This window comes from Halichoerus grypus, chromosome 7 (assembly GCF_964656455.1).
Source record: "Halichoerus grypus chromosome 7, mHalGry1.hap1.1, whole genome shotgun sequence".
NCBI lineage: Eukaryota > Metazoa > Chordata > Mammalia > Carnivora > Phocidae > Halichoerus > Halichoerus grypus.
In genome coordinates, this window is record NC_135718.1 from 98,431,410 (window position 1) to 98,485,829 (window position 54,420).

The window sequence follows — 54,420 nt, forward strand, 5'->3', positions numbered from 1 at the left end:
GCAATTGATTTGACTTATATTTTAAATTCACTTTAGCTGCAACATGAGGATGGATGGAAGGTGTTAGGAGGAGAAGCAGGGCATCAGGGGAGGAGGCGAGCGGACAGCCAGGTGATGCCTTTTGAACCAGGGTTGCAGCAGTGCCCACGAAGAAAAGTAGACTCAAAATATATTTTGAAGGCTGAATTTATTGGATTTCCTGATATCAGTGTGGGGAATGAAGGAAAGGGAGGGAAAAAGGAGGATGTTTAGGTTTTTGCCTCCCCAAGTTGGGAGGTGTGGGTGGAGACAGACAGGAGAGATGGTTGGCGTTCTGTGTGAACACGTTGGGTCTGGAATGGCTATGAGCCATCCACATGGAAAGGTGGATGCGTCTCATGTGTACTTCACTGGGTAATGGAGTGTGCGGTTCAGGAGACATCTGACCTGAAGAAAGAAGCTGGTCACAGGTCACACTGAAAGTCACAGCAGTGAATGGGAGCACCTTGAGAATTTTTTTAAGGAAATGAAGAAGGCGTTGGTTGGCAGGAGCCCTGAGCAGAGAGGAAAGAAAGACCTGCCAGTGGGTAGGTGGAAACCAGAAGAATGTGGTGTCATGGAAGCCAAGTGAAGATTACAAAAGGAGTTGTGGGGTGTCTCAGTGGCACAGTCGGTGGGGCGCCCAACTCTTGGTTTCGGCTCCAGTCATGACCTCAGGTCATGGGTTCGAGCCCTGCGTCGGGCTCCATGCTCAGGGGGGAGTCTGCTTGAGACTTTCTCTCCCTCTCCCTCCCCACCTCTCTCTCTCTCAAATAAATACATTTTTAAAAAATATGTAAAAAAGGAGACATCACCTGTGTTGAGTGCTTTCAGGTAAGATGATAGAGTTTCTCTGGGCAGCATGTGCGGTGACAGCAGAAGCCAGATGGGGCCCTGGAAACCAAACATGGAGATAGGAGTTTCAATAGGACCGGGCTGGCGGCTAGGGTGTTGTGGGGACCGTCCAGGGATCAGAGGGCTGCTTCAAGACAGGGGATAACCAGTGAAGTGAGCAGTGCTACTGTAACTAAGGGAATTAAAAGCCTCATGTTTCATGATTGTCAGCCATTTCTCACAGTAACTTTGTGAAGAATTGTTTCTAAGTCTATCCAAACAAGGTTCCACAGACCAGAAATAATCTCCTTTCTTTCCTTACTTGCCTGTCCACCTAGCTTCGCTCAGGGATTCACAGAACACCAAATGCTTTCTCCAGTCTTTCCCATGAGTGCACACTTGGCCGTTGCTGGGATTCATCCTCATGTAAACGCCAAGCCTGTTCTTGTTTTCGGGCTTTACTGCGTTGCATTCTAACTGCAGGGTCAGGAGGTGCTCGTGGAAAACCTGCCTGTCCTAGTATTGTCGCCAGTAAACATCTTCAGGTGTGTGGGTTTTCCTAGTAATGATGTATTTGGGGCACTGGCAGAGGAAACACCTACTTGGACTTGAAGGCTGGACCTCGTGTTGCAGTGACAGGCCTCTGTACGGGTGTGAGACCTGAATCTGGCACCGGTAGAAATACAAGCCCATTATAGCAAGTGCCCCCCCTTCCCCGGCTGGATTTGGATGCCCTCCAAAGCACAGCTTGTCCCGAGACAAGCTCCAGGAGGCAGGTAGTTTGGAAGGTAATCTCAGGAGGAACGTGTCAGAAAGTGGGGAAGAGATAAAGGAGAAAAGGCAAAAAGGTGGGGTATCGCATGCGGGGGTTCTGCTGTGATCACCTGGGCTTAATATTGCTGGAGACTTCTGAGATACTGTGTGGACCGTGCCTCTGATTCTCCCGCCGGAGAAGGGGAGGCTGGGCCATGTATACCCCCATCCCATTTATCCCCCCATCCAGGCTCCAGGATGGTAGCTCCCTTATAATACCCCACCCAATACTCACACACACATGCACACACACAAGAAGGTGCTTGAGGATGTCTACCACAGATGCAGGTGGACTCAGGTAGGTAAGGGAATACGAGGTGGGGCATCATGACACAGCCCACGTTACAACCTCCAAACTGATGTATTGCAAAAGGTATTCCCCTGCAATGATGACCAGAAGACTCAATTCGGTGTACTCCTGAACGCTAATGGTTTCTTTGGTTTCTGTCCACATAACTCCCTTGATCAGCAAGCTGGATTGTAATTGCTGAAGGGCCTACAGGGTAGGGAGAAGACCTGAAGACTGATAATTAGACATCAAGCCATTACTCTTCAGGAGACTCTCCTACCTTTCAGTGATCATGCCTCTCCCCAGAGGGCTTTTGGAAAAATTATCTAAACTCTCACACCACCCCTAAAATCAAGTGAACACACAAAGCAATCTAGCACTTAGAGAAGAAGACAGGTGGTAGGTGTCTGTTTTTCCTTAAGCCTGGGGTTCTCAATCGGGGATCCACAGTCAATGGCTGAACTTCTGGTCTTCATAACCCCCCTTGAATTTTAGGTAAGTTTTATGCATGAGGGCACATGGAGAGAGGCTCTATGGCAATCATATTCTCAAAAAGGTCTGTGACACCAAAATAGAGTAAGAATCACTATCCTGGTTGGTTAAACAAGGGCCCCTTTTCTACTGTATTTATTAACTTCATGTGGAAGATTCGAGACAAGGCAAGTCTACTCATTGGAAAGAGAGAGGAAGTCTGGCTGCCCAGACAAATCCCCACCGGGTGGCACAACCCTGAGGAGTCCTCCATAGTCCAGCCACAGGTCCAAGGTCTAACTTGAGACGACGCAGGGGACTGGGATCTTCCTGGAAGCAGGCTATATGGTGCAGGAGGCTGCTTGGGAAACAAGAGATCAGAACATCGGAATAAAGTTCAGGATTTGTACCATCCACAGCCCTAGGCTCTCACAATTGCGATGGGGATGCACCTGCCTCAGGTGGAACCTGGGCACCCGAATCCCATCTTACCTGCTCTGTGTGTAACTGGGGTTCGCCAACAGTGCCTTAGACGCTCCTTTTTCCAGCCTCTAGGATTGACCAGTCTGAGGACCTCCCTTTCCTGCCCTCCCTCCCTCTTAAGACATTCAATCTTGATATCTTAAGGTCTTTTTCTTTAAAATCACCAAGAATGCATATCTCCGCTTGAGTTATGTCTATGTTAATTTCATGCATTAATGCTCACAGGACCACCCTGTTTCCTGCTCTCTGATTAAAGACTCCTTAGAGATTCCAAAAACCATTTTTAGTTCTTGCTGAGGGGAGGATGTGATTTAACAATGCAAGCATAAAGTTTCATCAAAAGCCGCCTGCTTGTCCACCTTGGCAAGACAGATGTGCAGAAAAGCTGTGCAGGGGTGCGTGGCTCAGCCTGGAGGACCCGTTTGCTTCTGCACGGCACAGTGGGGAGCAAGGAGAATGGCTAACAGCAAGCATTCTGGGCAGTGACTAGAGTAGGTTACTTAGCACCTGCTATGCGTCCCAGGCACTGTGCTTGGTGCTGAGATGCAAAGAGAAATAAGACAGGGTCTGTGCCCTGCAGGGACCTTTGTGTGAATGGGAGAAACAGCGGATGAACAACCAGAGCGTATTGTCCTGTTAGGATAGAGGTAAGAGTAAGGTGATCGTGTGTCGGGGGAAGAGGACAAGGATGAGAAGAGAATAGGTGTTTTCTAGGAGGACAAGGTGGGGAATGAGTTTAAGAACTACGTTTTCCTTAAGTCAATCAGAGAAAGACATGTATCATATGACCTCACTGATACGAGGAATTCTTAATCTCAGGAAACAAACTGAGGGTTGCTGGAGTGGTGGGGCGTGGGAGGGATGAGGTGGCTGGGTGCTAGACATTGGGGAGGGTATGTGCTCTGGTGAGCGCTGTGAATTGTGCAAGACTGTTGAATCACAGATCTGTACCTCTGAAACAAATAATATATGTTAAAAAAAAAAGATTGTAGGAAGGGAAAAATGAAGGGGGGGAAACGGAGGGGGAGACGAACCATGAGAGACTATGGACTCTGAGAAACAAACTGAGGGTTCTAGAGGGGAGGGGCGTGGGAGGATGGGTTAGCCTGGTGATGGGTATTAAAGAGGGCACGTTCTGCATGGAGCACTGGGTGTTATGCACAAACAATGAATCATGGAACCCTACATCAAAAACTAATGATGTCATGTATGGTGATTAACATAACAATAAAAATGACTGATGAAGAAAAAAAAAGAACTACGTTTTCTTATGCTTGGAGGCTGGTGTTTGTGAGCAAAAGGAGAGAGATGAGTCCAAAAAAGAAGGTACGTGTCGTCGAGAAGTCAGTCACAATTCATTTGTAGGTGGTGTGGAACCACACGCGTTAGCTTCCTGGGGCTGTTGTACAAATTACGACAAACTTGGTGGCTTGAAACACTAGAAATGCAGTCTCACAGTTCTGGAGGCCACCAAGCCCGAAATCGAGGTGTTGGCAGGGCTGCGCTCCTGCGGGAGCTCCATGGGAGAATTCTTTCTCAGCTTCTTCTGCTGAAAGAAGCAGAAGAAGCCTGGATACACCAGGATAATCTCTCCGTCTGAAGATTCTTAATCGCATCAGCAAACGCCCTTTTCTTCCTCTGCCATATAGGATAACATTCTTGGATTCCCGAGATTAGACACGGATGTTTTGTGGGGTCATTTTTCAGTTTTCCACATTGCGGGAGACTTTAAGCAAGGCAACAACTCAGTAGACTGTAGTTCACAAAGATCCTTCAGGGGGTGGTGGGGTGTATCTAAAGGAACATTTACTGAAGCCGGCGAGACAGCTCAGTGGACACAGCTCGGTGGACACAGCTCGGTGGACCGGCAGCTCAAAGCGACCGTGTCTAGCCAGGGTGGCAGCCTGGGGGGTGGGCTCAGGGAGGGACTCAGGAGTCTGACTGCGTGATGCCAAGCCTGTTTCCTCATCTGTGAAAGCTGGATTATCACAGCTGTGCCTACCTTTTGGGCCTGCTGGAAGGAGTGAGCAAAATGTGACACATGCCAGGTGACTGGTGCATGAACAGTCCTCCACAAAGCACACAGATTCTGACTCGCATTCTGGAATCAGGCTCCTGAGCACAGATGACTCGAAAATGGTGAGATGGGGCACATTTCATCCACTGGCCTCTGACCCGGCTTGGTGAACCAGTCAACTAAAAGACAGGCATGGGGTGTGGCCCTGACAGAATTCCAGGTTCTTCGTGGGATGTTTTAGCTGCATTCCAATGCAGAAATCACCTACCAGTACTGTTCTCCTGGACTTCCAGAGCCTGCCAGTGACGTTAGACTCTAAACTTCATACATATTTAGCAGGAATAATACATTTTTCATTTTATTTTAATTTTTTAAAAATAATTTTTAAAAGATTTTATTTATTTATTTGACAGAAAGAGAGAGAGAGAGATAGTGCGCCTCTGAGCAGGGGGATCAGCAGGCAGAGGGAGAGGGAGAAGCAGCCTCCCCGCTGAGCAGGGAGCCTGACTCCTCTTGGGGCTGCATCCCAGGACCCTGGGATCGTGACCTGAGCCAAAGGCAGATGCTTAATGAGCCAACCAGGCGCCCCTGCATTTTTTATTTTAAAAGCGTAGTGTTTCCAGTCAATCAGTACAGATTAGTTAAGCAATTATGTGCAGATGGCGGTGCTTGAGTGATTGTGTCAGGAGACCTGGCTGGAAAGTCCGTTTGGCCCCATTTAAAGGGGCCTCGAGCGACGGGTGAGGCCTTCAGACTCGAGGGTGAGGGCAGTGAGAAGCCGGTGGGGGCCCGATGAACAGGGTGCATGAAGGTGATCCCAGCTGTGGCAGGGGACCATTGGGTTTGAGGGGGAAGCGTGGTGGAGGCAGGGAGGCCATCTTGGAAGCTAGTGCAGCTTTCCGTCTGTGAGGTGGCCGGGATGGAAGCAGGGGGAATGGAGGGCAGAGGACTTGCAGGGAATCTGCCTTCAGAGAGCTAGTGTGGGACAGGGTAGGCTCACAGGGCAGGTGACAGAGTTGTAACAACACAACTTGGGAGAGATCGGCAGGCAGGGTCACTGCGGGTTTTTCTTGCCCTGGTGGTGGGGGTGTCAGCCGCCTTGCCGGCCTTGGGAGGAGTGAGTCACGGAATGTTTGTGGGGACTGGAAGGAAGTTCTGGGGGTCCCTGGAGAAGATCGGGCTCCACCCCTACGGTCCTGGGGGAATAATCAGGCTTGTGCGTTAACTGTTAAAGGTGGCTGCCTGGCCAGGACGGGGCTGTAGGCAGCCCCACGGGAGTGGCCGCAAGTGCCGGAGGGGTTGGGGGTGAGTGAGGGTTCAGCCCCTGAAGGGTGGCTCCGAGGAGGGGCGGGGGTGGGAAGGGTCCTTCGATGTCCCTGGCATGGGGATGGCGGTGGCAGGTGGAGGGAGGCCGAAGTACTTTCATACTTTCCGACTGATGAGGCCCTAGTTGAAACAAAGAGTCTGGACATCGGAGGGGAGCGCCCAGGAGACAGAAGGAAGCGGCGCCCATCTGCTCTGGTGCCCAAGCCAGTGCCTGGTCTTCTCACTCCTACTTCTTGATCAGTGTGACAACTGTCTCCTCTCTCAATTCCTTACTTAGCACAGGCCTCTGCACACAAAGCTGTTCATTCAAAACCCTCCCGGCCAGCTGCAGCTCTGGGATGGAACTTCTGCATCCTCCCCGCCCCTCCCTCCCCTTCCTTCCTTTCCTGTCTCCTTCTTCCTCTTTTCCTTTTCCTCACCCTCATTCTCTTTCAAAAAATAATTTATAGAGGTGAAAATTACATAACACAAAATTAACCATTTCAAAGTGAACAATACATTCACAATATTGTGCAACCACCACCTCTACCTTGTTCCAAACTATTTTCATCTCCTTGACCAGTTCCTCCCCAGTCCTCCCTCCCCCTAGCAACCATCAATCTGCTTTCTGTTTCCATGGATTTATTTGTTCTAGGTATTTCATATAAATGGAATCACATGATATGTAACCTTTTGTGTGTCTATTTATTTTGAAGAGCAGGTACATTCACAAGGTTCATAACTGAAAAGTCAGTAGATACATAGTGAAAGTTCTCTGCTGCAGGGTCACCTAGTTTCCCTCGCTGAGGTAAAGTGTAACCTCAGTAGTTTTTGTTTATTTTTGTTTTTCTATCCTCCCAGATATGTTTTATGCAGATATAGGTAAATATAGATATGTCTACACACATGTTCTATCTATCATGTATCTGTCATCTACCTGTTTGGATCTGATTTTTTTTCTCCTAACATATCTTGGAGATAGTTTCATATCAATATGTAAAGAGCTTCCTTCTTCTCTTTCTAATGATTGTTTTATATTCTTATGAATGGATGTATCATAATTTATGTAACCATTCCTCCCACCAATGGACTTTTAGGTTGTTTCCAATCTTTTGGTATTATAAACAATGTCACAATGAGTCACTTTGTACATTGGCCAATGTATCTGTAGATAAATTAGGAGTCCGAAATTCTGGGCAAACTTAGACACATTTAGGCAAGATAAGAGTGGACTCCTGTTACATTATATAATAAATAACATTCATGGATTGGGAAATATGCATTAGACACTGTGCTAAGCATTTTTAAGCAGCTTTATTGCAATATAATTTATATATCATAGAATTCACTCATTTAAAGCATACAATTCAATATTTTTTAGTGTTTTCACAGAGTTGTGCAATCACCACCACAATCGATTTTAGAACATTTCATCACCCCAGAAGAAACCCCGTACCCATTAGCCGTCACTTCCCATGCTCCTCTGCCCCCAACCCGTGGAAACCACTCATCTATTTTTTGTCTCTGGATTTGCCCATTATGGACATCTCATACAGATGAAATCATACGCTATGTGGCCTTTTACGTATGGCTTCTTTCACTTAGCATAATGTTTTCAAGGTTCATCCATGTTGTCATTATTCCATTCCTTTTTATTGCAGAAAATCCCTGTGTTTTTACATCTTCAATCAATCTAGCGTTTCCACTTAGGCAACCCAAGTCCTTTGACCAGGGCAGTTACAGGCAGGTGTACCCCAAAATTTGCAGGGCCTGGGAAACAAAAAATGGGAACCCCTAAGTCAGATGCCTAAATATTTAAAAGCTGTAAATCAAGCCAAACAATTGTTGAATAAATTATGTTTGATCCTCCTACATTGACAAATAGGTGTACAGTTATGGCTTCTACATGACTAAAAATTGGCAAAATATCAAAGATGACTAAATTCAATTATTATTACAAAATTAGAATATATTATGGTAATAATAGATTCATTTTCAAAATGAATTGAATAACTGCAATTTCAAAATGAATTGAATAAATTCAATTTCAAAATATTTTTTATGCTTTCAAGAGCTATTTTTCTAAAATATTCAAAATTATCTACAAAAGTTAAAGGAAAGAAATATAATTGATAATTAACCTGTGAAAAATTAAATTTCAAGTATTTACAGTTAAAATTTTTACTTGACTTTTTGAGAATGTAATGAAATCTTATTAAATATGATTATGAAGAAGCTATTTGTGATTCTGGTGTTCCATGTCTTTGACTTAGTATCATGTTTCATGTATGTTATGCCTAGACCTACATCTGTACACGAGAGAGTAATATGAATTGTTTCATAATGAAAAATATTCCTTAGCCTTCCCGTGAACTGTTGCATTTACTGCACTAATTTTTGGGAGTCCCTCTGGAATTTTATGTTAGAGAAACAGGAAGATGGAGACTTGGCACTGGCGGGAAATGGCATGTTGTTACCTAAGGATCTACTGCAGTCAAGGTGTCTCAGTGGAGGGATGTGACAGGTGGATTTGTCTTTTATTTTATTTTTTAAAAGATTTTATTTATTTATTTGACAGAGAGAGAGAGAGACAGGAGAGGGGTAACACAAGCAGGGAGAGTGGGAGAGGGGAGAAGAAGGCTTCCAACATGGAGCAAGGAGCCGGGACCTGAGCCAAAGGCAGACGATTAACGACTGAACCACCCAGGCGCCCTGGATTTGTCTTTTACCAAATCTCCTCCACGGTTCCTATCCCACTGGCCCTCTGAAGCAGCGTGTCCGCACTGGTGGTGGTACAACCCACAAGCCCCGCACGTTCACATGCCTTTTGTTTCAAGGACAGAAGGCAGGAGACACGGAGAAGCAGTGCCCTGGGGTCTAAACGGTGTTACTTGTGAGAGGGGGCATCCTGGTGCTGGTGCCACATCTCAAGTAAGAGAAGAGCCACGTGTTCTTTCACACATTTGTGTGTGTGTGTGTGTGTGTGTGTGTGTGTGTGTGATTTGCAGGCTCCCCTACAAGCATGGGCCGAGAGGAGAGGCCATCCTGCCCAGTTCTGAAAGAAATGCTGCTCTTACGCTTGAGCTGAGATTACAGATAAGGCCTTTCTGAACAAAACCTCTTTTACTGTGATGAGGGGTGGTGCCTGGCTGGCTCAGTCCGTGGAGCGTGAGACTTTTGATTTCTGGGTTATGAGTTCGAGTCCCACGCTGGGTATAGAGATTACTTAAAAATAAAATCTTAAAACAAACAAACAGCCTCTTTTACTCTGATGAATGCAGGGAGTGGAGGTGGAGGAGGAGGGCAGACCAATTGTCTTACTCGGTGGACAAAAACAAGCCTATCTATATCTGCTGACTTGCACAGCATGGCCATTTTAAGTGTTGCCCATCTGCCCATCTGTCTGTTACAATTCACACAATCGCAAAAGCAGACACAAAGTTTCTCATTCACTCATTCATTCATTCACTTAATGGTATTAACTGAGCACATCTTCTAGGTGCCTTTCTGGGTTGGCAGAGTAAAAAATGACTGGAACTGTGAGGACTCACAAGGTATAGGGGACAGACTTGAACATGAATAATGGCAATAGCGCAGGGTTTAAAATGCTGTGGGAGGACAGAGGAAGGAGCAACTGCCACATCAGTGTGGACTGGGCTAGAGGAGGCTTCAGAGGAGATGGTGGAGTAATACTAGCTTCCACAGATGCCACAGAATGCCTGTCATGTTCCAGGCTCTCCTCGCATACTGTCACGTGTACTTCCCACAAAATCTTTCAGAGGTACCCGTTTATGTCCATTTTACAGATGAGAAAATTGAGGACCAGAAAGGTTAGGTAACTTGTTCAGTGCCACATAGCTGGTAAGTGATGGTTCTATAGTTGCACCTCCCAGATCTTCCTAACTTCACAATGGATGAACTTTCCACTGTGTCTTGGTATTTGAGGAGTCTTGAAGGATGTGTAGGAATTTACCTGAGTGGAACAAGGGCGTAAGAGCAACAGGGAAAAAACAACAGCATTTGTTATTGGAGATCTGAGATGTAAACTAAAATTGTGGCAGAGCATGTTTGAGTATCTATAAAGATGAGGTCACATGATTACAGCCATCTGACTGACTTGAATAGGGTCCTGTGCAAATCCCTGTTGCCTGGTTGATTTATAATTCCTAAGAGGCCAAAGTTCTGGGTAACATCTAAATTCTCTCCGCCCAGACACACATTCCTACTCTTTCACAAGTGTTCTTGGAGAGGTGGGCGGTGAGGGAGACAGCGGGGAGATTCTCCAGTGTGTGCTCCCCACAACCTCACTGTGGATTTGCTTCTCTGAGCCGATCTAATCTTGAAGTTAGCTTTCCAGACATTCCCCAGGCAGCAGTCCGACATGCGAGCCTATGTGTCTCCAGCCCTGTCCTGGGGGTTGCACAGGCGGCACGGATTCTCCAACCGGAAATCATTAGCGCTGGAATCCGCTTCGAGGGCTGCCCAACAAGCTACTATGCCTTTCTCCACTCCCTCATCCAAGTTCTACCCTTTCCTCGAGTTTCTGCCCAAATCATACCTCTAGAAGCATTTTCAGTTGGGATCACAGTAGCTTGGTCTAGACTGGAGTTACGAGTGATTTTTAAAAAAATCGTTTCACTTGAGACCACCTGGAATAAGTTCCATCTAGAACAAGCGCTGTGGCAACATTAACAAGAAAAACACTCCTGTGCCCGGTAGGCACGCAGCGTTTGTTGACTGAACTCAGGAGGGCCGGGAGGGGGGCGGGTCCGGCTTCCACCCGGGCGCGGGAAGGAGGCCAGGCCGCCGAGCGAGGCTGGGCGGAACTTAACCCCCGCGCCCCCAGGGCGTCCCGCCTCCCGCCCCCGCGGCCGGCCCGTGAAAGCGGCGGGGCGCGTGCGCGGGCGGCCGCCAGGTGGGCAGGTACCTGGGCGGGGCGCGCCGTGGTTGGCGGCCGGCGGCGGCGGGCCCGGCACCCGGAAGAGCCGCCGACTCCGCGAGTGCAACAGGGGGCTGAGCGGGGCTGCGTCGTGTGGACCCGGCCCGGGATGGACAAGCTGAAGAAGGTGCTGAGCGGCCAGGACACCGAGGACCGGGGCGGCCTGGCCGAGGTGAGCGCGCCCGGGAACCGGGCGGGACTTCCAGGCTTTCCTGGAAAGCCGCGCCGCGCCCGGGCGTCCTCCCGGCGGCGGGCCCCGCGCTCCCCGCGCCCCCCGCGCCCCTGCAGGTGCCGCGCCGGGCCCTCCGCTCCAGGCGGTCGGCCTGTGCGTGCTCTGTTGCCCGGCGCCCCCTCAGCCCTCCCCGCCCCAGCGGCCCACTCGAGAGGGCGGCGCCGGAGCAGAACCCCGGGAACGCCCGCGGGGGCGGGCGCCCTCCCGGCCGGTCCCTCCAGCCCCGCCGGCCTCCCCGAGCTCCGGGGCCGAGACGGGCAGGGCGGGCGGGCCCCGAGAGCCTGGCGGAGGGAACCCGCGTCCGGGTAGGTCGCCTGGGCCTGGCGACGGGCCCGCAGCTTCCCCTGCTCGCTGCCCCGGTACGGCGGGGCTTAGTTGTCGGTGTGACACTCCCACCCGACCTTGGGCACCTGTCGTTGTTGTGACGCGTCTCCACCGCGGACCCGTGAACTCCCGGAGGGCAGGGCTCACTCTTGTTTCTCTGCGCCCCCAGTCCGTCCGTAGACGCGGCAGACGCCCAGCACCTCGTGGGACTGCCGGCGCGTGTTTGTGTGACTGTTTCGCTGGAGAGGCTGGGTCGAGCGGGAATCTGGGCGCTCGGGCCGTGTCTTCTAGAGCCACACAGAATGATCATTTCCTCTTTCGAGTGCTTTTTTTCGCTCTTGTTTTTGTTTTTCTTTCTGGATGACAGAATAACATTTTACTTTTTGGTGTGTATTCCACGGGCCTCAGTTTCCCCAGCTGTAAAGTGAGGGTGTTGAACAAGAGACTACGGCTTCTTTCAACTCGAAACCCACGTTTTCCTTCTAACTTTAATCAGTGTCTCTCGTGGTTTGTTCTCAGCATCTTCTTTCACCCACTTTGGTGGTTGCTGATTTTTTTCTGCATTTTGTGTGATACTGGTACCCCCTCTGTGAGATCTCAGAACTTGTAAAGCTTACTCTCTTAATCCTCACTTTGAAGAAGCAACACTATAGGAATTGGAATTGAGTATCATAGGAATTGGGGTCTTATTTTTTTGACATTTCAAAACAGCTCTGTGGGTTCCTTTTAATTGGTTGCCTTTATTAGTTGGTCAAAGCTCAGGAGTAATTTCATGCATTTTTTTTGTTTTTCATTTCTGGCTTCTGTTATGAACTGCCAAGTCAAACCCCAGACCAGGCCTAAGAATACCCGGGTAGTTGACAGTCATGTGGTTCTAAAAGCATTATGCCCTGTGGACTGTCATCACGCTTTTAGGAGCAGCTAGGGTTCAAGAGGGAGACACTTTATCATCCTGAAGGCTCTTGGGGGGGAGTGTTGACAGCGAGATGATGCAGATATTATATATTTAGAAAAAAACCATGAAGCAGATGCGTAAGAGTGAATGATTAGTGCAGATTGAAGATGTAAATGCTGAGTTTGTTTTTACCTACAATGGTGCATGCCCGCATTGGATGCAGTGAAGGGCTTTAAAGTGTTGTAGGCTCAACCACATCTTAAATCTGTTTAAAAAAGAGTAGGTGCTGCTCTCTTGTGAAGTAGTGTTGTCTGTTTCCTCTAAGTGTGAGATTCCTGTTTTCATACATCATTGTATGCCATTTCCTGAGTCCCAGACTCCTGGGAAACATCTTGTAGCTGGCTGAATTCATTTTCAGGATTGTTTTGGCTTAATTTTTATTAATTCGGGCCTCCTTTAAAATGTTGGTATTGACTTGATTGTTTCACATTTCCCATGGCTTTGAAGCTGGCAAAGAGAGTTGTGTGCTGAAATTTCTGTTTTGTGTGGTAGGTTGGACTACATGGCCTTATGGGCTCTTCAGATTAAATTGTCAGAGGTCACCATAAGTGAGTGCTTTTCAAATTTTTATCCTTTTAATGTAAACAATAAAAGCATGGCTAGTTCTGTTTCTCCTACATATGAAACTGGGTATAAAAACGACTTGGCAGTGCCTAATCACCAATACCCTCCTGACGAGGTTTTTAATTGATACCTCACCTTCATAAATCCGCCTTCAACCTTTAGTTTTAGTGGGCGTATTTCTTAAAGTATAGGTTTTATTTTTTTCATAGAGGATTCCAGGGATGAGGAGGGAATGAGTGGTACCTGGTTTGAAAGCACAGGTATGAAGCAGTATTCATTTCTCACCTTCTTCTGGTTACCAGCCCTGTTTCCTCAAGCAGCTCTTAGCTTTACTTCATTTTGGCAAGCACCTTTCTTCTCTCCACATCCCCAAGTCAAAGGGACCTTTGTTCCTAACTGCCAGTCAGACAGCTTGGGTGCAGATCGCCTGTAAATTCTAGCCAGGGACTATTTTAGCTACTCCGATTTCCAGAAGGTGCCCCAGCAGCCATGAATTTAGAGAGGCGTTTTATAACAACTGAGTTTGTTTTTATAAATTGGCAAAAAGAAGGGCTTAGCCTTCACTGAGTCCAGCTGGTGAAAGAAGTGCGATGACACAGAGTGGGAAGACACGGTGATGAAAGGTTATCTGCGCCCCCTCCCCCCATTTTGCCAACTAGGGTGACATTTGGGGGGAAATTCAGCTTGAGGGACTTGTGGAGCCAACACTTCCTCCTTTCTGAAGGAAGAAACCAGAACTGTGTCCTCTCGTCCACGAGTTTGATTTTTACGAGGACTGGAACGTGGAGACCATATTTAGTTCTCTAAATGCCAAGGCCAGCTCACACTTGACACTTAACCTTATGGGTTATCCTCCTCACAAAAAGAAATAATAAAGGTCGAATCTCTTAAAATATCCCTGTTGATGCCAAGTGGTGCTCAAGCCATGAATCCAGTCCAGTTCTGCTACGACGCTTTTCTCCCCGCGTGCAGCTCACTTCTTTTCTTCTACCTGGCAAAGTAAGTTCTTTGTTTCTTGCATGAGTAGGAGGAGTGGTGGCTTCTGATTTTCTTCTCTTCGTGGTGGGAGGTTGACCATGTTAGTCAGAAGGCTGACCTGATTGTGGGGGCTGCCAGTGCAGCCTGCTAACAGAGCATCACGTGGCTCATTTGGGAGGTGGGCTGTGCCTGAGCGCGGAACCAGGTGGCCCGTCTGTCAGGTCCTGACACCCTGTTCCCACGGCATGGTTACCATCCCCGATGGCGCCTTTCTGTGCAGTGTCCTGTGGTGCCCCGTGTTTCCGCAAGTGCTGTGTGTGTGGTGGGGGATTGCGGTGTCACGAGCCCACTTTAAATATGTGTGAACAGGGTCGCCTGGGCGGCTCAGTCGGTTAAGTGTCTGACTCTTGATTTCGGCTCAGGTCACAGTCTCAGGGTCGTGAGATCGAGCCCAGCGTCGGGCTCCGTGCTGGGTGTGGAGCCTGCTTGGGATTCTCTCCCTCTCCCTCCCTAGAGAAGATAAAAAGTGTGAATAAATGCGGTAAGAGGAAAACCCCTTTTGATAACCTGCCCTTAAGACTGCCTTTCTCCTGGGGCGCCTGGGTGGCTCAGATGGTTAAGCGTCTGCCTTCGGCTCAGGTCATGATCCCAGGGTCCTGGGATCGAGTCCCGCATCGGGCTCTCTGCTCCTTGGGAGCCTGCTTCTCCCTCTGCCTCTCTCTCTCTCTCTGTCTCTCATGAATAAATAAATAAAATCTTAAAAAAAAAAAAAAAAAAAAAAAGACTGCCTTTCTCCTGAATGGAAATTAAGCTGTCTGTAGCAATGCTGGCCACACCCGGGAGAGCCGCTCTTCCTTCTTTCCAGGCGTCTGGTTTGACAGGAAGTTTGGAGACAGGGCTGAAGACAGGTCCCTGAGCTGGGAGCAGTCAAGGCCGAAGGAGTTGCCAGTCCAGTGTCCCTTGCAGCTTCTGCCACCGCCTTCGTTCATCAGGGAGTGGAAATGTTATTGGCAGCTTTCCCCCACCGCCGGAGGGAGACTGTGCTGGCCACACGAGGTGAGCCTGGTGTGAATACACTGGGTTGCCTGGGCAGGAGGCAGGACCTTTGGTCTCAGTGGCAGCTGTCTGTCCCCAGCCTGAAGCAGCTGTGGCCACTTTCATGATGTGGACAGACTAGGAAGGTCTCTGGCGTAAGTTCCGGGCTGTCCTCTTTGACACGGGGGAAAAACCCTTGGGAGCTACTTGCAGGCTCCCCTGTTCTAGCAGAGTTGTCTTGGGAAAAGTTGGCATCCTGGGAGCTTTACTCTTGGGAGGGGTTAGTTATGGTAGCGGAGAGTCAGACGAGTAGGGCCGTAATGAATTACCTAGGATTTGTATCACGCTTGCGTGACTTGGCTGATGCCAGCACCCCAAAGCTCGACATGAATAGATTCAGCTCAGGGCCCTGACACAGATGAGAGCCTTAGTCCTTCGGCGTCTCAGAGATGCCGGTAGGAGTAGCTACTGCCCAAGTTGGGCTGGTTGATGTAGGCGACCATGCCCGGTGGATCCAGCCCCGAGTGCCGGCCCCCGACTGGCCCCCGTTTCCTGGGTCCCTGCCTGGCGGAGCTCATGGCTTTCTGGTTGTCCTTGTCCGGCCCGGGCTGTGTAAGGGCTTGGGCTACTCTAGGGTCTACTGCCTTGCCATGCTGTGTGTGAAATGGTTTGTGCTTCAGGTGGAGAGTTTCCAGCTCTGGGGATGTTCACCTAGAGGCTCGGTAACCTCTTATCTGCTGCCAGAGAGGAGATTTGTGGCTGGATAAGGAGCCGCTTCCAGGACTCAGGAGGGCTCTTGTAGCCATGAGTGAGTCGGATTCTTTGTTCCTGCCTTCCGCAGGTCAAACTCACACGCTCAATCTAATTATGTGCTTCCCTTGTTTCTGGTGCTTAAACATGCATATACGTGTATGTAATCCGTTTTTTAAAAATTTCAGGTTGTTGAGGCATCTTCATTAAGCTGGGGTACCAGAATAAAAGGCTTCATTGCATGTTTTGCTGCAGGAATTGTCTGCTCACTGCTGGTAAGATGTCCCTCCCCTCCCCTGCTCTTTTCCCCACCCTGTCCCTCCTTCCCTCTGTCTTTCCCCTTTTGTCCACCTCCTTTTCTCTTTCTCTTCATGAGATGCATGGATGAGAGAGAGAGGGAGGTGCTGAGGAGGGTGGGGAGGGGACTGGGTGTCTCTGTGCACTCTTGGCTGTAGACTGTCGTAGGAGGGGTCCTCTGTTGCAAACGCCCTGTGCTTTATCTTCCAGGGAACTCTTCTGCTCTGGGTGCCCAGGAAGGGACTATACCTCTTTGCAGTGTTTTATACCTTTGGTAACATCGCATCAATTGGGAGGTAACAAGTGTTTTTTTTTTTTTTTTTTTAATTTAACCATAGCCAGTCACTAGATGGGAAACTGGGTGTGGATTGTGCTTGAGGGAGGTGAAGGAGGATGCTTTAATAGTTTTAAGGATTTGGTTTCTCACCAAATGTAGTTAAAATACATCATATCCAACTTTATCACATAAAGTTAATTAATGGTAAATGCTAAGAACCCTATGCTAAATTTCCTTTTAAAAAATTTCCTCTTTAAAAATTACTGAAAAGGGGTGCCTGGTTGGCTCAGCCGTTAAGCGTCTGCCTTTGGCTCAGGTCATGATCCCAGGGACCTGGGATTGAGTCCCGCATCAGGCTCCCTGCTCGGCGGGAAGCCTGTTTCTCCCTCTCCCACTCCCCCTGCTTGTGTTCCCTCTCTTCTTGTGTCTCTCTCTGTCAAATAAATAATAACATCTTTAAAAAAAAATGTTTTAGTATCTTTTTTTTTTTAAGATTTTATTTATTGGGGTGCCTGGATGGCTTAGTCAATTAAGTGTCTGACTTTGGCTCAGGTCATGATCTTGGGGTCCTGGGATCAAGCCCCATGTCAGGCTCCCCATTCAGCAGGGGAGTCTGCTTCTCTCTCTCCCTCTGCCCCTCCCCCTGCTTGTGTATTCTCTCTCTCTAAGTAAATAATAAATAATTTATTTGAGAGAGAGATTGGGTGAGTGAGGGGTAGGTGGGGAGGAGCAGAAGAGGGACAAGCAGACTTCGGGGTGAGTGCAAAGCCCGACATAGGGCTCGATCCCACAACTTTGAGATCATGACCAAAATCAAGAGTTGGACATTTAACTGACTGAGTCACCCACGCATCCCAGTATTTTGTATCTTAGTTTATTTTTTTTAAATTTTTATTTTTTTAAAGATTTTATTTATTTATTTTTTTGAGAGAGCGAGAGACAGAGACAGAGCATGCGGGGGAGGTGCAGAGGGAGAGGGAGAAGCAGACTGCCCGCTGAGCAGGGAGCCCGGCCTGTGGGCTCCATCTCAGGACCCTGAGATCATGACCTGAGCCGAAGGCAGATGCTTAACCAACTGAGCCACCCAGGCGCCCTTATCTTAGTTTATTTTTGAAATCTCCTGGGATAAAGTTACTGTTGAGGTTTTATATATGAGGGAACCGTGGCAGCCCGTTTTGCATGCTGCAGGTACACAGATAGCCCAGGTCAAGTGCAGTTCATGCTTCAGCCACACTGTGTGCAGACAGCAACAGTCCTGCTCCCCAGCTGGGAGTGCTGGCCTGACTTCGGCCTACATGGCCGCCTGGAACCTGAACTCTGTGACTTTTCCTCTCCTGCCGCCTTCCCTTGTATCTCAGTCAATGGCCTCAGAGTCCTGGGTGTCCAAGCCCCGGCCCCTGTTATTACTCACCATGGCTTGGTGCCGACCCCTTCCTGGCTCCTTCCTCTTTGTCTCCATGGCTCTTGTCCCTGACCATGGGACTCACGTGCTCAATTAAGCCTTGATCACACCCTGGGCTGGGCTCTGAGCGTGCACAGACATTGCTGCCGAGGTGGAGCCCACCGGTCGGCCAGACAGACAGACACGTGAACTGATAATATAGGGCATGGAGAAAGAAGTGCTCAGGGAGGGGCAGCTGCTGAGATCTGACCCGGGGAGCCAGGGAGGGCTTTCTAGAGATGGTGATACCTGAGCTGCTCTTAGCTCTGGCTCGTATCACATCCCATCTGAACTACCACAGGATTCCTCTGCTGGCTTCTCTGTGTCCTTTTGTGTCCCTCCGGGCCGTTTTCAGCATTCGGTTACAGCCCTGGCTCACTCTCTTTAGCGGTGCCTCATTTCCGCCACAGGTGCGTGCATGCGGGAGAGGCCCTTCGGGATGTGGCTTTACCCAGGTCCACTCCCCAGCCAGGCCGACCTGCATTTCCCCAAACGTCTTTGTGCCTATTCTGGGGCTAATTTCTCTGCCTAGAATGCTGCCCCATCTGTATCTCCCCCTTTGTGCCCTACCCCCCTCATTTTGGTGAATTCTTGCTCATTTGTGAGGACTTGGCTCAGAAATCACCACTCCTATGAATCTTCTCCTCGTTACCTCTCCCCACCCCCACCCAGAACAATGACCTCTTCTTTCATATGGGACTCTGTATGTCCCAAATATATTTTTGTGACAGCACAGATAGCATTTTATTACATTGACTTGTTATAAGTCTCTGAGCCACTTGACAAGGGCTATACGTCTGCCTTACCTGTCCCTAATTGTCCCCAAACCTAGCTCTGTTTTTGGCTGGAAATGTTAACCAAATGATTGAGTACACGACTCTGGCTACCTTCTAAAAACTTAATTTATGATAGTAAAATGCTGGCTCTCAGAGATGTCTCATCTCGCCTCTAAAGCCCTCTCAAATACTAACTTTTGGAGGGTTTTGCTTTGGGCAGACAGTGTAGGTTTAATGTTGAGTCTATAAATAGAGCATAAGTACAGGCGTGTGTTGGTTAGTCTAGAAGAACTATTTAGCAAACCCTAATAGGGTCGACTCTTGATAGCACTGCCTACAGAAGTACTAAAGGGAGCAAATGATTATTTCCAGGGTGTGTCTAGGAGTTTATGGCTTTACCTATAATCTGTTACTTTTTTTTTTTTAAAGATTTTATTTACTTATTTGACAGAGAGAGGGAGAGAGGGTGGGAGGGAAGGAGAGAGCACAAGCAGGGGGAGTGGCAGGCAGAGGGAGAGGGAGAAGCAGGGAGCCCGATGACGTGGGGCTGCATCCCAGGACCCTGAGATCATGACCTGAGCCTAAGGCAGATGCTTAACCCACTGAGCCACCCAGGCGCCCCTATAATCTGTTATGTTTTTGTATATATGCTGCATTTAATTTTTAAGGCCAGTCTTGGCTCTTGCTTCTTGTTCAGTGTTGGCTAAGAGTGCAGCTGTGAGTTCTGGTTGAAACTTAATGGTACTTCAAAGAGAGGTAGACTAATTTTTTAAATTTCTGTTTTTACCAAATACCCGGTAGCTAATGCTAAAACCCTGGCTGTTACAGGGCTTTAGGGGTGAGCCACCTGGGGCATTTCTGTCAGGAATCTAGAGACATGACAGACCTAACCCTCGGGTTCAGCGTGAGGATCTGCTTGGGTTACTGTCCCACACAGCCCCCTCTCAAGTTCCGTTCACACTGAAAGTGCATGAGGGATGCCTTTCGGAGCTTTGGATCCAGTAGATGGGGGTTTGAATGCTGGCTCTTCAAGTTCCTAGCTGTGTGATTGTGGATAAGTAAATGAACCTTTCTGAGCTTCATTTTCTCATCTCTGAAATAAGTAAGTGTAATAACATCTAACTTACAGAGTTGCTGAGGGATGGAATGAGGTCGAGTATGCCTGTCTGGCATTTAGCAAACACTGAACAAATCATAGATATATGATCGGTAGAATTACTCTGGAGACTATGAAAGAGAGTGAAGTGCTCTACTTTTTAATATCAGCAACCTAAACCTGTCATATGGATGAATGGCTTGTGTGTGTTTGCCTCTCAGCACTGTCTTCCTCATGGGGCCGATGAAGCAGCTGAAGCGAATGTTTGAGCCGACGCGTTTGATTGCAACTATCGTGGTGCTGGTAAGGCCTCCCTTTTAGCCGCACTTGTGAAATGGGACTTTTTATTTCTGCGGCATGGAGTTTTTTTCGTCTTTAACCTGAAAACCTCTTTTCTTTTTCCTTTCGTCTTGACTTACTCCCGATGCCTGTAACCACAGAGGAGACATAGGGAGAATTCTGCGTCTGATCATTATGCCGTTGGTGTTTCAGTTGGTGTTCGGGTTCTGCCAGCGCCTGCCCCCCCGCAGCGGGCTGCTCAGAGTAGCCACACTGATGTGGATGAGGTCCTCCTGGACACTGGGGAAGCCACACACAGGCAGAGCTTAGAGGGAGTGACTCAGAAACACAGGCTTCGCCCCCTGGAGTGGGAGTCTGGTCTCCTGGAGCGGGTGTCTGGTCTCCTGGAGCGGGCTTGCTCTTCCCTCCGCATTATCTGACTGATGTTTGTTTCCATCCATATTTCTGATGCGGGTCTGTGCTCCTCGTGGCCCCTTCTCTCTGTTCCCTGCTTGGACAGCAGTGCCTTCAGCTTGTCCCACCCTCCTGTCCTGTTGGTTCGAATGCCCCTTCCTCCTCTGGACTGCTGCCTTCCAGACCACATTCGCTGGCCTTCGGTTAAAATTACCTTTATTGCAACATTTGGGACTTGATCAGTGCGCTTTTAGTTTTAGTTTCAATTCTGTCCATGTTGTTTGTTCAGATAGGTGAGTTCTCTAAAGCCTTGTCCACGTTTGCTGTTGATTGCATATGCACTGGCCCAGTGCTGGCCACAGAAGAAATACTTGGGGCGTGTTTATTGAGTAGTTACTCTATAGAAGGACAGAGAGGACGGGCATGACCTGCAGCTCGAGTGCCATTGTTCTTGGCCAGCCCTGGGATGTAGATGGTCCGGACAGGTCTCTTGTAGAAACAACTTTCTAAGAAAGGACTCAGGGAACGTGTTAGGTGACACGTAAACAAATAACCGACTGCCTGATGTCTCGTGTTACTCTTCGTCCTTGCTTGCCTTCTCTGCTCCAGACACAAGTGTTTTTGGCAGGGGTTCAAATACAGAGCTGTGTGTTCGACCAATGTTAGTGCGTTTGAATGAAAAGATGGATGGGTGAGGGGTGGACCAGGTTTTATTTTCTGGGCAGAGAATTTGGGAAAATTTGAAAGTCGAAGAGGATCCATTTCTTTTTAATCTACATCCGATCTTATTGGCTGGTTTCATTTCATCGGGATTTTAACTCTTCTGCTAAACATGGGTGCTCACGTGGGTCCAGCGCTTTGAGAGGGAGGACAGCTTTGGTCGCTGTGATCATCACAGAATCTGGTTACTGTGTGGGGATAAGTCTTGTAAGTTTGCCAAGAATGGCGAAGTCTTTTTTTTTTTTTTTATAAAGATTTTATTTATTTATTTGACAGAGAGAGAGATAGTGAGAGCAGGAACACAAGCAGGGGGAGTGGGAGAGGGAGAAGCAGGCTTCCTGCCAAGCAAGGAGCCCGATGTGGGACTCGATCCCAGGACCCTGGGATCATGACCTGAGCCGAAGGCAGACGCTTAACGCCTGAGCCACCCAGGCGCCCAAGAATGGCGAAGTCTTAACAGTATTTTTCTCCATGTTGTCACTGTATTAATTAATGTTTTTCCTCTCTCTCTAGTTGTGTTTTGCACTTACTCTGTGTTCTGCCTTTTGGGTAAGCGTGGATTTTAATTTTCTTGAACCTTTTTGGCTTGTGCCTCTTGTCGCACACACCGTGCGGTAACCGTCCATTTTTCTTTCAGTGGCATAACAAGGGGCTCGCGCTCATCTTCTGCATTTTGCAGTCCTTGGCCCTGACGTGGTAAGTGATGTTTTAGTCTCCTCCCACGTCGCTGTCTGACTAATGCAGCGGAAGGAGATAAAATCCCACGGGGTGCGGGGGGAGGATAGAACAACATAGAAACTTTTCAAGTTAAGAATTCTCAATTATGCAAGTGAAATCAGACTCCAGAGCGAAAGTCTGTGGACTCAGCCCCGTGTCCAGTAGATGGCATCAGTGGTCTTGGGTGGTTGGCGGAGGCTGTTTGCCTGCTGCGGTGTTTGTTTTTTTTTTTTTTGCGGGGCTCTTGGTTGATTTTGAGATGTCATAAATGTTATTCAATCACTTCTGTCTGGTAGGAGCAAGGACAGTGAAGTATTATGGGGGCTGGTAGAAAGAGGCTTGTGAGTCAGATAGATGTTGAAGGAAGGCGAGTGGTGAGAAGTGATGAGCTGCATTTGTGATGGGATGGATGATTTAGCCGAAGCACAAAGGGAATTGTCAGCAGGAGATGAGGGACAGTGAGTGATGAAACGGAAAACCACGTGGCCATGGGCAGCGCGATCAACAGGTGCCCTGCAGGCTGTTGGCAAGACCAGGGGGTTGTAGCTCAAGAGCCACGCATAGGGAAAGGGGTGCTGGAGACGTCGTTACTGGGGGCCGCGGATGGGGCTGTAGGTTCCGGTCCAACATCAGAGTGAGAGCGGTTCTGGCAGGCATGAAATTGATGGCTTCTGAGATGTTGCTATAGTCCTTCCAGAGTTTATGAAGGGATGAGGCCTGCCTGAACAGTTTCCATAGAGATGTGCTCATCTGCTGCTGAAAAAAAATGTTTCCTCTAGTGCAAAGGAGACAGGACTGAAAGTTTTAAAGCCTCCAAGGATCAACTGTACTCCTATGTGGTAGAAATGGGGCTTGAGGCTGCAAGCTGAGCACCCATCCCTCCCTTTAGTCATTTGGGACTTTTGAATAAATACACTTCTCAAATGCTTTTTGGAATTTACTGTGTTCACAAGTAAGTGAGTTTTGTACATGGGGAATGTAAGAAGAATGATGACCTGATTTTAATGACACACATGTTTTGGGAGTAGGTACCAAAAGACCTGGTTTGATGGCTTATATTTCTATTTTGGTTTTTTTTCCCCAAGGGATGAAATTGGTACTCAATTTCATGTGCATGCCTTTTTTTTTTTTGCTTATAGACTGAATTTGAAGCCAGTTTTCAGAGGTTTAGCGTTCATATGGGCTCAAGCAAATGGCAGTATTCACTCCAACACTGACTATGTTGTGTTTTTCTCAGGGCTGGTCCTTTAGTGTTGTGGCCTCTTCCCTGCATGGGCCTCCCTTTGGTGAGGGGCCTAAGCCAGCTGGGATCACCAAGTTATCTTTGGGCTTGGGTTCTCGAAGAATCATAGCTTGCTTATATTTTTATCCATAGTATAGTTGGTAGTGGGTTTTTTTTTCTTTCTTTTCTCTTTTCTTTTAAAATTAATAGGAGCTGAGCAGAAAATTATCCCATTCGGATAGAAGTTCATTCTGTTGAGGATTTGTAAAATATTAGAGGATAGTTGATCTGGGTTTTATTTGGTGGTGTTTTTAGAATAGGGCTCTGTGCCATCCCGATATGTGGGATCTGCTGACCCTGTGAGGCTGAGGTGATGGTTACCTCCACATGGGCCTTTTGCCCTTCTTTGGCCACCGATGACACCCCCCCCCCCACCAACCTGTACGTGTGGCGTGGCGTGTGTGTTCACGTGTGTATGTGAGTGTGCATGGGTATGCGTGTATCCCCCACGCTGAGGAAGGAGAGGGTCTGGGCCCATCATGGCAGGTGCCTCACAGCTCGGGGCCCATTCCTTCCAGTGATTCCCTCCATTTGATTTCGTCTCTTGTTTGTTTTCATTGCAGGTATAGCCTTTCCTTCATACCCTATGCAAGGTAAGACTGTGTTTACAACTGTGACTTCTGTCACTTGGGGATGATGGTGTGTTTGCAAAGGGCCTTTGTTTTGAGTGCTTTCAGAGAACACATATTCTATCTTCACTAAAGTTCTTTTAGACAAAGAGGTTAAGTGTCCTATACCTATTTTATAGATTAGTAAGCTGAGGGTCCTCTCCACCCCCTCCCCTCCCTGCAGTACAGGGTGATAGGCATTGGCCCAGGACCACCAGTTCCAGTGGCATGAACATTCTCCTGTGATATGTAGTGCGTATGTGCACCTAATCACTCTTTGAATTTGTAGCTTTGCGGAGATCTTCTTAAAGGTGAATATCACTCTAGTATCCCTGAGGAGGAGGTGGAGGGATCCAAGCTCATGCTTGTTTTCTTGCAGTGTCCCATCGATGAGAATGTTCCAGAAGAGTTTATGAAGGGAAAGTCAACAGGGCCAGGACTCGGAGGACCAGGGTTTCCTAATTAGCAGTGTGACCTCGGGCAGCTCACTGGACCCCTGTGGCCTGAGTCTCAGGGATAAGCAGAGTGGGCTGGGCCACGTCATCCCCAGAGGCCCCTTCCAGCCGCCACACCTCCTTTATTTATTTATTTTTTTTAAAGGTTTTATTTATTTATTTGACAGAGAGAGACACAGTGAGAGAGGGAACACAAAGCAGGGGGAGTGGGAGAGGGAGAAGCAGGCTTCCCGCTGAGCAGGGATCCCGATGCGGGGCTCAGTCCCAGGACCCTGGGATCATGACCTGAGCCGAAGGCAGACACTTAACAACTGAGCCACCCAGGCGCCCCTGCCACACCTCTTTTAATTGGCCCTTTCAGGGATGGGCCTCTCAAAACTGGCCATGTGATCTTTGCTGACTCTGCTCTCAGGCAGCGGTTTAATTTCCATACATCCCTGTCATTACCTGTAGCTAAAAAGCAGCTTTTCTTTAGCTATATTGAGAAGATGAAAAATTGCATGGGAGCTGGGGAGGAAGAAGAGCAGGCTTGCATCTTACGTGCTCAACTCCAGTGCTGACAGTGATTTGAAGATGCTGGGGAGTGTCAGATGAGAAGTTCGCAAGCTCATCATAAGCTGCGTGGCTTGGGAATAGATTCTAGGGGGATAACAGGAAGTACTCTGCTGACCCAGCCAGTTTGGGGGGATGGTGGCTTGTCTGAGAAGAGTATGGGTAGAGCTGTCTTGGGCAACTAGGTTTTTATGTGAAATAAGCCAGAACCTATCATCCCTGAGCATCCAGTGACCTATTTATCAGTTTGCCAACAATTTGAATGTATCCTCATGCCGGTACCAGTTCCATAATTTTCAGGGTCCAGTGCAAAACGTAAACGTGGGCTCCTTGTTAAAAAATGATAGAGAATTTCAAGATGGCAGCCTCAGAACATTAAACCAGAGGTGGAACCCTTGAAGTATGGGGCCCCGTGAAACCGCACACGTCTATGACCCATGAAGCTGGGCCTGCTTGGTGCCATTCTTCAGGGCTGCAGACTTGACCTGGATTGGCATTTATAGAGCTTAGGCCTTTCCCACAGTGTTCCACAGGAATAGTGGTTACATGGTAGAAAAGGGTTCCATGGTCAAATAAGTTTGGGAAGGGGTTAAGCAAAATTAGATGGGTTCCTTGTTATGCAGCTTTCCAGGTCTTTTGATAATGTGTGTTGTTAGCTGCCATGAGGAATCTTTTTTTTTTTTTTTAAAGATTTTATTTATTTATTTGACAGAGAGAGACAGCGAGAAAGGGAACACAAGCAGGGGGAGTGGGAGAGGGAGAAGCAGGCTCCCCACTGAGCAGGGAGCCTGATTCGGGGCTTGATCCCAGGACCCTGGGATCATGACCTGAGCCGAAGGCAGATGCTTAACCAACTGAGCCACCCAGGCGTCCCCGCCATGAGGAATCTTATTTGGTTGTAAAACTCTTTCTTGTGCAAAGCATCTCCTGGGACTACAGTGTAGAGCTTATCTTAAGAAATGCTGCTCTAGAATTATCTTACTGTTAAAGCACCATGGCCACCCATGCAAATGCATTCATTTACCTCTCCCTCCCTCCGTGACTACCAGGATCCTTGGCGCAAGTGCAGCTGGGAGCAGAGGGACAGAGTCGGGGTGGGGAGCCCTCGTACTAGCCACATGGGGTGCCTCAGATGGCCGTGCTTGCTTGAATAGGACAGTAATTGATCGAGCACCCACTCTTTCCTTGCATGCTGTGCAGTGACTTCTGGGACAGACCTAACAGCAGGTTAATAAGTACTTGGTCACTACAGAGAGTCCCCTGTGCTTGGGAACTCCTGCAAGCTGTCCCTTAGCAAGTTCCCGCTGTTTGGAAGAAAGACCCGAGTGACTACCCGATCTGATGTTTTCAGTGCATCTGGTGATTCCGGTTGACATTAAAGTGCACAGTCCTGTGTTCTTGGTTTCTGATAACCTCTACTTTCTTCTGGTCTTTTCCTTTGGTTATCATGAATAGCTGTCTGTTATTTGATACCTACTCTATTCACTGTATTAATTCCTGCAGTTTGTCTTTAGGGTAAGTGGGACATCCCCTTTTACAGATGTGGAGTTTAGAACTCAGTAAGACAAATCACTTGCCCTTAGTAATACCGCTAATGTTGAAGTTGATGTTTGATGCCAGGGAGCTCGGCCCCACAATCTAGGTGCTCTCTGCCCCGCAGGATGCTACTCTGGGTGCCCAGGAAATCTACAGGAGGGTCTTTACCACTTACATGGGCCTTTGGGGTGATGATCTCCCACTGATGTTTGTGTGTTTTCCTCCTAGGGATGCTGTGAAGAAGTGTTTTGCTGTCTGTCTTGCATAGCACATGGTCAGTTGTGCAAGGCTTTGGAAGGCGCCGTGGACGGAAGCTGGTGGACAGTTTTGTAAATACCTTCTAAACCTCTGTCTTACAGACACGTGCCTTTTCTCTTGCAGCAGTGTGTTGCTTGTGATCTGAACATTTGAGGGTAGCTTTTGGAGGCATTGTTGTGGTCCCAAACCCAAATGTCTGTAGCACGGTATGAGAGGTGGGTTCTGTATCTCATGGGGTAGATTATTCCTCATGCACCTGTTCCCTCTTTAGATGAAGTGTTCCACTGAAATTTCCTAAATAAAAACCTTGTTAAGCAGCGGCAGGTCAGCTTGGGAGTCAGGGCTCTTCTGGGGGTGACAGGCAGCCCCATCAGAGCTGGCAGGGGTACGGCCGTAAGGGACAGGGTTTTGGGGTCTGCGGGGACTTTGTGGACTTGCCCTCAGCATGGAGAACTGCCCCCCCCCCCCCCCACCCGCCTCACCCAGCGTGGATGTGCTTCTGCTCTGGGGTCTGCCCCCCCGACAGCTGCACACAAGCCCGTGGAGAGCCTGCTCGTAGAGTGACCTGGGAAAGGAGCACTTTTTGGGGATATGTGTTGTTTTTAAATCTGCACGTTGGCTTTGTTGTTCTTCTGATTCCACACCTGACGATGGAATGTATCTTCTGACATTCCGTGCACTCTTTTTCTCTCGGGGTTTTTTTTCTTTCTCCCCCTCCACGTAGCTTTTCTCATGGCCTCCTGGAACTGGACTGGGGACGAAGCATGGACAGAACAGACACTGTTTGCTTTTGCGCAAGAGCTGACGGGAGGGAAAGGTCTTGCTGCTTTCCACTCTTTTTTTTCCCCATTATTTATTAATGTTGCTTTTAAACTGATTCTGTTTTCCGTTCTCCCCTGGAATGGGGCCAGGGTAGAGTGGGTGGGAAGGCAGAGCCCCATTGTGGGGCACGCGGGAAGGAGGCACGCCTGCCTGGTGACCTTTCAGCGGTGCCAGGGTTTCCACCGGAGCCCGCGCCACAGCACCGGGGGCGGGACACCGTGGGTGGCAGGGGGCGTGTATCGCAGCCCCTGCCTCACCATGCACGGTGCTTTGTGCCCGGGATTCTGTCTGGTCCCACAAGAGCCTGGTGACGAAGTGGCGATGGTTATCTCACTGGGCAGTCAAGGAGATCAGGCTCAGAGAGGTCAGCAGATTGCCTCAAAGCCACGGTTGGTGGCAGAACTGGGCCCGGAGTCTGGGCGCCCCAGCTTCAGTCCCCTCCGTGCCCCCGTGTTTCCCGGGCTGGCTCTGGAGGCGCCTCCTCTGACTGTTCTGCCTGTTCTCATCAGCCAAGCCTGTGCCTTTTCTGCTCCCAGTCCGTTTACGTCACTGCACTGTCTCCTGCCCAGTTTCCCTTTTGGGATGCTTCCTCCTGGTTCTGTGGGCTCTCGTTGTTCGATTGTGTGCTCTTGTAGCTCCTTGCTGCCTGACCAGCATAAATGCCCTATCTTGATTGCCAGAGTTCTTGGCATTGCGGGGCCTCTGAAGCAAGCCCACAAGTGAAATCTCTTTGGGGTTGCCTTTCTGTTCCTTACCCAGGTCTAGCTGGCCCGCTCGGGTTCTTGCTCTGGAACCTCCACACCAAAGACTGTGGTCCACGTGTCGTCTCCTTGCTTGTGGCCAGTTGCTAAGTTCTTTCTCCTGTTGCAGCTGAGACCTCAGACCGGCTAGCCTTTTCCTCTGAGCTGGGGAGCTGTGAGCAGGTCTGAGAGGGCCAGAGTGAGGAGGCAGTCTCACCGGGTCCTCTCTAGGCTATGGAGGGCACCCTGGCTTATCCTGAGGTTCCTAACCTGCCTTCAGCCAGGAAGGGAAATTATGTGCTACCCTCTGGCTTTTGTGGAGTTCTTTTACATCTGAGGCGTCCCTCGGAGATAGCTCAGATCTTGGAGGCGCTCTAGAAAGGGGCCCAAAGGAGATCCGGCGTGTCCATCGTGCCCTCTCGTAAGAGCGGGTGTGGGGCTAGCCTGTCTACGAGCTCCAACCGGCCTGGAGTAACTAGAAGGCTGAACCCTCTGGCCCTTTGCACTGTCTGGACTTGACATTGTGGGACATGAGGTCGAGGTGCCTTTTGCGATGTCACCGGGGCTGTGTAGCATAGTGGTAGTGGATGTGGGCTTTGACGGCACACAGGTTTGGGCGTGAGTTGTGGTTCGGTCACATACCGGTGTCAGGTTGAGCAAGTTACTTTGGCTCTGGCTCCCTTTAAAGACAACAGAGGTAACAGCCCCTGCTGGATCACTCTCCATCAGTGAGCTGTGCGTCAGGTGCTTCGCCTGGAGCCCAGGGGACGGAGACGGTATCTCAGGAAAAGGAAGGTATTATTACTGCGTCCCAGAAGTAACCGATGACCTTTGAAGGTGACAGGTGAATGTCTCTGACCATTAACTTATCTACAAAATATGTATCGAGCATTATGCGTCCAGCACAGTACCGTTGCCACGCCTGGTCTCATTTAATAGTCACAGTGGCTTTGCAGGCTGGTGGTCCTGTTTGCCTTGCTGAAGAGACGAGCCGCCTCGGGGAGGGTAGGCGTCCCTCCAGATCTCACCAGTAGAGGGCGGTGGTTCTTGTGTTAAAGCGCCTGCTTTGCCCTAACGCGGGGCCTGTGGCCAGTTTGCACAGACCGCTCCAGCCAGGACACTGTGGGCAGCTTTTGGATGATCCTGCCATTCGGGATCTTCCAGACTCCTGCATTTCCCTTCTGCCACCTCACCCTTTGGTTTTCACTGCTTGTTTTTGCCTCCTGCACGGTGGGAGGAAGAAATCCATGTTAAAGCCGCTAAAAGCTGTTACCAGGCAACAGCGCTAGTTTGCAAGCACCGTGGTGGGCGAGAGAGTGGGGAATTAGGGTTCAGACCCTGCGGCCGGCAGGCTGGCAGTCCCGTCTTGTTCCTGCAACACCCCCCCCCCCCCCCAATGCTGGGGGAAGGAGAGGGAGAGGTCGTTGCGTTCTTGCAGTGAAAGGAATCATTCAGGCGACTCTCGCAGCGCTGTGTGCTCCCCGGAGGTGAGGTGGTGCCTCCAGCTGCGTGTGAGGCTCCCTCTGTGGGTGCTGTGTTGGGCGCTGCGCCGCTCCCCAGGCCCAGACACCCGTCTCCCGGGCCTCGGAGCCTGCCGTGTGACTCCCTGCCACCCGTGTCCCTCCCTGGGAGGTTCCCCTTCTGCCGACCGTGCTCACGGGCAACTCTGGCTGCCAGATCCTGTGCGTGGCCATGCCCCTGGCCGCTGCTGCCCAGGCCCAGCTGGAGGTTCCGTGGGAAAGTGGGACACCATCCCCCGTGGGGCATTTCCACTGGGTTGACGATCTCAGTGCTCCTTCATTCTGTATGGGGACTTCCGGGGGGGGGGTATCCCCCGACTGCCCCCTCCCTCCTACCCTAATCAGGGTACGCTCAGGGAGCAGGAAATAAAATCATGAAGTGCATCTAAATAAATTCCTTTTGGACACTTGCATTGGAAAAGATGATTAAGAAGTGGGGCATACCTTGAAAAAAGGGTGTGGGAGGTACTGGTTTAGCTGCTGCTGCTTTTGACAGCTCCAGGAGAGTGACAAGTGTGGCGGTGTGACGGTCGGGGCAGTGAATTAGGCAACAGCTCAGCCCATGGCCTTGCGTTCCCTTTTCTGTGGGGCAGCCCGCACCAGGCCCGCCTTACCTTCTCTTCCTTCAGACGTCTGACTGGAGTCAGCTGCAGGGTTACAAACTAGTTAAAAATTCACAGCCCACCCTTGACCCTCATTTTCAGCAAATAAATGAAAAAAAAAAAAACCCATGTTTGCTCAATTTTTGGCATAGTTTTTTATTTTAAAATTTAAGATTTTTTAGGATGTTTTAAGGGGTAGTTTTTTGCAGATAGCAGTTTTTAAAAAGCTAACAGACCCACAACTGAAGTTAAATACAGATTTATATCTGAAACTCTTGATAAGATATAAAAAAAGAATTTAGATTTAGAATTTTATTTTTTTTTTGGAAATTCTTATTTAAAAAGTTAGTTGGGAGGTTAAATCATGTGACTTTAAAGTACCTTCTCATTCATAGTTTATGAATTTTATGAAATTCTGAGATCTTGAGCATTTTCAGTCAAGTAAAGAGAAAACTGTTGTGCACTTTATTTGATCCCAGTTCCCTCAAAGATAGGCTGCTTCATTCCACTTTGGGCTATTTCCAGGTCTACCCCAAAGGCGTAGGTGACACTCCCAGGTCCCTGGTACACTTAAGCTTTGTTGTGGGGTGCTCAGGTTTCTCTTGAGCAGAAAGGCCTCGCGAAGCTTGGGCCGAGATCTCACACTAGAGTTGGTGAGCATAGCCCCGTGAGGCAACCCTTGGCTAATGTACATTGACCGCATGAAATTCCATTCTCTCGAGCAGGAGCCCATAGGCTAATGATGGGCTTAGAAATGCACAAAATTTTTCTCTGGGTGGGATGAGCTGAGAGCAGAGAAGATTGAGTTCACTAGGCAGGTGCTATATCGTCCTCTCGTGGACCAGACTTGGCTATTTGAAATGAAAAATCCATCCACAGCATTGTAGTAAACAGCTAATGCTGAGGTACGTGTTTACAATGTGTGTTGTAAACACGTGTTTACTACCTGTGATAAATAGTACGAAAAAACCCCATACATCACAGACAAACATTCCCTGATATAAGTGGGCTGCCTGGGCCTTGTGAGGTATCCTTTATGACCAAATGAAGACTGGTATCTAGGCAGAATGTTGTTCTCTGTCAAACTTCCATACTGCCGGTAATGAGCCTTATTCTAAGTACAAGCAAACCTTGTATTTGTAAAATATCCTAAAGGAGAAGCATGGTTTACATTCAATTTTGCAGTCTTTCTGCTATGAGAAGTGTTTATTTTGCTTTTTTCAATCTGTTTGCTTGATGTAGCTGCTTTGAACAAGGAAAGGAAAAATTTAAAATCCTCTCAACTCTGTTCTTTTGCTGCTTTTGTAAATTCTGATTGTGAAGTTGGGGATAAAGATGTTCAAAAGCCCGTGGAGAATTTACATGCCTTCAGAACATTGTGCCTGTTCTAATATGATGAGCTTTTAAAAAATACTTTGTTAAAACATGAATCAGTTTTTGTAGTTGTACAGAGATATTCAACTAATTTTGAATGCTGGTGATTGCATAACTGAATTTTGTATATCCAAAAATATATTCTTGTGTGCTACTTTTCCTACCTTGAGATTCTATTTAATACAACAAATGTTTTCTTTTTACTGATGCATTTCAAAGAGAAAGAATTTTGCTGGTAATTAAGCTGTTTTTTCCCCCAAGACATCATAAAACTGTTCTTAATTTTTCTTGTTTTGCTTTTAGTTTCCTTCTCAATAAATGATAACATTATGATCTTTAATAAATCTGGTATTGTCTCTTATTCATATTTGTTTTCCCAGGAGTCACTAAACCAAATGAAGGTTGTATGACTACAAGAAAAGACCATGTCCTTATTTTGCAATCGTAGTATGTAGCATGCATTGTAAACACTTAAAGTTGTTTTTGAGCTAAATTGGTATGTAGTCCTCTCTTTCCAATGACGTGGGATAACAGGGTCTAAGTTTTGAAGATTTTTGAAGGTAAGAAATGTCAAATGTTTTATTTTGGAATATTCCTACACACCTACTTGGTTTAGTCACTGCGTAAACTGGGTTGTCAAATTAGTATAAAGTTGTTCATAAGATTTCCATATTCTTTTAATGTTCCAAGATTTAGAGTCAGGCCATTCTTTCTCTGCTGATACTGGTAATTTGTATCTCCTTGCTTTATCTTGGTCAGTCTGGTTTGGGGTTTATGATTTTATTGATCATTTCAGAGACAAACTAGTTGAAAAGATTTGAACAGACATTTTACAAAAGAAGTATATGAATGGCTAGCATACACGTGTAATATATACTGTATTATCCTGTAAGTTAAAAAAACAGGTAAAACCCAACTCTAGACCAAAGCTGCATTCTTAGGTGGTAAAATTATATTGAAAAGTAGGACGTTATTTGCATAAAGTTAGGATAGTGATGGCTTTTTGAGGTATGGAGAGGTTTAGTGATTGAGAAGGGACACTGTGGAGGGGGACTCTGGGTGATGGTTGTCCTATTTTTTTTTTTTTTTTTTTGAGAGAGCTTGAGCAGATGGTGAGGGGCAGAGGGAGACAGAGTGAGACTCTCAAGCAGGCTCCATGCTCAGTGCAGAGCCTGACATGGGGCTCCATCCCACGACCTGAGATCATGACCTGAGGCAAAATCAAGAGTCAGATGCTTCACTGACTGAACCACCCAGGCGCCCCTGTCCCATTTCTTGATCAAGTGGTACTTACAAGGTGTTCACTCTGATCAATCATTGCACTATGTTTTTTTGTGTATGTGTCCTTTTATGATGTGTTATATTTTACAATAAACCTGCTTTGGTTTCATTGCTTTTCACTATTGTCTTTTTTTAAAAAATTTAATTGGTTTCTTTTCTTACCTTTATTCCTTCTTTCCTTATACTTACTTTGGGTTTAGCTTAACTCTTGTAGCTTTTTAAGGTAGGAACTTAAAGAATTGATTTTAGATCTTTTTTTCTTTTCTTTTTTTTTAAGATTTTACTTATCTGTTTGATAGAGGGAGGGCACAAGCAGGTGGAGTGGCAGGCCAGAGGGAGAGGGAGAAGCAGGCTCCCTGCTGAGGAAGGAGCCTGACATCGGGCTTGATCCCAGGACCCTGGGATCATGACCTGAGCTGAAGGCAGCCGCTTAACCAACTGAGCCACCCAGGTGCCCCTAGATCTTTTTTTCTAATATAATTTAATACTACAGATTTCCTTCTGAGCATGGCTTTAGTTGCATCTCACAAATTTTGATACGTTTTCATTTTAATAAAGTACAAAATATTTTCTTTTTTTCCTTTTTACTGTTTACTACCATCTACCTCTGGACTACCTGCTCAGTCCCAGCTCACCACCCTGGCTTCCCTTCCCTCTTCCTCCCCCTGCCTCTGGCTTCACCACGTCCTCACCTCCCCTGCCTCTCCTCCCCTGCCTTTCCCTACCCTCCACTTCCACCTCCCACCCCATCTCCAGCCCCTACCCCTCCCAATGGCCCAGTTCAAAATACTTGATTTCCTTGTGATTTCTTCCACCCATTGATTACTTAGATGTGTGTTTAATTTTCAAACATTTGGGGATTTTCCAGATACGTATTACTGGTTTATAATCTAATTCTTTTGTAGTCAGAGAACATATTCTTTTTTTTTTTTTTTTTTAAGAATTTATTAGGGAGGGAGGGCGAGAGCATGAGTTGGGGGGGGTGGGGCAGAGGGAGAGGGAGAAGTGGACTCCCCACTGAGCAGGGAGCCCTAACTCTGGGCTCCATCCCAGGACCCTGAGCCGAAGGCAAACATGTAAACCGACTGAGCCACCCAGACGCCCCCAGAGAACATACTCTAAATGATTTCAATCCTTTAACATTTATTGGGACTTGTTTTAGGCCCTGCATATAGTCTATCATGGTAGATGTCCCATGTGTATTTGAAAAGAATGTGTATTCAGCAGTTGAGTGGAAAGTTCTAGAAATACCAAATTGGTTGACGGTGTTGTTCAGGTTCTAACCATACTGAGTTTGTATACTTCTATCAATTATTGAGAGAGACATGTGAATTAGAATGTGGATTTAACTTTTCCATTCAGTTAATTTTTAAAAATTTTGTTGATTTTAAACAAAAAAATAAAATACAAAACACAAAAATGTACTGCTCAGTGAATTATTTCAAAGTGATGGTATCACCACCGCCCAGGTCAAGAGCTGGAACGTTGCCAGCATCTCAGGGTTCCCGAATGTTCCTTGTATGGTTATTACCCCCTGGGTCCCTCCACAAAGTGACCACTATCCTGGCTTTATCCCGCCACTGCCTTGCTTTTCTTCAGAGTTGTTTTTTTTCTTTTCAGTTTTATCGAGCTTTAATTGACATACAGAACTGTGTAAGGTGAAGGTGTACAGCATCATGATTTGACTTACGTATATAGCAAAATGATTACCACAATAAGTTTAGTTAACATCCATCATCTCATGTAGATACCAAAAAAAAAAAGTAAAAATGTTTTTTTTCCCTTGTGCTGAGGACTTTCAGGATTTACTCTCAGCACCTTTCACCTATACCACCCAGCAGTGTTAACTGCAGTCGTCATGCTGTGCATCACATCCTCCGTCCTTACAATTGAAAGGCGGTCGCTTCTGACAGCCTTCCTTCTCTCACCTCCCACACCCGCCTCTGGCAGCCGCAAATCTGATCTCTGAGTTTGTTTGTTTTTAGATTCCACATATATGTGTGGCATACAGCATTTGTCTTTGACTTGTTTTGCTTAGCATGGTGTCCTCAAGGTCCATTCGTGTTGCAAATGGCATGATTTTCTTTCTTATGGCTGAGTAGTATTCTCTTGTGTCTACATACCATGTTTTCTTTCTCTGTTCACCCATCGATAGACACTTAGGTTGTTTCCCTATGTTGGCTGTTGTAGGTAATGCTGTAATGGACATGGGGGTGCAGATACTTCTCTGACAGGGCTTTTGTTTCCTGGGGTTTTAATTCTCAGAAGTGGAATTCCTGGATCATGTGGTAATTCCGTGTTTAGTTTTTTGAGGAAACTCCATACTGTTTTCTGCAGTGGCTGCACGAGTTCACATTCCCGTCTACAGTGCACAAGGTTCCCCATTTTCCACATCCATGCTGGCACTTGGTATTTCTTTCCTTTTTGATCATAGCCATTTTAATAGATGTGCAGTGATATCTCATTGTGGTTTTGATTTGCATTTCCCTAACGATTAGTGATGTTGAACATCTTTTCATGCACCTGTTGGCCATTTGAATATCTTTGGAAGCTGGCTTTTTATTGGATTTTTTAAATTTTTAATTGGATTTTTAATTAGGTTACTTTTTAATTGGATTTTTAATTGGTTTACTTGTGGTTTTGCTATTGAGTTGAGTTCTTTATAGATTTTGGCTTTTAACCCTTTATCATATGATTCGCAAATATTTTCTCCCATTCCATAGGTTGTCTTTTCATTTTGTTGATTTTTTTTTCTGTGGTTTAGTTTGATGTAGTCCTCCCTGTTTATTTTTGATTTTGTTAGCTTTTGGTTTAGGTGTCATATCTGAAAAATCATTGCCAAGACCTATGTCAGGGAGCTTTTTTCCTGTGTTCAGATCTTATATTTAATTCTTTAATCCATTTCAAATTAATTTTTGTGTGTAGTGTATGGTTAAGATAGGGGTCTAGTTTCATTCTTTTTCATGTAAATATCCAATTTTCTCAGCACCATTTATTTATTTAAAGATTTACCATCTTAACCATTTTTTACTCTATAGTTCAGTGGTTTTAAATATGTTCATATCATTACCTAACCTAATATTGTGAAATTTTTCCCTGTGTTTTCTTCCAGGAATTTTATAGTTTGAGGTCTTGTTTTGTTTTGTTTCGTTTTGTTTTTAAGATTTTATTTCTTTATTTGAGAGAGAGAGAGTGAGTGAAGGAATGCACAAGCTCGGGGGAGAGGCAGAGGGAGAGGGAGAAGTAGACTCCCCACTGAGCAGGGAGCTTGATGTGGGGCTTGATCCCAGGACCCTGGGATCATGACCTGAGCCGAAGGCAGATGCTTAACTGACTGAGCCACTTAGGCACCCCAGTTTTAGGTCTTATAATTAGGTCTTTGATCCATTTTTAGTTATTATTATATTGTGTTAAATGAAGATTCAACTTCATTCTTTTGCATTTGGTTATCTGGCTTTCTTAGCACCATTTGTTGAAGAGACTGTCCTTGAGACTGTCCTTTCACTATTGAATGGTCTCGGCAGCCTTGTCAAAGATCATTTGACCACATATATGAGGTTTTATCTCTGGGATCTTTATGCCATTCCATTGGTTTATGTATCTGTCTTTACTGTCTTTACTTGTCTTTACTCTCTTGATGACTATAGTTTGTAGTAAGTTTTTAAATCAGGAAACGAATCCTCCAGTTTTGTTCTTTTTCAAGATTGTTTTGGTTACTCAGTTCCTTGGAGATGCCATATGAATTTTAGGATTTTTTTTTTTAATCTCTGCAAAAAATGTCACCGGGATTTTGATAGGGATTGAATTGAATCTGTAGATTGCTTTGAGAAGTATGGACATCTTATTAAGTCTTATAATCAGTGTACATGGGATATATTTACATTTATTTATATCTTTAATTTCTTTCAGCAATGTTTTGTGGTTTTCATTGTACAAGTCTCTCACCTCCTTGGTTAAGTTAATTTTTAAAATATTTTATTCTTTTTGATACTATTATAAATGGAATTGCTTTTGTAATTTCTTTTTCAGAATGTTCATTTTTCTTGAATAGAAATGCGACTGATTTTGTGTGTTGACTTTGTATCCTGTTAATTTCTTGAATTCATTTATTAGCTGTAATAGGTTTTGTGTGTGTGAGATCTTTAGGGTTTTCTATGTGTAAGATCATACCTGCAAACAAAGACAGTTTTACTTCCTCCTTTCCAGTTTGGATGCTTTTTTTTTTAAAGATTTTGTTTATTTATTTGACAGAGAGAGACAGAGTGAGAGAGGGAACACAAGCAGGGGGAGGGGAGAGGGAGAAGCAGGCTGCCCGCTGAGCAGGGAGCCCGATGCGGGGCTCGATCCCAGGACCCTGGGACCATGACCTGAGCCGAAGGCAGACGCTTAACGACTGAGCCACCCAGGCGCCCCTGGTTTGGATGCTTTTTATTTCTCTTCCTTGTCTAACTGCTCTGGATAGAACTTATAGTACTGTGTTGAATAGAAGTGGCAGAAGTGGGCATCCTTCCCTTGTTCATGATCTTAGAGGAAATTGCTTTCAGTTTTGTACCATTGAGTATGATGTTAGCTGTGGATTTTTCATATGCAACTTTTATTATGCTGAGATGGTTTCCTTCTGTTTCTAGTTTGAGTGTTTTTATCATGAAAGGGTGTTGAATTTTGTCAGATGCCTTGTCTGCATCAATTGTAATGATCATGTGGTTTTTTTCCCTCCATTCTGTTAATGGGGTGTATGGTATTGATTGATTTTCCTATGTTGAACCATTCTGAACCAAGGAATAATCCCACTTGGTTATGGCTTACAGTCCTTTTAGTATGCTGCTAAATTCAGTTTGTTAGTATTTTGTGGGGCTTTTTTTTGCATTGATGTTCATAAGGGATATTGGTCTGTAGTTTCCTCTCGTAGTGTCTTTGGCCTTACAGAATGAATTAGGAAGTCTTCCCTTCTCTTCAAGTTTTTGGAAAAATTTCTAAGAATTAGTTCATTAAATGTTTCATAGAACTCACCAGTGAAGTCATTAGGTCCAGGACTTTTCTTTGGCAGGAGATTCTTTTTTTTTAAGATTTATTTATTTTAGATAGAGAAAGAGCGAGAGAAGGGGCAGAAGGAGAGGGTGAGGGAGAGAAGGCTGAGTGGGGGAGCCTGACACGGCTTGATTTCATGACCCCAAGATCATGACTGGAGCTGAAATCAAGAGTAGGATGCTCAACCGACTGAGCCACCCAGGCACCCACAGCAGGAGATTTTTGAGTACCAATTGATTCTATCTTATTAGTTATAAGTCTATTCAGATTTTTTATTTCTTCATGATTTAGTGTTGGTAGGTTTTGTGTTCTTAGAAATTTGTCCACTTCAACTAGGTTTTCCTATTTTTTGGCATATACTTGTGCATAGTATACTCATAATCCTTTTTATTTCTGTGGGATTGGTAGTAATGTCCCCATTTTGATTTCTGCTCTTAGTAATTTAAATCTTACGTCTTTTTTTTTTATTTCATCTGGTGAAAGGTTTGTCAATTTTGTTGATCTTTTCAAAGAACCAACTTTTTGTTTTATTTTTCTTTTTATCTCTTTATTTCATTTATCTCCGTTCTAATCTTTATTTCCTTCCTTTTCCTAGTTTTGGGTTTAGGTTGATCTTTTTCTAGTTCCTTAAGTTGTAAAGTTAGGTTGTTGATTTGAGATCTTGTTTTTTAATGTAAACATTTATGGCTATAAATTTCCCCCTTAGCACTGCTTTTGCTGCATCCCATGAATTTTGGCATATTGTGTTTTTGTTTTCATTCATCTCTAGGTATTTTCTAATTTCCTTTGTGATTTATTCTTTGATCCAAACGGCTGGGTGGCTCAGTTGGTTAAGCGTCTGCCTTTGGCTCAGGTCATGATCCCAGGGTCCTGGGATCGAGTTCCGCATCAGGCTCCCTGCTCAGAGGGCAGCCTGCTTCTCCCTCTGCCTCTGCTGCTCCCCCTGCTTGTGCTTGCTCTCTCTCAAATAAATAAAATCTTAAAAAAAAAAAAAAAAGTGTGTTGTTTAAGTTTCACAATTTTGTGGATTTTCCAGTTTTCTTTATGTTACTGATTTCTAATTCCATTCCATTGTGGTGAGAGAAGATATCTTGTGTGCTATCTGTGTTTTAAAATCTTTTGAGACTTAATTCATGGCCTAACATATCTTCTATCCTGAAAAATTTCCCATGTGTACTTGAGAAGAATGTTTATGCTGTTGTTTTTGGGTAGAGTGTTCTATATTTGTCTATTAGATTAAGTTGAGTTATTATGTTCTTTATGTCTTTGCTTTCCTAACTGCTGTTTGGTTGTTCCATCCATTATTCCAAGTGGGGTATTGATATCCCCAGCGATTATTATAGAACTATTTCTTTCATCAATTCTGTCAGTTTTTGTTTCTTATATTTCGATGGTCTGTCTTTGGGTGTGTAAATGTTTATAATTGTTAAATATTCTTGCCATATTGAACCTTTTATTAATATATAGTGTTCTTTTCATCTCTTATAAACTTTTTTGATTTACAGTCTATTTTTCTGTTATAAGAATAGATACTCCTACTCGTTTTTGGTTACTATTTGCATGGAGTATCTTTTTCCATCCTTTCATTTTCAACCTGTTTATGTGTTTGGATCTCAGATGAGTGTCTTAGAGGCAGCATATAATCGGATCGTGTGTTTTTTATTCATTCTGCCAATCTGTCTTTTGATCAGAGAGTTTAATACACATATTAAAAGTAATTACTGATCAGAGGGACTTACTTCTGTTACTGTGTTATTTGTTCTTTTATAGGCCCCATGGCTTTTTTTGCCCCTGATTTCTTGCACTCCTGTCTTTTTTTATATTTGGTTGGTTTTTTGTAGTGAAATGTTTAAATTCCTTTTTAATTTCCTTTTGTGTATATTCTGTAGTGATTTCTTTGTGGTTACCATGGGGATTACATTTATTTTTATTATTTTTTTTAAACTTTTTTTTTTTAATTTATTTGACAGAGAGAGACACAGCGAGAGAGGGAACACAAGCAGGGGGAGTGGGAGAGAGAGAAGCAGGCTTCCCATGGAGCAGGGAGCCTGATGCAGGGCTTGATCCCAGGACCCTGGGATCATGACTTGAGCTGAAGGCAGACACTTAACGACTGAGCCACCCAGGCACCCCTGGGGATTACATTTAACATCCTAAAGTTGTCACATTCTAATTTGAATGTATAACAGCCTAATTTCAATAACACACTAAAACTGCTCCTTTATAGCTGTGTACCTACCTCTTCTGGTTGTTGATGTCACAGAATTACACCTCTGTATATGTTGTGTACCCCCAAACACAAACTAATAATGATTTTTAAAAGCATTAGTCTCCTGAATTATGTAGAAAACAGGATTTGGAGTTACAAACCAAGGTTGCAATAATACTAGCTTTTACAGTAATCCTTTTTTTGCTTTAAATGTATTAAAGTATATTGTCTCTAAAATCATGTAGAAAACAAGAATACCATTACAAACCATTCTTAGAACAAAATTAGCTTTCATAATTGCTTATGTGTTTTCATTTATTGAGATCTTACTTCTCCATATGGTTTTGAGGTATTGGCTAGTGTGCTTTCATTTCACCTTGCAGAGCTACTGGGCATTCTTGCAGGGCAGGTCTAGTAGTCATGAACTCCCTTAGCTTTTGTTTCTCTGTGATTGTCTTGAGTTCTCTCTCACTTTTGAAGGGCAGCTCTCACTTTTGAAGGGCAGTTTTGTTGGATATAGAATTCTTAGTTGACAGTTTCTGTTTTCTTTTAGCACTTTGAATATATTGGCTTCCTGTCTTCCAGCCTCCAAAATTTCTGATGAGAAATCTGCAGATAATTTTACTGAGGTTCCCTTGTATGTGATGATTCACTTTTCTCTTGCTGCTTTCAAGATTCACTTCTTTGTCTTTGTCTTTCAAAAGTTTGACTATAATGTGCCTTGGTGTGGGTCTCAGAGTTCATTTTACTTGGAGTTTGTTGAGCTTCTTGGATGTTTATATTCATATCTTCTCATCAAATTTGGGAAGTTTTCAGTCATATCTTCAGATATTCTCTCTGTCCCTTTCTCTCTTCTTCAGGGACACCCACAGTGCATATGTTGGTCCACTTCACAGTATCCCAGTGGTCCCTTAGGCTCTGTTCACTTTTCTTTGGTCTTTTCTGTTTCTCAGTCTTGATAATTTCCATTGTTCTACCTTCAAGTTTAATAAATTCTTCCTTCTGCCTGCTCAAATCTTGCCTTTGAATCTCTCTAGTGAATTTTTCATTTCAGTTATTATACTTTTCAGTGCCAGAATTTCTTCTTTTTTTTAGGCTTTCTATCTCCTTATTGCTATTTCCATTTTGATCCCACATCATTTTCTTGACTTTCCCCACATCTTCTTTTGGTTCTTTAAGCCTCTTTAGGACTGTTGTTTTAAAGTCTCTGCTAATCTATCTGTCATTAAATCTTTTTCAGGGACAGATGCTGTTGAATTCTTTCTTTCCTTTGAATGGGCCATTCAAAGGGCCATTTCCTGTCCTTGTATGCCTTGTGACTTTTTTTTTTTTGTCGAATAGTGGACATTTGAATATAGTAATGTGGTAACTCTGGGAATCAGGTTTTCTCTCTTCTCCAGGATTTGCTGTTTTGTTGTTTGTTTGTTTGTTTGTTTTTATGCAGGCTCCATGCCCAGCATAGAGCCCAAAGGGGCTCAAATCCATGACCCTGAGATCAAGACCTGAGCCAAGATCAAGAGCTGGATGCTCAACAGACACTGAGCCACCCAGGCACCCCTTGTTACTGTTTTTTTGATTGTTGTAGGCTGTCTCTGTGCCAAGGATAAGCCTGAGGTGTAGTCGTTTCTGAGCCTTTTCTTGGACGTGCACTTCCTATTTTTCCCAGTATATGTCTCGTTTTTGAATATCTTAGTCTTGAACGTATGGTTCCCAAAGGGGAAAAGAAAAGAATGAAGGTGGGTGGGGAGAGGGTACTGGCCCTTTAAATCTCCTGGAAGTGACTTCAGCTGCAGGGGGTGGAGCTTGCAATAAGCGGAGGGAGTGTGCAACAACAATGGCTCCTTGCCTCTTTTGTGCACCTCTGTGATAAAGAGCAGCAGTCAGCCACCAGAGCACAGATCTCCGACATTTAGAGGTCAGGGTCCTTTTTACCCTCGCTTTCGCAAGCTGAGTGTCTCTGCCCCAGGAACCTGTGCACAGCTGCCTGTCAGGTGCCCAGGGGTTGGGGACGGGTGGCTCTTCCTGTGCTAAGAGCTGAAATTCGCTGAAATACACTGCAGTTTACTGTCCAAGCCTTCCCTTGGAAGTTGCAAGCCTTCAACAGATTCCGGAGTTCCAACGTAGTTCTCTCAGATTCCGCCAGTGCAGTTGTTACCTAGGTGGGAAGACAGATTTCGGGTTCTTCCCAGTGTGCCATCTTTCCAGAATCCTCCTCAGCAGTCTGTTGTCCTTTTACTTCCATTGTTTCTGTTAGGAAGTCCGCTTTATGATAATCGGTGTGTCTTTGAAGAAAGTCTGCCGTTTGCCATCTTTGTACTTAGTTTTCAGTATTTTACTGTGATGTACTTGGGTGCCAGTTTCTTTTCAGCATCTTCTTAAGATGGGCTTCACGAACCTTTAGCTCCATGTCTTTCATTCGTTTTGGGAAGGTCTTAGCCTTTATCTCTTCAACTAGTGCTTCATTGTTTTTCTTCTCCTTCTGGGACTCTAATATGATCTCTCTCTCCCTCTCCTCTGTGTGCTTTAGTTCTCTTGTTTCTTCAGACTTCATTCTAGATATCCTGGCCTCTTCTAGTTTAGGTGGTCTTCAGCTGTGTCTAATAGATTGTTGAACCTATCCACATTGAGTTCTTATTTTCAGTTGTATTTTTAGTTCTAGAATTTCCATTTAGTTCTAGAATTTCCATTTAGTTCTTTTAATAGTTTTCAGTTTCCTGTGGAAAAATCCCTACACTTTTACCTCCCTGATAATGGTCAGCATGTATCTGTCAAATCCATTATCTGAAGCCCTTGTAGTTCTGTTTGTAGTGTCCTTTGGTTTTTCTGGTGTTCCTTCATATTGTCTTTTTTCCTTGTTTGCCTCTTTTTATTATAGGCATTGGTGTTGCATTTGCAGAATGCTTAGTTGAAATCATTCGAAGCCTGGGATCTTCAGAGACAATTTACACTTGCTCTGCCAACTGGCTGGGGGGTACCAGCCCTCAGGGTAAATTCAAGGCGATTAGTAGCTAAGTTACGCCTGGTTTATTCACCCGGGGCACAGCTCTTCAAGGCCAAATCCAAAGATAAGGAGGATGTATCAGTTGTTCGACCTCTTTGCACCCTAGTCTACCTGGTCCCCCGACTCTGGAGGCCTTCAAAGTGCTCGTCAGATTGTTAGCCGCCTCTTTTGAAATCAGCAAAAATCTTCCCAAAAAAAGCACTGCAAACACCCAGATCACTTCCCTAGCCTCTAACTTCCTCTGTACCCTGACCTTGTAATTCTTTGCCATCTTGTTGGTTCTCTGATGACTTCAAGGAGATGATTCTATTTTGTTCAGATTACCTATTTGTCCTCAGCATGAGGACTTGTTCCGGATTATTTAGTTTGCCATTAGTGGAAACAAAAATACCCTCCTATTAACTTTTGAGATTCTATCATAGCCTCAAATGGCCTTTTTATGCTTTTTTATAATTCTTAAGCTTTTGACTAATTGACTGATAAGGGTAATGACTATTTTAGTTCCCTTCCTGGCTTTTTTTTTTTTTTTTTGTATTTTTTTTTGCTCAGCTCTCACATTTTCCTTTATTTGCCATCTTCTTTCAAGTTCTATCAAAGCAGATGCAAAACAAAACAAAAGAATAGTTAAGTATTGTGAATATGTCTGTGTAGGCAGGGTGAAATTTGATTTCATTCTTCCTACTTTCCTCATAACCAGAGTAGTTTGTTGGGCTGCCTTAGAATTTTTGTGCTTCAGCATTTAGTTTTAGAAGATTACATTTAATTTAGGTAAAATGCTTCAGTTGTACATTAAAAAAATCTGTTCATTTGGTTCCTCATATATATGTATATGTTTTTTATTATAAAAGACATTTCTCATTAGATTTAGATATATATACATAGTGGGTATTAAAAGCCTCTTTTTTGGGGCACCTGGGTGGCGCAGTCCGTTAACCATCAGACTCTTGGTTTTGGCTCATGTCCTGATCTCAGGGTTGTGAGATCAAGCCCTGTGTTGGGCTCCATATTCAGCATGAAGTCTGCTTAGAGTTTCTCTCTCCCTCTCTCCCTCCCCCTCCCCCCTTTATTTAGTAAAGAAATAAAGATTCATTTATTAGAGAACACAAGCAAGAGGAGGGGCATGGGGGGGGGGAGAGAGAGAGAGAGAGAGAGAGAGAGAGAAGCAGATTCCCTGCTGAGTGGAACCTGATGAGGGGCTTGATCTCACGACCCTGAGATCACAACCTTAGCCGAGATCACGACCTTAGCTGAGATCAAGAGTCAGAGGCTTAACCATCCAGGCCCACCCCCCAAAGTCTCTTTTTTTAAACTTTTTAAATTTAAATTTATTCATTCATTCATTCATTCATTTCAATTGAAGTATAGCTGACACATTAGTTTCAGGTGTACAATAGAGTGATTTGACAATTATATACATTAGGAAATGCTTACATGGTAAATACAGTTACCATTTGTCACCATACAAAGTTATTATAACATCTTGACTATATTCCCTATGCTGTACTTTTCATCCCTATGACTTACTTGTCTTATAACTAGAAGTTTGTACCTCTTAATCTCCTTCACCTATTTTGCCCATCCCCCCACTCCCAAAAATCTACTTTCAACTTACTTTCTTCTGAACTGTTGGATAGAACTCATGCTTCTGTTTTCTGGAGTCATGTTTATCCTTAATGTAACTCACGAAGGAGGAAATGTTAGCTTCTATTTAGAAAGTCAAAGAACTTGATTTGAGGTAGATAAGACAATCAACCAATGGACAATGTCTAAAGAAAAAAAAATCACTAACAAGTTTGTATATAGAAATGATTTTGGACCAGGGGCACAAGTCAGGGAGGTGAGGGTAGGTCTCCCAGAGGAAGCAAGGCTTATGCTGAAATCTGAAGGGGAGGTAGGAAGGAACTTGGCAAAAAGGAGAAATACAGAAAGATGAAACCATATATGCAAGGCCCACACGGCCAGAGAACGAGGAGGGAAGAGACTAACAAAGGAAGGTGGGCAGGGAGGTAGGGGCCGGAACAGACGAGACTGTAGTGATTATTAAATTATCATGAGGTTGAGGGGATTAAAATAAGAAAGAAGGGAATATGTCAGGTAGTGAGGTCCACTGAGGATCAAAATTGAAATTGCTTCTATTTTAATGTTTTCATAAACATTCCTCAAGAGGAAGTACAAGGTGAAATTGAGAAATTTATAGATAGTACAAAGTTCACCTGAAAATAAAAATTCTGCAGCTGATATAAAAGTGCAGGAATATCCAAGCAATTCTTAGAACTGGGCAGAAAAGTGGTGATTGACTAAGCGCACAGTGAAAAACAGCTCAAACTGTGTGTGTGTGTGTGTGTGTGTGTATGGGCTCCAACTTGCCATGAAGGTCTTTGGACGTTCATGTGGATATGGTGGGAGGGTATTGTCAACAGAGTAGAAAATCCTCCTGCGGCATTTTTGAACCAAAACCCTGGGAATAATTATGATGGCCCACGTCGAGAAATCTGTGATAGAGCTGGAAATTGTTCACCAATTCCCAGGGTTTGTGAAGAGAAAGGTTTTGTGAAGAGAAAGGGCCAGAAGAGAAAGGTTTGTGGTCTTCATGACAGAAAACCGCAGCTGGCTGACAGTCTATAAGAGGACACCGCGTATGGAGAGGATGCGTGTCCTACAAGAAAGCAAACACAGGCTGGTGCCCCAGATTCTTGATCCAAGAACTGGAGCTGTTCCTCGAGAACCAACAGAGGCCATTTTAGATTCGAGTTACTGCTGTACAGTGGGGGGGGGGGGGGCGACGTGACCTTGTGATTCTGAGAGATAGTGCGGGGGTGGGGGGTGGTCCAAGTCCCCACTGTCACTTGTTGGAGATACAAAACGCCCCTAATTTGTCCACTCCTCCAGTACATTCCCTTCATTGTAACCAGAATGGTCTTCTCGAGATGGATTACTTTTAGGATGAGGCAATGTCTCACACCCTGACCCACAAGACTGAACCGTCTCGCCTGGTCTGGCCCCTACCTCCCTGCCCACCTTCCTTCATTAGTCACTTCCCCGTCATGCTCTCTGGCCGTGTGGGCCTGGTGTATGCGGTTTCATCTTCCTGTATTTCTCCTTTTTGCCTGTATTTCTCCTACTTGCCCTTCAGATTTCAGCGTGAGCCTCGCTTCCTCTGGGAGACCGACCCTCACCTCCCTGACTTGTGCCCCTGCCCTTAGCAGACTCTGTTCCATGAGGGCGTGGGCTGTGTCCGTTCTTGCCAACTGCTCTACCCCCGGCCCTTTGCACGGCGCCTGAAGGAGAATAGGCACTTGAGAAATATATTCTGAATAAATGAAAGTATAAATAGGGAAATGAGGTCACAAGCAGGCAGGTAGACTGAGTCTGTGGACACATTTTGCTTACCCGCCACACACACAGTGTTTAAGATGTCTTTTGACACCGTTGGCTACACGTGTGTCTTCCTACTTCCCTGGTCTCTGACGTGCTGAGCCTTCCCACGCGCTGTCCATGTGTCCGAGTCCCCAGTTTAGCTGCAGGGGGTGGTGGATGTATGGTGGGTAGCTATATAGGGAAGGCACCGATCTTTCAACTTTGTCCACGTGGAGACGGTCGTATTCCCGTCCCTGTGCTGTGCCTTCTTATCACTGTCAGGGACTGAATTGGGGATTTAGAATGACATTTGCATAAATACCTAGAAACTCCGAGCAGAATTCATTTGTGAGTGATCTTTCTGATGAAAAATTGCAGCTATTCGGGGGTCTGACGAATAGTAGGTTGCCCGTGGCTTTGTAAAATCTAACCTTTTAGACATGGAAAGGGCTGGGCTGTTGGCCTCGGAGGGCATCTTAAAAGGCTCTGATGACATTGTATTGGAACTGACCCCAGACACTAATGAAAGAGTAATCCTCCCTAAGTCCCCCCAAAGCTAGTAATCCCCAGGGCTGCATGTTGGTGATTAAAAAAGAAAGGTAGGAGCAGCTGTCTTTTGGTTCAGTTTAATTCTGACCAGTACCTGGGCGAGTGTTAATTTCCCGGTGTCACTGGAAGTGGGTGGAGAGAGGTGTTAGGTTTCCACGGGCTGCGGGCCCCCAGTGTGCAGACGTGGGTTCTGTGGCTGTGCTCGGCGATCCGGGCAGTGTTCAGGGGCGCTCTAGCCCATGAGCTCAGGTTGCCTGGCTTTCAATGCCTGCCCTTTAAGTCCAAGACACGGGCCGCTGTGTGCCAGAGGACAGAGCAGTGCTATCAGGTGTCAGCTAGACTGCACACCCTAATTAATGCTCCCCCCCCCCCAGCAGCTGCTGGGCCCGAGAGATAGAACTTTATTGAATCATCAGGCGGGAGAGGAACATTTTGCCCTCTTAATCCCTTCAGCAGCGTTCAAGACCAGAGGTCACGGAACCGGGCATCTGCTTGGCCCAGCTCCCAGTTCTGAACATTGAGGTGGTGTCCAAGGGTGTGTTCACAGCCAGGCTGTGCTGACTCTTCCTGGAAGTGAATGGCCCTGCCCGTGGGGAACATGGAACCTGTTCCTCCCAGCTCTTCTCCGTGTTCTGTCCTGGGGAACCGTCCTGTCCCCCACCTGGCTGTCCAGCCGGACACTTGAGTGTGACCACACATGCCTTCTCTTTTGACCACCATACCAGGGGCAACAGCTTCCGTGGACCCTGCCTTCTCAAGAGCATTCACCCCTGCAGAGTCCTCCTTCCCCGTTGGCCCTCCTTGCTCTCCCTCACCCCCACCAGGGCTCCCCTGCCTGCCTGCTTTCCCACCGAGCTCCTACACCACCTGAAGCACTGACCCTAAAATACTATTCTCAGTGTGTCTACTCGCCTCAGATCACCCTGCAACTCCTCATCACGCACGGCAGCTTTTGCTAAGCACTGGTCAGCTCACCGCCTTTGTGAGGTTCGAGTTTTACCTTCACTATTGCCTTATTAACATTTTAATTTAAACTACATCTCTTTTCTAGTTTTACTTTTTTTTTTTTTTTTTTTTTTTATTTATTTGAGAGAGAGAGAATGAGAGAGCAAGCACATGAGAGGGGGGAGGGTCAGAGGGAGAAGCAGACTCCCTGCCGAGCAGGGAGCCCGATGCGGGACTCGATCCAGGGACTCCAGGATCATGACCTGAGCCGAAGGCAGTCGCTTAACCAACAGCCACCCAGGCGCCCTAGTTTTACTTTTTACTTGGCCTAAGAAATATTATCCTTAGAGGCATGGGTTTCCCATGCTGGTTACATTTCTCTATTATAATAACCAGCGTGAGTCCATGTGCCACCTAAAATCATTTACTTGTGCCAACACCGAACATCCAAAGCCCACTGTCATGTGGTCCAGTATTCCATGGGCTGACCTCCTTGATGTTATTTAAATGCTCAGTGTTTGTAGTCCTCTGACCTTTTTATCGCGTATTCTCTCTTCCTGGAATATAGTTCCTTCTGTGCCCAAGGCAAACCACTATTCTTTCAAAACTCAGCTTAAGTGTCCCTTGCTCTGTGAAGGAGTCCTTGGCTCTCCCTTTCCTGTTCCTCCTCCTTGGGAGAACTCCCTGCCAAACTTGCATTGCAGGTAACTCATCAGTCTCCTCCAACCCCAAGCTCCTTGTGGTCAGACGTGGTGCCTAGCACAGAGTGAGCACCAAGCCCTCTTCGAAGTAGGCCCATAAGTGAAAATCCAGATCCACACAAAATTCTTAGGCAGGTGGATTTTTACAGAAGAAGGTCTTTGCTCTCTTATAGAATTCACAATAGAATTACTTACACAGCAAGTTTCCTCGTTACACTTCAAATGCTCTGTAAAGAGGATTTTGGCACATGGGTTGTGTAGTTGTGTATCTGTTTCTTCATGAGGAATGTGGGGCAGGCCCTGTACACCACTCATGCCTTTTGGGAAGCGTTGGTGAGAACCTGGAGCAGCAATTACACTGGTGGATTGTGGACGAGACATGGTGTGTGGCTGAGCACCCCAGAGTGTTGCTTGTCTCTGCAGCTAGCAAGGGGCCAGGATTTTAGGTGCTTAGGGTTTTGTGTGACATCTCAGTTCCTCATCTCCATTCTATTTTATTTTATTTTATTTCATTTCATTTCATGTTATTTTATTTTATTTTATAGAGAGAGCATGGGTTGGGGGGGAGGGGCAGACGCGGCGCTCGATCCCAGGACCCCGGGATCATGACCTGAGTTGAAGGCAGACGCTTCACTGACTGAGCTACCCAGGCGCCCCCTCATCTCCATTCTGATATTAAATCACCAGGGCATAGCTTCTTCACAGATTAGGATTAGTATATATATTTTTAGTTGTGTTGAGTTTTTTTGGTTGTGTGTGTGTGTTTTTTTGTTTTTTGTTTTTTGACACTTTGTTGAAAGTGCAGCATTCCCCAATCTAGGAAGAACCATGTAATATATGACTTAAAATCTACTAGTTTTATTATTCATTATTTTCCTTTAAAACTATTTTTAGCTTTCTTAATGGAATATTATCTTTCAATGTTTTTCATCAAAATACCTTTAGGTTATCTCAAAGATAGCAATATGTTTTATTTTATTTTTTAGCAATGTGTTTTAAAAACAAAAATATTCTTGAAAAAATGCTTATGAAATATTAGTAGTCTCTTAAAAATGTCTCAATAAATATTATAATGCCGGGGCGCCTGGGTGGCTCAGTTGTTAAGCGTCTGCCTTCTGCTCAGGTCATGATCCCAGGGTCCTGGGATTGAGTCCCGCATCGGTCTCCCTGCTCAGCGGGAAGCCTGCTTCTCGCTCTCCCACTCCCCCTGCTTGTGTTCCCTCTCTCGCTGTCTCTCTCTCTCTGTCAAATAAATAAATAAAATCTTTAAAAAAATATTATAATGCCTCTAAAAGCATATAATTAAACAAAAACAGTGATTTTTCTTAAATAGCAGTTTCTACCTCATTGCATCTTGATATATTAAACAATAAACAGTAATTATAGAGGGCCTTCTAGCTAGCTGCTAGGTTTTAGGTTAAAGTAATATGGCATATGATACTGGAGGCAAAACAGTTTAGTGATTTAGCTCTAAGATGCAGGTATGAAGTTCTATTTTTAAATGATGAAGATATGACATTAAATCATGTATTATCTAAGATTGAACTCTGCATTTTAGGAAAGCATTGTGCTGCAAAGACACATGAAGAGAGAACAGATGAGTAACTTGTTTTCTTCCTTTCTTTTTTTTTTTTTAAGATTTTATTTATTTGAGAGAGAGTGAGAAAGAGCACTAGTCGGGGGAGAGCATTAAGAGTAGGGGGAGAGGCAGACTCCCCGCTGAGCAGGGACCTGATGCCGGGGCTAGGTCCCAGGACCCTGGGATCATGACCTGAGCCGAAGGCAGATGCTCAACAGACTGAGACACCCAGGCGCCCCGAGTGACTTATTTTCTAAGAAGCTTGACCAGAACACCTACTTATAAAATATGTGAGGGATGCAAAACAGAGGCTCTTAGAGAGTAATTCAGAAAGCAGCAACCCGCTGTAATGGAAAGCCGGAGTAGCATATTATCTCTGAGCAAGACAAGCGCTCCATGAGGGGTTCTGAGCCTTTTTTTTCTTAAATATATACAATGATTGATCCCTTGCTAGTACATAAAATAATAATAATAGCCTTTGGAATGAGAATAACCCAGACTGAAATGGCTTTACAATTTACTTGGTATGTGACATGAGCAGGATATCTAATTCCTTAGAGCCTGAGTGCCCTCCCTGTATTTAAAAATGAAAGGGTGGTTGTGGTGGCAGTGATTCTTTACCAGGTTATGAATATTATATGAGATCATGTATATAAGCAGTGTTTACTTACTTAGTAAGTACTTGGTATAACATAATGGTTAAGAGAATAAACTACTCCTTGGGCTCAAATACTGGCCTTACTATTTGTTGGCTAGATGCGTGTGGGCAAATTATTAAAACCACTCTGAGTTTCAATGTTTTTTTCTCACCTAAAAATGGATTGGTTATAATCATAGCACTGACCTTATGGGATTGTGATAAGGATTAAATGAGATAATGCATATGAAGTGCTTAGCATGTTTTGTTCTCATCAACTAGCATTATTTCTGAAAATACACTGTAAGAAAATAATTATGGATGTTTCCAAATATTTATTGTCTAGAATTTTTGTCAAATTTTTTAAAATTATAAAAAAAAAACCCAGAGAAGAGACCCAGTAAATATTTAAGAATAGAAGATAGGTTAAATAAAACATTTATAAGATGGAATGATTTATAGTGCTCGCTTCGGCAGCACATATACTAAGATGGAATGATTTATAAACATTAAAATAATAATGTAGGCTATTATTTGATAACATTGGAAAATATTCTTATAAACTGTAATATTTTAAAAATTGGCTTATAGGGGTGCCTGGGTGGCTCATTCGTTAAGTGTCTGCTTTCAGCTCAGGTCATGATCCCAGGGTCCTGGGATCGAGCCCCGCATCGGGCTCCCTACTCTGTGGGAAGCCTGCTTCTCCCTCTCCCACTCCCCCTGCTTGTGTCCCTCTCTTGCTGTGTCTCTCTGTGTCAAATAAATAAGATTTAAAAAAAAAATTGGATTATAAAATAAATTTTATTAGTGTTTTATTTACTCATAAGGTTAAAAACTTATTATAAGAAAAAAACAGCATTCATCTGTTTCTCTTTCTAGAGGCGATCACTTTCCTCTCTTTTTGCTGTTACTTCTGTCAGTTTTCTCGAGATTTCTAAACATTATGTCTATACTGCTGTTTCTTGCTTTTTCAATTTTAGACATTATTTACTATCTTCCCACTATAGGAGATGAGAATTTAGCACCCCCTTTTCCTTACAATATAAATTTCTCCTTCTCTCATCATCTTATATCATGACTTTTGTTGAAATCAACATTTAATATTTATGTTTTTACAATTGTGTTTCCAGTTAAGCCACAGTATACTGTGATTACATTTTTTTGGGCAACTTGTTTTTTCCCTTGTAGTTTGTAGTTGCTTCAGGTTTTCCACTTGTTTATTTTTAATGTACTCTGGTAGGCAGAATTTGAAGATGGCTGCCAAGATTTCTGTCCCTGGTGGACATGCCCCATATAATCCCCTCCCTTTGAGTCTTTGCAGGACCTCTGAAGATGATGAGATATCTCTCCTGTGATTATGTTACCTTATATGGCAAAAAGAACTTTGCAGATGTAATTAAGATTCCTAATTAGTTGACTGTGGCTTAATATAAGGGAGATCATCTTGGGTGGGTCTGACCTAATCATACCAGCTCTTAAAAGCAAAATGAAGCAGCAGCAGATGTTCTGCTGGCCTGGAGGAAAAAAGCAAACAGCCAAGTTCTGAAATGGTAACGGAGAGGGTGGCTCCTAGGAGCTGCAGGCCTCAGTCCTTCAACCAGAAGGAACAGAATTCTGCCAACAACCTGAATGAGGTTGGAAAAGGACTCCAAGTCTTAGGTGAGGTTACAGAATGGACTCTGTTTTCTCAGAATTCCTTTTTTAACTTATTCTTTTCCTTTGGTCTGACTGGCATGTCTCATATCTGATGATATGTGTGGTTATATTTAAGGGTGAGGTACATAAATGCTGACGGAATGCCTGTGTGCCTGGGTAGGGCTTTACAAATGTTGGCTTTCCCCATTTGATTGGCATCAGTGGTAATTGGGGATGGGTCATTTCACTGAGGACTCATCAAATCTGTTACCTAAGGACTGTGTCTTAATCCTCTGTTTTCAATATGGTCCTCACCCCTGCCCCCCAACAGTGACTGCTGTCTCTGAGTACAAATCCTCTCAAACCCTCTCTCTTCTGAAAGTCAGTCTCTTGTTTTTTGCTGAAATGGGGGCCTGGCCGAAGGGTGGGGATCTCAAAAGGTAACTGTTTCTTCAATAAAATTTCAAGAACTCTTCCCATTTGGTCCTAGCCAGAAGCACCCACCCCCTCCATTTCAGAGGTATGTGATGTATCCAATGCCTGAGATATTTCAGAGTTCTGTGGCACACATTGGCTTGCTTCTTACTGGCTTCTGCCTGCAAAGCTTAGATTTCAACGTTCTCAGATCTGCTCCAAAAGTCACCACTCAGCCATGTGTTTTGTCAGTTTCCAGCATTGGTTGACATCTCTTATCTGCCCCCATTTCCTCTTCGGTATGCTTCAACTTTGTGGGTTCACATTTTATATTTCCTTAGTGCCATTTTAGAGGGGCTTGGTGGGAAGCAGATATAAAAGCATATGTTCAAGCTGCCATGCTGTTTTTAAATCCTGTTTTTTAAAGCAGAAAGTATGTGTGTATTTGTGGGTAAAAAAATATCTATGCCAGACTTGTTAAGAGAAGTCATCTCTGGGTGTCAAGATTATGTGTAGTTTTTATTTTCTTATGTTTCTCAAAGTCTATGATAAGATAACTTAGTAACCAAAAAACAATTATCCAAGTAAAATGGTATTATTATATAGATGTATCAGTCAAGGCATTTTATATTAGTTTCAAATCCAAGAATTAGGTTGAGCCATATGAAATTGCTGTTTTTTTTTTTTTTCAGGTAAAACAGAGGTTGAGTATCAGCACTTTCATGTGGTTCCATCTAAAATATCTAATATAATACAATAAAAAAAGAAAATAGAATATTTTTATAAAGATCTCATAAATAAAAAAAAAATATATATAATACAGATCTCAGAGGAGACAGACTAGAAGGTGGAGTAGCTGTCTAGAGAGGCCAGACTGAAAGCCAAGAGAGTGTACACCATTTTTTATTGTAAGGGGACCCTCTCTTGGGGCTGGCCATTGCATGTGCTATTCTCTAAGAGCTGTACTCTCCTGGGCCCCCAGGTTGAGGAGACTCATGAGCTAACCTGCTAACCTAGTTTTCAGGAGCTCATGATTTGGGATGTAACTGACAAGAAACAAACACTATTATTTCCTACTTTTCTCCCTTATTGGTACTTCCAAAACTTTGCACTTTGCACACTCTGTATTAGAGTTCTCTGGGCCGATGCCTTTTTCTCCCTCTTAGATTGTTAAATTCTTTGAAGGCAGGGATTCTCATTTTGGTGATATTATGGACTATTTGGGGAAACACTGTTCACTGTATCACTCAGTGTTTTCTTCATAAAGATTCATGGGAAAAATTTCTCCCAGGCAAATGGCATGTTTTTATT

The 54,420-nt window shown here is 45.2% G+C and overlaps 1 protein-coding gene and 1 long non-coding RNA gene across 4 annotated transcripts; one reads left to right on the forward strand and one right to left on the reverse strand.

Moving 5' to 3' along the window:
- Positions 1 to 10,003: 10,003 nt before the first annotated feature.
- On the reverse strand, positions 10,004 to 11,958 carry LOC118525857 (uncharacterized). The gene is made up of 2 exons (XR_004912344.2): positions 11,812 to 11,958; positions 10,004 to 10,203 (listed from the first exon to the last, which is right to left on the reverse strand). It is a non-coding gene; the product is annotated as an uncharacterized LOC118525857 (long non-coding RNA).
- SFT2D2 (SFT2 domain containing 2) lies at positions 11,147 to 32,117 on the forward strand. Of its 3 annotated transcripts, XM_036076782.2 has the most exons (10): positions 11,966 to 14,243; positions 14,645 to 14,763; positions 15,088 to 15,278; positions 16,196 to 16,282; positions 16,515 to 16,600; positions 20,116 to 20,197; positions 21,821 to 21,856; positions 21,945 to 22,003; positions 23,870 to 23,899; positions 26,686 to 32,117. In XM_036076782.2, the coding sequence occupies exons 1-10, from the start codon at positions 14,149 to 14,151 to the stop codon at positions 26,723 to 26,725; spliced, it is 825 nt and encodes a 274-aa protein (XP_035932675.2). In that variant the 5' UTR covers positions 11,966 to 14,148; the 3' UTR covers positions 26,726 to 32,117. The 3 variants fall into 3 exon arrangements, with proteins under 3 accessions (XP_035932676.2, XP_035932675.2, XP_077934052.1); XM_036076783.2 differs by lacking the exons at positions 11,966 to 14,243; positions 14,645 to 14,763; positions 15,088 to 15,278 and adding an exon at positions 11,147 to 11,341; XM_078077926.1 differs by lacking the exons at positions 20,116 to 20,197; positions 26,686 to 32,117.
- The last annotated feature ends 22,303 nt before the right edge of the window (positions 32,118 to 54,420 follow it).

What these genes read in the sequence shown, in the direction of transcription:
- SFT2D2 (XM_036076782.2), top strand. Translation starts at nt 14,149, where the DNA reads ATGCCAAGTGGTGCTCAAGCCATGAATCCAGTCCAGTTCTGCTACGAC. An exon ending in CTTTTCTTCTACCTGGCAAA is followed by an intron (nt 14,244 to 14,644) that starts GTAAGTTCTTTG and finishes ATTTCGGCTCAG; the next exon opens with GTCACAGTCTCAGGGTCGTG. An exon ending in AACATCGCATCAATTGGGAG is followed by an intron (nt 16,601 to 20,115) that starts GTAACAAGTGTT and finishes TTTGCCTCTCAG; the next exon opens with CACTGTCTTCCTCATGGGGC.